The 72089-nt window shown below is 40.1% G+C and overlaps 3 protein-coding genes across 3 annotated transcripts; 2 read left to right on the top strand and 1 right to left on the bottom strand.

Annotated features, from left to right (window-relative positions):
• Nucleotides 1-22542: 22542 nt before the first annotated feature.
• Nucleotides 22543-26476, top strand: LOC145876046 (uncharacterized; the record flags this gene model as incomplete). The annotated part of the gene is made up of 1 exon (XM_082971819.1): nt 22543-26476. A coding segment is annotated over one exon (1488 nt), but the record flags the coding sequence as incomplete, so codon positions are not given.
• A 10263-nt stretch (nt 26477-36739) lies between these two features.
• LOC145876045 (uncharacterized) lies at nt 36740-42055 on the bottom strand. The gene is made up of 2 exons (XM_082971818.1): nt 41477-42055; nt 36740-37791 (listed from the first exon to the last, which is right to left on the bottom strand). The coding sequence occupies exons 1-2, from the start codon at nt 41844-41846 to the stop codon at nt 36740-36742; spliced, it is 1422 nt and encodes a 473-aa protein (XP_082827944.1). The 5' UTR covers nt 41847-42055.
• Nucleotides 42056-47690: 5635 nt separating this feature from the next.
• LOC145876091 (uncharacterized) lies at nt 47691-59717 on the top strand. The gene is made up of 2 exons (XM_082971879.1): nt 47691-48352; nt 58995-59717. Exons 1-2 carry the CDS (start codon nt 47923-47925, stop codon nt 59621-59623), a joined length of 1059 nt encoding a protein of 352 aa, XP_082828005.1. The 5' UTR covers nt 47691-47922; the 3' UTR covers nt 59624-59717.
• Nucleotides 59718-72089: the final 12372 nt, after the last annotated feature.

Raw genomic sequence — 72089 nt, 5'->3', positions numbered from 1 at the left:
TTTTATAATAGTAAATCTGATATTGGTGAGTGCTAAACTTGCCGGGTGTCTAAATAGCTAGCCCGTGATGCCTGGGCTATGTACTTAGAATATTGCAAAATGTGCTTTCACCAAAAAGCTATTTTAAAATCGGACATATCGAGTGCATAGAGGAGTTCTGTATCTATAATTCTTAAAATAATTGTTATGCTTTTTGTGAACGTTTATCGTGAGTAATTTAGTAAATTGTTAGCAAATTCCCCGGAAGTTTGCGGGGGGTATGCTAGTTCTGAACGTCACATGCTAATGTAAAAACTGTTTTTTGATATAAATATGAACTTGATTGAACAAAACATGCATGTATTGTATAACATAATGTCCTAGGTGTGTCATCTGATGAAGATCATCAAAGGTTAGTGCTGCATTTAGCTGTCTTCTGGATTTTTGTGACATTATATGCTAGCTTGAAAAATGGGTGTCTGATTATTTCTGGCTTTGTACTCTGCTGACATAATCTAATGTTTTGCTTTCGCTGTAAAGCCTTTTTGAAATCGGACAGTGTGGTTAGATAAAGGAGAGTCTTGTCTTTAAAATGGTGTAAGATAGTCATATGTTTGAAAAATTTAAGTTGTTGTATTTTTGAGGAATTTGTAATTCGCGCCACGCCTATCATTGGATATTGGAGCAGGTGTTCCGCTAGTGGAACGTCTAGATGTAAGAGGTTAAAATGAGAGGCTGCCTGGATCTTTAATTTAAAGACCCTTGCTCCCTTCGGTCTTCACGTAGACTTTGATCTGAAGTCACTCTTGTGATTTTGCTATTCATTGTAAATATTTGTAGGTCTATGTAGTCATATTGTATCTATGATCGCATGCTATCCATTTATGCTTTTTATATCTGTAAATGAACCAATGATATCAAGCTACACCGGGCCATGATTACAGACACCTGTGTTTCCTTTGACGCTATATATACTAGTGACCCGCAGTGTTTGTCATTATACCCTGATGAAGACAGCTTGTCTGTCTAAACGTTGGTTATTAGGTTATTAAATTATTGTATCTGAGCACTCCTTTAACTTACAAATATTATAATAGACTACATGAGGCCTACAGTCAGTGTCCAGACTTCAGTTAATATTATAATAGGCTACATGTAACGGTCGTCGTATGTAATGGACCAAGGCGCAGCGGGTTGAGTGTTCATTTTAACGTTTATTAGAACACTGAAAAAAACAAAACAAGAAAACGAACGAACAGTAATGCAGGCTACATACAGCTATGCAAAAACAACTTCCCACAAACCACAGGTGAAAAAGGGCTACCTAAGTATGACTCCCAATCAGCAACAACGATGTACATCTGTTCCTGATTGAGAGCCATACCAGGCCAACAAAGAAATACACAACCTAGAAAATATAGAAATACAAAACCTAGAACATAAACCTTAAACCCCGGAACACTCTAAACAAACATCCCCTCTACATAAACACATAACCCAACAAACCCCGAACCACATAAAACAAACACCCCATGCCACGTCCTGACCAAACTACAATAACAAATAACCCCTTATACTGGTCAGGACGTGACACTACATGAGAACTACAGTCAGTGTCCAGACTTCAGTTAATATTATAATAGGCTACATGAGGCCTACAGTCAGTGTCCAGACTTCAGTTAATATTATAATAGACTACATGAGGACTACAGTCAGTGTCCAGACTTCAGTTAATATTATAATAGACTACATGAGGCCTACAGTCAGTGTCCAGACTTCAATGAATAGTTTCTGACATGTTGACTTAGTCAGTGTGAACACTTGGTAGAGTTTCTGACATGTTGATTTAGTCAGTTTCAACAGTTTGAACACACTCTCTCTGTTCTGGCTCTTCCATGAGTCGTGCGGCTATTAACATGACTCTGTATGAGGTACGCTAACACAGACATGCTCCAGCACGCACAAACACACACACACACACCCACACACCCACACAAATTCTGAGCTGCCTATTTAACTCCAGAGGTCAACAGGGACTTGGTAACAGGTGGAGAATAATAGGTCTGACACGCACACTGTCCAGACGTGACCCAACGGATAAATCATTCCCAATTGGACCAGATCATTTATGCATATTATTATTTATTTATTCATGAGGTTGTTTCTCTCCCTCTCTCTTTATTTGTGGTGACACTTCCTCTTAGTGCTGTCAGAAGAGAGTTTGTGTACGTGTGTGCGAGTGTGTAGTGTGCGCGTGTGTGTAGTGTTTGTGTGCACGGTATGTGTGGTGTGTGTGTACGGTGTGTGAGTGTTTAGGAGAGTATGCCTTTTGTGAGGGTTCATTTATCTATTTAACTACTAGATGGTAATAGACCCTAGTAGACAGTATTGAAGACATCTCCCTACTAGATGGTAATAGACCCTAGTAGACAGTATTGAAGACATCTCCCTACTAGATGGTAATAGGTCCTAGTAGACAGTATTGAAGACATCTCCCTACTAGATGGTAATAGGTCCTAGTAGACAGTATTGAAGACATCTCCCTACTAGATGGTAATAGACCCTAATAGACAGTATTGAAGACATCTCCCTACTAGATGGTAATAGACCCTAGTAGACAGTATTGAAGACATCTCCCTACTAGATGGTAATAGACCCTAATAGACAGTATTGAAGACATCTCCCTACTAGATGGTAATAGACCCTAATAGACAGTATTGAAGACATCTCCCTACTAGATGGTAATAGACCCTAATAGACAGTATTGAAGACATCTCCCTACTAGATGGTAATAGGTCCTAGTAGACAGTATTGAAGACATCTCCCTACTAGATGGTAATAGACCCTAATAGACAGTATTGAAGACATCTCCCTACTAGATGGTAATAGACCCTAATAGACAGTATTGAAGACATCTCCCTACTAGATGGTAATAGACCCTAATAGACAGTATTGAAGACATCTCCCTACTAGATGGTAATAGGTCCTAGTAGACAGTATTGAAGACATCTCCCTACTAGATGGTAATAGGTCCTAGTAGACAGTATTGAAGACATCTCCCTACTAGATGGTAATAGACCCTAGTAGACAGTATTGAAGACATCTCCCTACTAGATGGTAATAGGTCCTAGTAGACAGTATTGAAGACATCTCCCTACTAGATGGTAATAGACCCTAATAGACAGTATTGAAGACATCTCCCTACTAGATGGTAATAGGTCCTAGTAGACAGTATTGAAGACATCTCCCTACTAGATGGTAATAGGTCCTAGTAGACAGTATTGAAGACATCTCCCTACTAGATGGTAATAGACCCTAATAGACAGTATTGAAGACATCTCCCTACTAGATGGTAATAGACCCTAATAGACAGTATTGAAGACATCTCCCTACTAGATGGTAATAGGTCCTAGTGGACAGTATTGAAGACATCTCCCTACTAGATGGTAATAGACCCTAATAGACAGTATTGAAGACATCTCCCTACTAGATGGTAATAGACCCTAGTAGACAGTATTGAAGACATCTCCCTACTAGATGGTAATAGACCCTAGTAGACAGTATTGAAGACATCTCCCTACTAGATGGTAATAGACCCTAATAGACAGTATTGAAGACATCTCCCTACTAGATGGTAATAGGTCCTAGTAGACAGTATTGAAGACATCTCCCTACTAGATGGTAATAGGTCCTAGTAGACAGTATTGAAGACATCTCCCTACTAGATGGTAATAGACCCTAATAGACAGTATTGAAGACATCTCCCTACTAGATGGTAATAGGTCCTAGTAGACAGTATTGAAGACATCTCCCTACTAGATGGTAATAGACCCTAGTAGACAGTATTGAAGACATCTCCCTACTAGATGGTAATAGACCCTAGTAGACAGTATTGAAGACATCTCCCTACTAGATGGTAATAGGTCCTAGTAGACAGTATTGAAGACATCTCCCTACTAGATGGTAATAGACCCTAATAGACAGTATTGAAGACATCTCCCTACTAGATGGTAATAGGTCCTAGTAGACAGTATTGAAGACATCTCCCTACTAGATGGTAATAGGTCCTAGTAGACAGTATTGAAGACATCTCCCTACTAGATGGTAATAGACCCTAGTAGACAGTATTGAAGACATCTCCCTACTAGATGGTAATAGACCCTAGTAGACAGTATTGAAGACATCTCCCTACTAGATGGTAATAGGTCCTAGTAGACAGTATTGAAGACATCTCCCTACTAGATGGTAATAGACCCTAATAGACAGTATTGAAGACATCTCCCTACTAGATGGTAATAGGTCCTAGTAGACAGTATTGAAGACATCTCCCTACTAGATGGTAATAGGTCCTAGTAGACAGTATTGAAGACATCTCCCTACTAGATGGTAATAGACCCTAATAGACAGTATTGAAGACATCTCCCTACTAGATGGTAATAGGTCCTAGTAGACAGTATTGAAGACATCTCCCTACTAGATGGTAATAGGTCCTAGTAGACAGTATTGAAGACATCTCCCTACTAGATGGTAATAGACCCTAATAGACAGTATTGAAGACATCTCCCTACTAGATGGTAATAGGTCCTAATAGACAGTATTGAAGACATCTCCCTACTAGATGGTAATAGGTCCTAGTAGACAGTATTGAAGACATCTCCCTACTAGATGGTAATAGACCCTAATAGACAGTATTGAAGACATCTCCCTACTAGATGGTAATAGGTCCTAGTAGACAGTATTGAAGACATCTCCCTACTAGATGGTAATAGACCCTAGTAGACAGTATTGTAGACATCTCCCTACTAGATGGTAATAGACCCTAATAGACAGTATTGAAGACATCTCCCTACTAGATGGTAATAGGTCCTAGTAGACAGTATTGAAGACATCTCCCTACTAGATGGTAATAGGTCCTAGTAGACAGTATTGAAGACATCTCCCTACTAGATGGTAATAGACCCTAATAGACAGTATTGAAGACATCTCCCTACTAGATGGTAATAGGTCCTAGTAGACAGTATTGAAGACATCTCCCTACTAGATGGTAATAGACCCTAATAGACAGTATTGTAGACATCTCCCTACTAGATGGTAATAGGTCCTAGTAGACAGTATTGAAGACATCTCCCTACTAGATGGTAATAGACCCTAATAGACAGTATTGAAGACATCTCCCTACTAGATGGTAATAGGTCCTAGTAGACAGTATTGAAGACATCTCCCTACTAGATGGTAATAGGTCCTAGTAGACAGTATTGAAGACATCTCCCTACTAGATGGTAATAGACCCTAATAGACAGTATTGAAGACATCTCCCTACTAGATGGTAATAGACCCTAATAGACAGTATTGAAGACATCTCCCTACTAGATGGTAATAGGTCCTAGTAGACAGTATTGAAGACATCTCCCTACTAGATGGTAATAGACCCTAATAGACAGTATTGAAGACATCTCCCTACTAGATGGTAATAGGTCCTAGTAGACAGTATTGAAGACATCTCCCTACTAGATGGTAATAGACCCTAATAGACAGTATTGAAGACATCTCCCTACTAGATGGTAATAGACCCTAGTAGACAGTATTGAAGACATCTCCCTACTAGATGGTAATAGACCCTAATAGACAGTATTGAAGACATCTCCCTACTAGATGGTAATAGGTCCTAGTAGACAGTATTGAAGACATCTCCCTACTAGATGGTAATAGACCCTAATAGACAGTATTGAAGACATCTCCCTACTAGATGGTAATAGACCCTAATAGACAGTATTGAAGACATCTCCCTACTAGATGGTAATAGACCCTAATAGACAGTATTGAAGACATCTCCCTACTAGATGGTAATAGGTCCTAGTAGACAGTATTGAAGACATCTCCCTACTAGATGGTAATAGACCCTAATAGACAGTATTGAAGACATCTCCCTACTAGATGGTAATAGACCCTAATAGACAGTATTGAAGACATCTCCCTACTAGATGGTAATAGGTCCTAGTAGACAGTATTGAAGACATCTCCCTACTAGATGGTAATAGACCCTAATAGACAGTATTGAAGACATCTCCCTACTAGATGGTAATAGGTCCTAGTAGACAGTATTGAAGACATCTCCCTACTAGATGGTAATAGACCCTAATAGACAGTATTGAAGACATCTCCCTACTAGATGGTAATAGACCCTAATAGACAGTATTGAAGACATCTCCCTACTAGATGGTAATAGGTCCTAGTAGACAGTATTGAAGACATCTCCCTACTAGATGGTAATAGGTCCTAGTAGACAGTATTGAAGACATCTCCCTACTAGATGGTAATAGGTCCTAGTAGACAGTATTGAAGACATCTCCCTACTAGATGGTAATAGGTCCTAGTAGACAGTATTGAAGACATCTCCCTACTAGATGGTAATAGACCCTAATAGACAGTATTGAAGACATCTCCCTACTAGATGGTAATAGACCCTAATAGACAGTATTGAAGACATCTCCCTACTAGATGGTAATAGGTCCTAGTAGACAGTATTGAAGACATCTCCCTACTAGATGGTAATAGGTCCTAGTAGACAGTATTGAAGACATCTCCCTACTAGATGGTAATAGACCCTAGTAGACAGTATTGAAGACATCTCCCTACTAGATGGTAATAGGTCCTAGTAGACAGTATTGAAGACATCTCCCTACTAGATGGTAATAGACCCTAATAGACAGTATTGAAGACATCTCCCTACTAGATGGTAATAGGTCCTAGTAGACAGTATTGAAGACATCTCCCTACTAGATGGTAATAGACCCTAATAGACAGTATTGAAGACATCTCCCTACTAGATGGTAATAGGTCCTAGTAGACAGTATTGAAGACATCTCCCTACTAGATGGTAATAGACCCTAATAGACAGTATTGAAGACATCTCCCTACTAGATGGTAATAGACCCTAATAGACAGTATTGAAGACATCTCCCTACTAGATGGTAATAGACCCTAATAGACAGTATTGAAGACATCTCCCTACTAGATGGTAATAGGTCCTAGTAGACAGTATTGAAGACATCTCCCTACTAGATGGTAATAGACCCTAATAGACAGTATTGAAGACATCTCCCTACTAGATGGTAATAGACCCTAATAGACAGTATTGAAGACATCTCCCTACTAGATGGTAATAGGTCCTAGTAGACAGTATTGAAGACATCTCCCTACTAGATGGTAATAGACCCTAATAGACAGTATTGAAGACATCTCCCTACTAGATGGTAATAGACCCTAGTAGACAGTATTGTAGACATCTCCCTACTAGATGGTAATAGACCCTAATAGACAGTATTGAAGACATCTCCCTACTAGATGGTAATAGGTCCTAGTAGACAGTATTGAAGACATCTCCCTACTAGATGGTAATAGACCCTAATAGACAGTATTGAAGACATCTCCCTACTAGATGGTAATAGGTCCTAGTAGACAGTATTGAAGACATCTCCCTACTAGATGGTAATAGACCCTAATAGACAGTATTGAAGACATCTCCCTACTAGATGGTAATAGACCCTAATAGACAGTATTGAAGACATCTCCCTACTAGATGGTAATAGACCCTAATAGACAGTATTGAAGACATCTCCCTACTAGATGGTAATAGACCCTAATAGACAGTATTGAAGACATCTCCCTACTAGATGGTAATAGACCCTAATAGACAGTATTGAAGACATCTCCCTACTAGATGGTAATAGACCCTAGTAGACAGTATTGTAGACATCTCCCTACTAGATGGTAATAGACCCTAATAGACAGTATTGAAGACATCTCCCTACTAGATGGTAATAGGTCCTAGTAGACAGTATTGAAGACATCTCCCTACTAGATGGTAATAGACCCTAATAGACAGTATTGAAGACATCTCCCTACTAGATGGTAATAGGTCCTAGTAGACAGTATTGAAGACATCTCCCTACTAGATGGTAATAGACCCTAATAGACAGTATTGAAGACATCTCCCTACTAGATGGTAATAGACCCTAATAGACAGTATTGAAGACATCTCCCTACTAGATGGTAATAGACCCTAATAGACAGTATTGAAGACATCTCCCTACTAGATGGTAATAGACCCTAATAGACAGTATTGAAGACATCTCCCTACTAGATGGTAATAGACCCTAATAGACAGTATTGAAGACATCTCCCTACTAGATGGTAATAGACCCTAATAGACAGTATTGAAGACATCTCCCTACTAGATGGTAATAGGTCCTAGTAGACAGTATTGAAGACATCTCCCTACTAGATGGTAATAGGTCCTAGTAGACAGTATTGAAGACATCTCCCTACTAGATGGTAATAGACCCTAATAGACAGTATTGAAGACATCTCCCTACTAGATGGTAATAGGTCCTAGTAGACAGTATTGAAGACATCTCCCTACTAGATGGTAATAGGTCCTAGTAGACAGTATTGAAGACATCTCCCTACTAGATGGTAATAGACCCTAGTGGACAGTATTGAAGACATCCTGGGGACCTGGACAAACTTTGAATACTGCAGTGGATCTGGTGTGACCTGGAGACTCAACTAAAGCGGTCACATGTTCTACATCATATATCTAGATGTAAACGATTCATAACATCAGACTGCACGCTGCACTAGCAGGGAAGAGGAGGAAGATGAGGAAGAGAGGGAGGAATAAGGGGAGGAGAGAGAAGACAGGGAGAAGGAGGAAGATGAAGATGGAACAATTAGAGGAAGAGGAGGAGAAGGAGGAGGAAGATGAAGAGGAGGAATAAGAGGAGGAAGAGGGGGAAGAGGGAGAAGGAGGAAGAAGAGGAGGAGGAATAAGAGGAGAGAGAAGAGGGTTAACCTGTTAGGGCTAGGGGGCAGTATTGACACGGCTGGATAAAAAAACATACCCGATTTAATCTGGTTACCACTCCTACCCAGTAACTAGAATATGCATATACTTATTACATATGGATAGAAAACACCCTAAATTTTCTAAAACTGTTGGAATGGTGTCTGTGAGTATAACAGAACTCATTTGGCAGGCAAAACCCTGAGACATTTTCTGACAGGAAGTGGATACCTGATGTGTTGTATTACCTTTAAACCTATCCCATTGAAAAACACAGGGTCTGAGGAATATTTTGGCACTTCCTATTGCTTCCACTAGATGTCACCAGCCTTCACAAAGTGTTTTGAGTCTTCTGGAGGGAGATCTGACCGAACAAGAGCCATGGAACGATGATGGCCCATTAGACACCTGGCGCGCGAGTTCATGTTGGGTACCCTCGTTCCAATACGTTATAAAAGAGTATGCATTCGTCCACCTTGAATATTATTCATGTTCTGGTTAAAAAAGGCCCTAATGATTTATGCTATACAACGTTTGACATGTTTGAACGAACGGAAATATATTTTTTCCCCTCGTTCATGACGAGAAGTCCGGCTGGCTTAGATCATGTGCTAACAAGACGGAGATTTTTGGACATAAATGATGAGCTTTTTTGAACAAAACTACATTCGTTATGGACCTGTGATACCTGGAAGTGACATCTGATGAAGAGAATCAAAGGTAATGGATTATTTACATAGTATTTTAGATTTTAGATCTCCCCAACATGACGTCTAGTCTGTATCGCAACGCGTATTTTTCTGGGCGCAGTGCTCAGATTATTGCAAAGTGTGATTTCCCAGTAAGGTTATTTTTAAATCTGGCAAGTTGATTGCGTTCAAGAGATGTAAATCTATAATTCTTTAAATGACAATATAATATTTTACCAATGTTTTCTAATTTTAATTATTTAATTTGTGACGCTGACTTGACTGCCGGTTATTGGAGGGAAACGATTTCCTCAACATCAATGCCATAGTAAAACGCTGTTTTTGGATATAAATATGAACTTGATAGAACTAAAAATGCATGCATTGTCTAACATAATGTCCTAGGAGTGTCATCTGATGGAGATTGTAAAAGGTTAGTGCATCATTTTAGCTGGTTTTATGGTTTTGGTGACCCTGTCTTTGAATTGACAAAACATTACACACAACTCTTGTAAATGTACTGTCCTAACATACTCTAAATTTATGCTTTCGCCGTAAAACCTTTTTGAAATCGTAAAACGTGGTTAGATTAAGGAGATGTTTATCTTTCAAAGGGTGTAAAATAGTTGTATGTTTGAAAAATTTGAATTTTGACATTTATTCGGATTCAAATTTGCCGCTCTTGAAATGCACCTGCTGTTGATGGAGTGCACCACGGGTGGCACGCTAGCGTCCCACATAGCCCATAGAGGTTAAAGGCATGTGTCCCCGTCGGTAAAGAAAAAAATAATAATAATGTGTCCCCGTCGAGGGCCGATGACTCATCACAACACCTGAGGCGTTTAGTGATGACATCATCACTACTGTGACATCACGATCCCGACTGATGATGGCTTTAACATCTCATGGCAAAAGGTCCCAGCATTGATATAATGTACCACGTGTGTGTGTGTTGTGTGTGTGTGTGTGTGTGTGTGTGTGTGTGTGTGCGTGTGTGTGCGCATTAGCATTCTGTAAAAGCCCCCAGGGTTCCTTCTCTGTCCAGTTTAAATATAAACATGTAAACACAGAAACACACGTCAACATGTGACACAGATGCTTGATGTCCTCAGTCTTGCAGTGAGGAGCAGAATGAACAGTGTAATGGTGAATGTTATGTGTTAACTTGAAAACATAACGTCAAAAACAAAATGAAACATTGCCCCTAAAAATGATTAAATGATAAAATGTATGTGTTGATATATGTACAATGGCAAGAAAAAGTATGTGAACCCTTTGGAATTACCTGGATTTCTGCAAAAATTTGTCATAAAATTTGATCTGATCTTCATCTATGTCACAACAATAGGCAAACACTGTCTGCTTCAACTAATAACACAAAAATTATTGTATTTTTCTTGTCTATATTGAATACATAATAAAAAAAATCACAATGTAGGTTGGAAAAAGTATGTGAACCCCTAGGCTAATGACTTCTCCAAAAGCTATTTGGAGTCAGGAGTCAACTGACCTGGAGTCCAATCAATGATACGAGATTAGATATGATGGTTAGAGCTGCTTTTCCCTATAAAAAACACTCACACAATCTGAGTTTGCTATTCACAAGAAGCATTACCTGATGTGAACCATGCCTCTGTCACGCCCTGGCCATAGAGAGGGTTTTGGTTCTCTATTTTGGTTAGGCCAGGGTGTGACTGGGGTGGGCGTTCTATGTTTCTTTTTCTATGTTTTTGTATTTCTTTGTTTTGGGGTTCCTAATCAGAGGTTCCTAATCAGAGGCAGCTGTCTATCGTTGTCTCTGATTAGGAATCATACTTAGGCAGCCTTTTCCCACCTGTGCTTTGTGGGATCTTGTGTTTGTGTAGCTGCCTGTGAGTAGCCCAGAATGTCACGCTTCGTCTTCATCTGTATTGTTTTGGTGAGTTTTCATATTTATTAAAGACAAGACTCTCGTTAATCTAACCACACTGTCCGATTTCAAAAAGGCTTTACAACGAAAGCAAAACATTAGATTATGTCAGCAGAGTACCCAGCCAGAAATAATCAGACACCCATTTTTCAAGCTAGCATATAATGTCACATAAACCCAAACCACAGCTAAATGCAGCACTAACCTTTGATGATCTTCCTCAGATGACACTCCTAGGACATTATGTTATACAATACATGCATGTTTTGTTCAATCAAGTTCATATTTATATCAAAAACCAGCTTTTTACAATAGCCTGTGACGTTCAGAACTAGCATACCCACCGCAAACTTCCGGTGAATTTACTAAATTACTCACGATAAACGTTCACAAAAAACATAACAATTATTTTAAGAATTATAGATACATAACTCCTTTATGCAATCGCTATGTCCGATTTTAAAATAGCTTTTCGGCGAAAGCACATTTTGCAATATTCTGAGTAGATAGCTCGCCATCACGGGCTAGCTATTTTGACACCCACCAAGTTTGGCCCTCACCAAACTCAGATTTACTATAAGAAAAATTGGATTACCTTTGCTGTTCTTCGTCAGAATGCACTCCCAGGACTTCTACTTCAATAACAAATGTTGGTTTGGTTCAAAATAATCCATAGTTATGTTCAAATATCCTCTGTTTTGTTCGTGCGTTCAAGACACTATCCGAAGGGTGACGCGCCAGACGCGTTTCGTGACAAAAAAATACTAAATATTCCATTACCGTACTTCAAAGCATGTCAACCGCAGTTTAAAATCATTCTCGTAAAAAAGCGATAATATTCCGACCGGGAAACCCTGTTTTCGTTCAAAGACAAAAAAATTAAAACATGGAGTCTTCTCGTGCACGCGCCCCCAGTCTCATTGTTCTCAGAACGACCACTATCCAAATGCGCTAGTGTTTTTCAGCCATGGCCTGCAAAGTCATCATTCAATGTTCTGGCGCCTTCTGAGAGCCTATGGGAGCCGTAGGAAGTGTCACGTTACAGCAAAGATCCTAAATGTTCAATAAACAGAGCCAAGAAGCCCAAGGAATGGTCAGAGAGGGTACTTCCTGTTTGGAATCTTCTCAGGTTTTTGCCTGCCATATGAGTTCTGTTATACTCACAGACACCATTCAAACAGTTTTAGAAACTTTAGGGTCTTTTCTATCCAAATCAAACAATTATATGCATATTCTAGTTTCTGGGCAGTAGTAATAACCTGATTAAATCAGGTACGTTTTTTTATCCGGCCGTGCAAATACTGCCCCCTACACTAGAGAGGTTAAGACTCTAAGACCATGAGAAACAAGAGTCTCTGGCTTGATGAAACCAAGATTGAACTCATTGGCCTGACTGCCAAGAGTCACGTCTAGAGGAAACCTGGCACTATCCTTACGGTGAAGCATGGTGGTGGCAGCATCATGCTGTGGGGATGTTTTTCAGCAGCAGGGACTGGGAGACTAGTCCGGAAAGTATTATGTGAAATTATTTTGATGTGATATTTAAATATTGTGTGAAATTATTCTGAATTGATATGAAAGTACATCAATTTATGCTTCTAGAAATGTATCTTAATTGAGAATCGATTCACATTTAGATGGAATAGTTGACTATTTTAGCTACCAGAGCCAGTCTACCTCTGAAAATAACATACAGTCCTTGGACCTTGAGGAGTAACGGGGGCAGCAATCAGCAGTAGAAACAATAACAAAGCGAACTCCCTGCCCGTTTCAGTAAAAAGCTGAGGGATGGGGCTGGAGAAATGCAACCATCCATGATATCAACATTCTAGTTTTAACCATGTTTTGAGGATATACAGTGTTTGTTTATATTTACTGACAAACATTGGAGTGAATAAAAGCTTATATTTTGGGTTCTGATGGGGTATGACAGTTGAACTAAGCTCATGAGGCATTTATAAGTGATTTCTTCAAGAAACAATGGGTACATATCATTAATGTATAAGTCCCTAAATGGATGTAACAACTGCTGATTGCCCCTTTAAGAGAACATCTTGGGCTAATCTAATAGGAGATATTGAGGACTACAGTATTTCAGGCATTGTCATTGGATGCATTTGATCAATTGTTAACGTTTTGTTGATGGTCCACTCTTGATGTTCTACACGTTACAGTGAAGCTTCAGCCATTCCTACAGAACAACATTAAAGTGTAGAACCCCTTTACTGCATATTGGTTCAACGACTGCAGAGACGGTACTTACTGGTGTTAAACACATCTCCAACCTCCTCTTCTTCCTCCAATGTAACAGTCATCTCCCCCTCCTCCTCTTTCACTCCAAAAACTGCCTCCTCTTTCTCTTCCTCCTCTTCTTTTACTGTAACATCCTCCTCCTCTTTCACTCTGAACGCGTCTTCCTCTTCTTTCACTTTAACGTCTTTCTCTTCTTCTTTCACGGTAATAGCCTCACCCTCTACTTGTTTTTGTATTGTAACATTCTTCTCTTCTTTCACTAGAGCTTCTTTCTCCGTCCAGCAGACCTCTTCTTTAGCAGGAGAGTAGCTTAGTGAACTCATGGTCGGGGATGTTAGCTAGCTAGCATTAGCGACTAGCTTAGTTCTAAGCTAACTTAGCAAACCAGCTAGCTGACAAACAACGTAAATATATAATTAAATGGGCCAACAAGTACATACGACAGAAGTGTGTTTAAAACACTGCGACTAATATACACCAAAACAGTGTAAAGAGCGTGAATGTTGTAGCTATGTTTGCTAGAAAGCTACCGAGGTGTCTGACTAGCTGTTGTTGTTGGAGCGTCCCGTCCACTAGATTATACGTCACACTGGCAGCATCGCCTGAACCTAAAAGACGCACATCGCCATCTGCTGACTGGACTGGGCAATGCAGTTGAGGAACCAAACGTTTATTTTTCATTTATTTCATATAAGTTTAATATTATATTAAATCGGTCAAAGAGAAGCATGTGTTGATTGATTCGTTTTTAATGAGTGAGAATTTAATACAAACTTTACACCCACTACATATTTTCATTGAACCATACTTCTGACATGGATCATTTTGACCCCAGAGGCATATCTTTGATCATAGCCAAAATGTGGTTCATTCAATTATTCCAATTTTTAATGACTTTGTCAAACAACTTGTTTTTAATATATATAAATCATGGTTTAGTGTTTCTTTATCAAAATTGACTTTTAATTCAAATCCTTTGGAGTCATTTTGACTCCAGCCAAAAGCACCTTTGTTAAATAGGACGTTTATTTCAAATCAAATCGCATTTTATTGGTCACATACACATGTTTAGCAGATATTATTGTGGGTGTAGCGAAATGCTTGTGTTTCTAGCTGCGACAGTGCAGTAATATCTATCAAGTAATATCTATTTCACAACATATACCCAATAAACAAACATCTAAGTATTTGAATCTAGGTTTCTCTGTAGACATGATCCATCCCACCAGAGGGTGGAGGGGCTCCTGTATCAGTGGTTTTGACAGACACCTGCAGACACACTGTATAGTGCGTGTACTCTCCATGTACTCTCCTAAGATTGGACTTTTCTATACCACGTATCACATGACTGTGTACAAAACTGCCAGTGGTAGAAAACACTGCCAGAGGTAGAAAGCCCTGCCAGTGATATACAGAGCATTCATTAAGTATTCCGACCCCTTCACTTTTTCAACATTTTGTTACGTTACAGCCTTATTCTAAAATTGTATAATTTTTCCCCCTCATCTACACAAAATACCCCATAATGACAAACCAAAAACAGTTTGACATTTTTGCAAATTGATTAACTTAAGTATTCAGACCCTTTGCAATGAGACTCAAAATTGAGCTCAGATGCATCCTGATTCCATTGATTATCCTTGAGATGTTTCTACAACTTGATTGGAGTCGACTTGTGGTAAATTCAATTGATTAGACATGATTTGGAAAGGCACACACCTGTCTATATAAGGTCCCACAGTTTACAGTGCATGTCAGAGCAAAAGCCAAGCCATGAGGTCAAGGAATTGTCCATAGAGCTCTGAGACAGGATAGTGTCGAGGCACAGATCTGGGGAAAGGTAGCAAAAAATGTCTGCAGCATTGAAGGTCCCCAAGAACACAGTGGCCTCCATCATTCTTAAATGGAAGAAGTTTGGAACCACCAAGACTCTTCCTAGAGCTGGCTGCCTGGCCAAACTGAGCAATCGGGGGAGAAGGGCCTTGGTCAAGGAGGTGAACAAGAACCCGATGGTCACTCTGACAGAGCTCCAGTGTTCCTGCCAAGTTAGCAGCTACTCTTCCTGGGGTTTATTATGAATCCCCATTAGTTCCTGCCAAGTAAGGTCAGGGAGCTCCGCCCCTTTCAAGCAAAAGGTATAAATGATGGGTTATGAACAAACAGGTATAAATGATGGGTTATAAATTAACAGGTATAAATGATGGGTTATGAACCAACAGGTATAAATGATGGGTTATGAATTAACAGGTATAAATGATGGGTTATGAATTAACAGGTATAAATGATGGGTTATGAACTAACAGGTATAAATGATGGGTTATGAACTAACAGGTATAAATGATGGGTTATGAATGAACAGGTATAAATGATGGGTTATGAATGAACAGGTATAAATGATGGGTTATGAATGAACAGGTATAAATGATGGGTTATGAATTAACAGGTATAAATGATGGGTTATGAATTAACACATCCCCTGCGAGCCCAGGCATTTCAATACCTTCAGGATTTCTTACGGTCCATGTGCAATGTGTATGGTTACCTCTCTATCTCTTCTTTAACAAGCTCAACACCCTTTACAGATGTACTGGAATTATCACATTGGCTGGCAGAAACATTTATTGGGCCATCGAAGCTGTCTCAGTGAGAGACTAGTTGATTATGGACTAACAGTCTAACAGTCTGAAGGTCACAACTCACGTTATTCTGGTTAAACAGAGAGAGACCAGTTGATTAAGGAGTGGGGATTTTTTGACAATTAGGAAATAATGTCATGTTTTACTCGTACCTCAGCCAGCATTGTGAATGGTTAGGAAATAATATGTCATGTTTTACTAGTACCTCAGCCAGCATTGTGAATGGTTAGGAAATAATATGTCATGTTTTACTCGTACCTCAGCCAGCATTGTGAATGGTTAGGAAATAATATGTAATGTTTTACTCGTACCTCAGCCAGCATTGTGAATGGTTAGGAAATAATATGTCATGTTTTACTCGTACCTCAGCCAGCATTGTGAATGGTTAGGAAATAATATGTCATGTTTTACTCGTACCTCAGCCAGCATTGTGAATGGTTAGGAAATAATATGTCATGTTTTACTAGTACCTCAGCCAGCATTGTGACTGGTGTCTGAGGCGATGACATACTAGACCATGACAGTAAATATAATACTTAGGTGTTTTTAGTCATCCATGAAAGGTCTGGGGTGGTTCTGTGGTTATAAGTTACTGACCTTGGAATACATTTCTGGCCATGCTGGCAGGGTCTGAATCAAACCCAATGTCCACCTGGTACACTGGCAGGGTCTGAATCAAACCCAATGTCCACCTGGTACACTGGCAGGGTCTGAATCAACCCAATGTCCACCTGGTACACTGACAGGGTCTGAATCAACCCAATGTCCACCTGGTACACTGACAGGGTCTGAATCAACCCAATGTCCACCTGGTACACTGGCAGGGTCTGAATCAATCCCAATGTCCACCTGGTACACTGGCAGGGTCTGAATCAACCCAATGTCCACCTGGTACACTGACAGGGTCTGAATCAACCCAATGTCCACCTGGTACACTGACAGGGTCTGAATCAACCCAATGTCCACCTGGTACACTGGCAGGGTCTGAATCAATCCCAATGTCCACCTGGTACACTGGCAGGGTCTGAATCAACCCAATGTCCACCTTGTACACTGGCAGGGTCTGAATCAACCCAACGTCCACCTGGTACACTGACAGGGTCTGAATCAACCCAATGTCCACCTGGTACACTGACAGGGTCTGAATCAAACCCAATGTCCACCTGGTACACTGACAGGGTCTGAATCAACCCAATGTCCACCTGGTACACTGACAGGGTCTGAATCAAACCCAATGTCCACCTGGTACACTGACAGGGTCTGAATCAACCCAATGTCCACCTGGTACACTGACAGGGTCTGAATCAACCCAATGTTAAGGGGAGGGAAGATTGGTCAAGAGGGTGATGATTATTGTTGTTCTACTGCCTGATTGTTATGCAACAACACTGTTTACAAAAGCTTTGTTAAAGAACAAGTTGTTGTTTGTGTCGCACTGCTTTGCTTTATCTTGGCCAGGTCGCAGATGAAAATGAGAACTTGTTCTCAACTGGCCTACCTGGTTAAATAAAGGACTTGTTCTCAACTGGCCTACCTGGTTAAATAAAGGTGAATTTGTTTAATTTTTTTGTTTGTTAATTTTTTTACAACATTAACAATGTCTACACTGTATTTCTGATACATTTTATTATTATTTTAATGGATGAAAAATGTGCTTTCTTTAAAAAACAAGGACATTTCTAAGTGACCCATAACTTTTGAACGGTAGTATATATCTACATGATGTATTGTTACACCATGTAGGAGCAGTATAGACCTAGTCTGTTCATTATATACATCTACATGATGTATTGTTACACCATGTAGGAGCAGTATAGACCTAGTCTGTTCATTATATACATCTACATGATGTATTGTTACATCATGTAGGAGCAGTATAGACCTAGTCTGTTCATTATATACATCTACATGATGTATTGTTAGTCCATGTAGGAGCAGTATAGACCTAGTCTGTTCATTATATACATCTACATGATGTATTGTTACACCATGTAGGAGCAGTATAGACCTAGTCTGTTCATTATATACATCTACATGATGTATTGTTACACCATATAGGAGCAGTATAGACCTAGTCTGTTCATTATATACATCTACATGATGTATTGTTACACCATATAGGAGCAGTATAGACCTAGTCTGTTCATTATATACATCTACATGATGTATTGTTACACCATGTAGGAGCAGTATAGACCTAGTCTGTTCATTATATACATCTACATGATGTATTGTTACACCATGTAGGAGCAGTATAGACCTAGTCCTATAGCAAGTCCTATATTATTTTAAACTAATACAATTGTTCAGAAAAATAGATTTAATTTAACATGTAATTCTCAAAAGGTAGGGGTCTGAATTATTGCCACCCATGTTTTCAATACTCCAGCACCCTCCCCTTGGGAGGATAATGACACTGAAATGTTTTATGAGTCTGAAGACTGAGATGGCAATTGAAAATGTTGATTTTGTGCCTAATGAACCATTTCTTTGTGGATGTTGATGTGTCTTGCTGGAAGATCCACTTATGGCCAAGTCTCAGCCTCCTAGCAGAGAGGTAACCAGGTTTTGGGCTAAAATATCCTGGTAGTGGGTAAAGTTTATTTATTTATTTTTTACAGTAATTTTTGCTCATCTTTTTCAAGGGTATCAATAACTAGGTGCTTATTTTGATATCTAGTTATTTGACTGAATCAGAAATACAGATGTGGAGTAGATGTAGTTTGTTTTAAATTCTCATAAAAAAATGAACTAATCAAACAACACTTGTTGCTCTTTGTACGTGTTGATATAATATTAATATTTAATGGAGAGAAAAAAACGTTTCCCTAAACTGCTTTATAATATTATAATTCAATGAAGAATAAAAATAGTTTTCCCTCCTCAACTGCGTTTCCTCCCTCCAGACAGCAGATGGCGATATGTGTCTTTCAGGCGATGTTTCTAGTGTGACGTATAATCTAGTGGACGGAACGCTTCTTCAACAACTGCAGCCACCTCGGTAGCTCGCTAGCCGACAAAGTCTGAACATTCAAGTTCTTAAGACAATTTCGTGGTTTATTTGCCACTGTGATTTAAACATGCTTATGTGGAAACAACTAGCTACCCCATTTAATTTAATATTTACGTTGTAAGTCAACTAGCTGGCTGGTTAAATTAGCACTATGCTAATTCTAACTAGCTATTATCTCCGACCATGAGTTCACTAAGCTACTCTCCTCCTGTTAAAGAAGAGGTCTGCTGGACGGAGAAAGAAGCTCTGGTGAAAGAGGAGGAAGAGGAGGCTGTTACAATACAACAACAAGTAGAGGGTGAGGCTGTTACAGTGAAAGAAGAAGAGAAAGACGTTACAGTGAAAGAAGAGGAAGACGCCTTCAGAGTGAAAGAGGAGGAGGATGTTACAGTAAAAGAAGAGGAGGAAGATGCAGTTTTTGGAGTGGAGGATGAAGAGGGGTCAATTACTGTCAATGATGAAGAGAAGACTGGAGAACTGATTAACACCAGTAAATACAGTGAGTACTATCTAATAAAACAGGGACATTGATCTGGTTAACACCAGTAAATACAGTGAGTACTATCTAATAAAACAGGGACATTGATCTGATTAACACCAGTAAATACAGTGAGTACTATCTAATAAAACAGGGACATTGATCTGATTAACACCAGTAAATACATTGAGTACTATCTTATAAAACAGGGACATTGATCTGATTAACACCAGTAAATACAGTGAGTACTATCTAATAAAACAGGGACACAAACTCTGCAGTTGTTGAACTAATGTGTGATTTTTAAAAGGGCATTCTACACTCAAATATGTTTTTGTACTGTATGAATTGTTCATGACGTCCTCCAGGGATTTTTAAACTTTTCCTGTTGAAAAGTGATATATAAATACAGTAAAGTATAAACACACTAAAGGGAAACAAATAAATGTTTTGAGCAAAATAGTCTTTTTTTAACAACTGCAAACTAGACGGAGTGAGTGATGTCATAGTAAGGTCTCCAAGGAGTTGGCTTGATGGGAAGTCGTGATGTCATCCAATAGGAGGCTGATCTTCATGTGAATATTCATTATTCTTTTTAAAATCCTTCCTGTTCTGTCAAGTATGTTGTTGATCATTGCTAGAAAGCCGTTTTCAAGTCTTGCCATAGACTTTCAAGATGATTTAAGTCCAAACTGTAACTAGGCCACTCAGGAACATTCAATGTCATCTTGGTAAGCTCCTCCAGTGTAGATTTGGCCTTGTGGTTTAGGTTATTGTCCTGTTAGGACAGTTGTTTGTATTCAGATCTCTGAAATGCTCTCTACCTACGTAACATTTAGTGTCTCCTTTTGTTACGCTGGGAAAACAGTTTTCATGGGCACAGAAATCCTAAATCATTTCAGTTTACTAAATCCAATGGTTCTAACCGAGAGTCACCTTAACTTTATTGACAACTCCCAAATGGATACTGTCATTAATGCGGTTCTTCAATAATTACACATAATACTTAATACTGTAGCTGTTTAGTTACAGTCACATGTTCAACTATCATCAGCTGATCCAGGAAATCATTTTCTGCATGCCAGTCAAACGTAGTTCTTCATTCATTACACCGGTAAAGACAGTTATGCCGTGCTCCACGTTGGATCCAACATCCCAAACAAATCGATATTTATAATGTGTTATTGTCTACTTGATTTACAGTAGGGTCTCGTTAGTCCGTTTGGAAACGGAGATACTTAGCTCATAATGTGTAGAGAACTGTTCCTTGATGGATAGGCTATTGTACAACACACAGAGCTATTTTCCTTTATTCAGGACATTTAGAATGACAACACATTACAGAGTAGCCTAGTGGGATTATTCACAAAATTATCTGGTGATCAGGTTATGAATTGTCATGACAAAGACATTTTAGTCTCCTTGTTTCACCTAAAATATTAAATGATTTATAGTCCTAGGTCTATGTTGTTGTTAGGTGAAGTTATGGGTCCTACAGTAGGTCTATGTTATTGTTAGGTGAGATTATAGACCATTTTGGCATACACTTAGTGGACAAAACCTCATTGTCAGGCTGATGTCAGGCTGATGGAAAACTAGCCAATGAGCATTTTACTGGTTGAAGTCGTTTTTAAATATAAAGTAGTACATTTGACAATAACACAAATATTATATTAAATCAGGACATTCAAACGAGCCTTACAATTATAATCCAAAGTAGTGTCAAATGATGATAATAATCATAATCAACCTGGAAATGGAGGCTATTTTTGCTGTCAGCCTATGAGAACTCCCCTGAGTTTCCCCCACGGTGGTGAATTAGTGAATAGACACAGAGCTTAATGTGAGTTTCCTTGAGTAACACTCCTGATCTAGTGCTGTAATATTCAGAATACATTGTGAAAACTAATCTTTGCTCACCATTTGTTAAATATATATTTTTTTTCACCCCTTTTTTCTCCCCAATTGGTACTTACAGTCTTGTCTCATTGCTGCAACTCCAATACGGACTCTGGAGAGGCGAAGGTCGAGAGCCATGCGTCCTCTGAAACACAACCCAACCTAGCCGCGCTGCTTCTTGACACAATGCCCATCCAACCCGGAAGCCAGCAGCACCAATGTGTCGGAGGAAACACTGTACACCTGGCGACCTGGTCAGCGTGCACTGCGCCCGGCCCGCCACAGGAGTCGCCAGTGCGCGATGAAACAAGGATATCCCTGCCGGCCAAACCCTCCCCTAACCCGGACGACGCTGGGCCAATTGTGCGTCGCCCCATGGGCCTCCCGGTCGCGGCCGGCTGCAACAGAGCTTGGACTCGAACCCAGAATCTCTAATGGCACAGCTTAGGCCACTTGCTCACCATTTTTGCTCCAGGCAGATATACTACATCCATAACTAGCGGTTTCTGCATTAGCAGGGAGGTGTTTCTGCAATCAAATTGTGTGCGCATCGCCCTTGTCGCAATTTTAGCAAACACAGAAAGGTGCCTATATTTGAGAACAAAAGTCGCCTGGCACACTGCTTAGGAGTTCAACACCTTTTACTTATTTCTAGTTACTACTAATGTGAAAACAAGACTAAATATGACTATTGTTGCTCACTTGACTGTCTTAAGACAATTGTCAAGTCATTTTAACATTCATTACAGACGTCAATTGTTGTACAGTATCATGGCTACGCTGTTGGCATCACCTTTTTCAGTGGATTTCTGCTGTTGTGAGCCTTTAACTATCTGTCTGACTTGTTCACACAGGTGAGAGACGTGACTATCATGGATCCTCTGGGGAGCCTCAACATCATGATGCTGACGAGTCAGAGAAGAGTCTGTCCAGATTCTATCACCTCAAGAAACACCAGCAGAGACCCACAGGGAAGAAATCTATCTGCTGCTCTGACTGTGGAAAACATTGCAAATCTTCATCAGAACTTAAAATACACCAGCGAACACACACAGGAGAGAAATCTCACCACTGTTTTGATTGTGGGAAGAGTTACTCAAGTTTAAAAGCACTAAAAGTACACCTGAGAATTCACACTGGAGAGAAACCGTACAGCTGTACTCAATGTGGGAAGAGTTTTACTCAGTCAAGCAACCTGTTATCACACCAGAGAACACACACAGGAGAGAAACCTTATAGCTGTGATCAATGTGGGAAGACTTATATTTCATCTTGCCATCTGAGTAGACACCAGCGAGTACACACAGGAGAGAAACCTTATAGCTGTAATCAATGTGGGAAGAGTTTTACTCGGCCAGACAGCCTGATAATACACCAGAGAACACACACAGGAGAGAAACCTTATAGCTGTGATCAATGTGGGAAGACTTATATTTCATCTTGCCATCTGACTAAACACCAGCGAGTACACACAGGAGAGAAACCTTATAGCTGTAATCAATGTGGGAAGAGTTTTACTCGGCCAGACAGCCTGATATTACACCAGAAAACACACACAGGAGAGAAACAATATAGCTGTGATCAATGTGGGAAGAGTTTTGCTGCATCTGGCTCTCTGACTCTACACCAGAAAACACACACAGGAGAGAAATCTTTCCACTGTTCAGATTGTGGAAAAATATTCTCAACTTCACAGAATATGAAGAAGCACCAGAAAACACACACAGGAGAGAAACCTTATAGCTGTAATCAATGTGGGAAGAGTTTTACTCGGTCAGACGGCCTGATATTACACCAGAGAACACACACAGGAGAGAAACCTTATAGCTGTAACCAATGTGGGAATAGTTTTTCTACATCTAGCTATCTCACTATACACCAGAGAACACACACAGGAGAGAAACCTTTTAGCTGTAACCAATGTGGGAATAGTTTTTCTACATCTAGCTATCTCACTAAACACCAGAGAACTCATACAGGAGAAAAACCATATAGCTGTACTCAATGTGGGAAGAGTTTTTCTACGTCTAGCTATCTCACTATACACCAGAGAACACACACAGGAGAGAAACCATATAGCTGTACTCAATGTGGGAAGAGTTTTTCTACGTCTAGCTATCTCACTATACACCAGAGAACACACACAGGAGAGAAACAATATAGCTGTAGTCAATGTGGGACAAGATTTTCTTGGCTAACCAGCCTAGTATCACATCAGAGAACACACACAGGAGAGAAATCTCCTAGCTGTGATCAATGTGGGAAGAGATACTCTGATAACAGATCTCTGATTAAACATCAGAAAATACATGAAGGAGTTGTTTCATGATATCAATGAAATAATGTCACAATGTAGAATGTTTTAACATTGTAGAAGGAGTATTTTAATGATGTCACAATGTAGAACCAAAAAGAGCTGTGTTACACTTACCATGTTGGTGACGCACTTGAATCAAAATGCAACACTTCAAAATGTAGCTAGCTGCTTTCTACAAATTGTCCTCTAACCAGGGATGTACACATTATTCCCAGATTCCGTGTGCTTTTTGAGCTGTTCGTTTTAACAGGACGTGCAACTTCATCTCCCTCCTGTCACACAAATGATTTTAACATGATATCGATGAGTTATGACAAATAAGTGTTGTGTTCCTTTGTTTAGCGACCCCTACATTTAAATGCATCACTCCAAAATGTAGCTGACTGTCTTCTGCAGGTTGTCCTCTAATCAGTGAGGTAAAATATATCTCCCATTTCCATGTGTTTTGTTTAGTTGTTAGTTTCAACATCACGTACAACCTGATTTCCCCCTAATTTCCCCCTATTTTATAAGGAGTAACATGATTATTGTGGCAGATGTTTGTGTATATAGCACATTTTATGTTTTCAATATATCCCAAACTGTTTCTGCATATTGGTTATTGATTTGGACACGTTAAAACTGTGTTTTGACATTGGGGATATCCCATCTAGCAACATGTCATTGAAAAGACATTGAAAATATGACTATGCAACCAAATATTTCATATTTACATTTCATGATCAGATTTAGTAATCGATTTATTGATGATATTTATTCATGCAACCAACTGACAATTTTTGGTACAATTATATTGACATTGTTGCCCTGCTTTTAAAATATCAGGGTTCATTCTCAGATGTGCCAACCCAAATGTACTAGAGCATGACATTGGGGACTGGGCCCCGATCCAACAACATGCCTATCTAGTGAACCCTGAAAAGGGACAGAAGCTCTGCAGTGAGGTGGAAAGTTACTATGGATATTGCAGGAGTTTCCTCTTGAAATCAGACATGTCTGTGGTGAGGACAACTTGGTTGCTGATTGTCTCAAGGTGGGCAGTCAAAAAGTTTTGTGTTTAGACAGTGCGTTGCCATGGATCACAATGTATTTTGACTGCACGTTTTTCCGTATTGGAGATGAGTTTTGTTTGGGCTCGTTCCAAGGGGACGAGAGTTCTAGAAGCTAGTGAGTTTTAGGAAGACGAGAGTTCTAGAAGCTAGTGGGATTTAGGAAGACGAGAGTTCTAGAAGCTAGTGAGTTTTAGGAAGACGAGAGTTCTAGAAGCTAGTGTTTTTTAGGTAGACGAGTGTTCTAGAATCTAGTGAGTTTTAGGAAGACGAGAGTTCTAGAAGCTAGTGAGTTTTAGGAAGACGAGAGTTCTAGAAGCTAGTGGGATTTAGGATTCTATAGAAAGAAAAAGGAGAAACAAATAATACTATTGTATATTATTATTTAGAAATACGTGTTTTTTTTCTTGTTTTTAATTGTTGACATCCAGTAGACACCATGTTTATATTGGTGAAGGTGAAGCATTGTAGTTGATTATAATGTGAAATGGAAGTTGTTTTCTGTTGGTGGTGAGCAAACTTGTCCAAAAGAAATATAGGATATATTTGTTGTCATAAGGTGTTACAGGCTTTGGTTTTTCCATTTATGTTTTGAGGTTGGACGTTAGCACGTCTAGCTCGTGAGCACGTCTAGCCCGTTAGCCCGTCTAGCCCGTTAGCTCGTTAGCACGTCTAGCTCGTTAGCCCGTCTAGCTCGTTAGCCCGTCTAGCTCGTTAGCACGTCTAGCTCGTTAGCCCGTCTAGCTCGTTAGGACGTATAGCTCGTTAGCACGTCTAGCTCGTTAGCCCGTCTAGCTCGTTAGCCCGTCTAGCTCGTTAGCACGTAGGACGCACTGATTGGTGTCACCTCGTTAGTCAGTATGTGTTACACCTGTGCTGGCTTGTCCATCTCGTTAGTGGGAAGGTGTTTCACCTGAGCTGGTCCAGGTTCTATTTAAGAGTGTCTGGCCCAGTGCTCCAGTTGTCTTGATACATGTGGAGAGTCAACACCTTTAGTTGCTCCACCTTTTTGGTTTACTTCCTGTCTTTAAGTTTGGTGTGGGTTTTTCTTTTGTTTTCCTCTTCTTGGGCAGATTTAGTGGGTCTCATGGTGGGTGTCTTTTAGGTCCCAGTTGTTGTTACTAGTCAACTTCCAGTGGACACCCCCATAGTGTCTTTCAGAGCCCCTCCTAAAAACATGCTTATATTTTGGGTTGGATGTTGCATCCAATTAATATTTTAATCAATGGATTTTCCTTAGAATGCTAATTCGTCTTTCAGTTGTTAATCTTATGTTTGTTGTGGTAAATATTTCTGTTTATTTTCATTGTTTTATTTTTTTCCTGTGAAGCATCCATGTCTGAAATGTGCTGTATAAATAAAGCTTGATTTGAACATATTGCAAAAGAAATTAACCCAATGACTGACAATCAACAGACTCTTGCAAAACCAATACGTATCTTGGTCCATCTTATTATGAAAAAAGTATAAATTCATTATATTTCCCACTATGTCAAAATAGTGCTGGTATGTACGTTTAGTATCACTTTTCAACCAACCCAGTGCATTTGTTGAAGATAAATGTTTAATTCAACAATATGTCAAAGGATTCAACTACTGGAAACGGACACAAACAAATGGATCAACCAGATCAATCCCACTTTTCCAGCCTGCTGAAGGCGTGGTGGAGTGGTAAACACCACCCCCGGCTCTACCAGGGGCTTGAGGTGGTCTCCCACAGCTCTGCTTATGTCATGTTCTGTGGCCTTGCTGTTCCAGTTCTTGACTGTCCCTGCAACACAGAAAGAAATGCATTTAGTCATATTATATAAACCACTCAAAGTAATGGATATGGAGCATCTATGGCCTCAGTTACACCTGGCACCTAAATGTGACATCTGATCACTCCAAGCTGCATTAGGTTCAGATCTACCAGGATGGGCCTTTGACACAGTCAGGCCACTGATTATGCATCAGCAATGTAAAGAGATGGGGTGAATGAGGGGAAAAGTACATTTGACACAAATGACCTTCATAATAAATCAAATGTTGTTGGTCACATACAGGTGTTCAGCAGATGTTATTGCAGGTGTAGTGAAATGCTTGTCCTTCTAGTTCCCACAGTGCAGGAATATCTAACAATTAATATCTAACAATTTCACAACAAATACCTAATACACACAAATCTAAGTAAAGGAATGGAATTAGGAATATATAAATATATGGATAAACAATGTCAGAGCAGCATAGACTGAGATACAGTTTATACATATGAGATGAGAAATGATATGTAAACATTATTAAAGTGACTAGTGTTCCATTTATTAAAGTGGCCAATGATGTCAAGTCTATATGTAGGCTGCAGCCTCTCTGTGCTGTTTAACAGTCTGATGGCCTTGAGATAGAAGCTGTTTTTCTGTCTTTCGGTCTCAGCTTTGATGCACCTGTACTGACCTCGCCTTCTGGATGATAGCAGGCTGAACAGGCAGTGGCTCGGGTAATAACAAAGAACAAATGTGTGTGCCTGAGGGGAAATTAACTTTCATACAGCCAAAAGGGGTGAGAAATGTGAACAATTTGCACTAATGTAAATAAATATAGATGATGGAACATATTCCCTTTTGCTGACGTGATGAACCACTAAGGGGACATAAATATTTACCATCTAAATCATGTGTGACCTCTCACCTCTCTGGCTGTAGAAGTGTTCTTCCTAACCAGTCCCTCAACAGCTCTCTGACTGAGCTCCACCCTCACTGGGTCTTCAGAGGAGAGGAAGGCTGAGGAGGGATGGAAGGATGAATGGATCAGTCAGTCAATAAAGTGTAGAGCTGCTGTCTATGCTGTCTGACTAAATCACTATTTTAGTAGTTCATTAAAGTAAATAAGGCTTTATGACTGCTGAATACCAACTATCAATCACTTAGATCATGTATTTTCAGGTAGAGATACATCCTTGGGACGTCCCTAGCCCGTTGAAGTTGACATTTAAAATGGTTAAGGTAGGGGTTAAGGTTAGGGTTTAGGGTAGGGATGTCCCAAGGATCCCAGATAGCATTGACCATTGTGCATTCTTCTGTCTATTTTACATAGCAGGTGATGGGTTCTGACTTCTGAACTTGAAAATATTAAATATCCTTATTATGTGAAATTGAATGAAACAATGTATGTTGATGCTAATATGATGTACAATATTCCATGATGTTTCTATATGATAACAATAGAGTAATATATTTAATATATTCCATGATGTTTCTATATGATAACAATACAGTAATATATTTAATATGATGTACAATATTCCATGATGTTTCTATATGATAACAATACAGTAATATATTTAATATGTCATATACTATTTAACAGTTTCACTAATTCATTTTAATGAACTTAATGATTATGACACACCCCTCACTATTGTCATTGGTTGCACTAATTGCACTGTTTGTCTACATAACCTGGTTCAAGTATTGATGACATCACCCTGAAGAAGGCACAGTGATGCTGAAACGTTGGTAAATACCCAATAAATTACTGGGAGTTTAAACATGGAGTGTGCAACTTTATTTTGATAGTTTATAGTTTATTCGCCGTTAGTCAGCACCTCCTCACAAACTATTCTTCTGGGTGTGCGCCAGCTCATGTTTTTTAAGGGTAGGTAACAACACATCCGCCACACTGATCCTCAACACAGGGGCCCCTCTGGGTTGCGTGCTCAGCCCCCTCCTGTACTCCCTGTTCACTCATGACTGCACAGCCAGGCACGACTCCAACACCATTATTAAGTTTGCCGATGCCACAATAGTGGTAGGCCTGATCACCAACAACGATGAGACAGCCTATAGGGAGGAGGTCAGAGACCTGGCCGTGTGGTGCAAGAAAAACAACCGCTCTCTCAACATGATCAAGACAAAGGAGATGATTGTGGACTACAGGAAAAGGAAGACAGCACGCCCCCATTCTCATCGACGGGGCTGTAGTGGAGCAGGTTGAGAGCTTCAAGTTCCTTGGTGTCCACATCACTAACAAACTATCATGGTCCAAGCACACCAAGATAATCGTGAAGAGGGCACGACAAAACCTATTCCTCCTCAGGAGACTGAAAAGATTTAGCATGGGTCCTCAGATCCTCAAAAGCTTCTACAGTTGCACCATCGAGAGCATCCTGACTGGTTGCATCTCTGCCTGGTATGGCAACTGCTCTGCCTCCGATCGCAAGGCACTACAGAGGGTAGTGCGTACAGCCCAGTACATCACTGGGGCCAAGCTCCCTGCCATCCAAGACCTCTTTACCAGGCGGTGTCAGAGGAAGGCCCCTCCCCCCCACTCTCTGTTATCATCTCTGCATAGTCACTTTAATAACTCTACCTACATGTACATATTCACCGTCTCACCTCATACTGTATTGGAGCAGCAGCAGCTGACTGCCCGGTTCAACATCAGTTCACCGTCTCACCTCATACTGTATTGGAGCAGCTGACTGCCCGGTTCAACATCAGTTCACCGTCTCACCTCATACTGTATTGGAGCAGCAGCAGCTGACTGCCCGGTTCAACATCAGTTCACCATCTCACCTCATACTGTATTGGAGCAGCAGCAGCTGACTGCCCAGTTCACCGTCTCACCTCATACTGTATTGGAGCAGCTGACTGCCCAGTTCAACATCAGTTCACCGTCTCACCTCATACTGTATTGGAGCAGCAGCAGCTGACTGCCCGGTTCAACATCAGTTCACAGTCTCACCTCATACTGTATTGGAGCAGCAGCAGCTGACTGCCCGGTTCAACATGAGTTCACCGTCTCACCTCATACTGTATTGGAGCAGCAGCAGCTGACTGCCCGGTTCAACATCAGTTCACCGTCTCACCTCATACTGTATTGGAGCAGCAGCAGCTGACTGCCCGGTTCAACATCAGTTCACCGTCTCACCTCATACTGTATTGGAGCAGCAGCAGCTGACTGCCCGGTTCACCGTCTCACCTCATACTGTATTGGAGCAGCAGCAGCTGACTGCCCGGTTCACCGTCTCACCTCATACTGTATTGGAGTAGCAGCAGCTGACTGCCCGGTTCAACATCAGTTCACCGTCTCACCTCATACTGTATTGGAGCAGCAGCAGCTGACTGCCCAGTTCAACATCAGTTCACCGTCTCACCTCATACTGTATTGGAGCAGCAGCAGCTGACTGCCCGGTTCAACATCAGTTCACCGTCTCACCTCATACTGTATTGGAGCTGCAGCAGCTGACTGCCCAGTTCACCGTCTCACCTCATACTGTATTGGAGCAGCAGCAGCTGACTTGATCGTTGATACTAATCATCATGTTTGAATCTGAGAGTAAATAGAGCCGACTACACTCTAAAAATGAAGGGTTCAACTGGAGTTGTTCTCAGATCCCCTAAGAACCGTAGGGTTCTTGGTCAATGAAAAACAGCCCCAAAAGGTTCTTCAAAGAACTTGTTAGAAGGTGGGTTCATCGAGGAACCTCCGTTGTTGCTGGACTTCTTCCGGGAACTTCGCAATTACAACTGAAAACGATGGTGACAAGTTTGGATGCGACAACAGTTAAAAAGGTTAAGTTGGGTTGATGTTTGGCTCTGAATATGTCTCGAAATAATGTATTATAATAATATAACATACTAATAATAGTTTTCTGTGAATATCTTCCATAACGTTACTATAGTTAATGAACGTAAATATTAGAAAGCCGGGTTTGACCGTCGGCGTTGTATGAGCTACAGTACAGTACCGTTAGCTAGCTAGCTAACGTTATGTCCTAACTAGGCACAACTAGGTTTGGATTATTTCCTCAACTATATTCTTTCCCATATATTGTATATCGTTTCCATGAAGACAATATGGCTTTACACTCATTAACGTAAGTTTCCAATCTAGAGCAGTTCTCACTTTTGTGATAATGAACTAGCTAATGTTAGCTTCGTTAACTAACTAACTAACTAACTAAACTCCCCCCCAACTCCTCTCATACCAGGAAGAACCCCCCCCCCCCCCATTTCAAATGTAGATTTACATGTATTTGAAATATAGTACCCGGACGGAGAAAATCCAATAAGCGTTTTATAGTTACATTGTTAGGGTAACTTACCCTAAAGTGGACACACTCCCATCAGTTTCTGAGACAACTGCTCAGACTTTGTAGACAGTTTAATAATGCTTAAACCTCATCTTTATCAAATGATCCATTAAAGATACCAACTCAAAGCCTACGTTCGTCTACATATGGGTTGTTTAAATTATATTCCCAGTATTACTTCATCAAATCGCTAGTAATCATTATACACACATACAATTCATCATATTTTCATATATTCACAGAATCCATATAAAACGTAAGAAATTCTCAGGTAGTCACGACAACCATTCCATTTGTTTTTTCAGGGACTCTCCATAGCAACGAAGCAGCTCTCCAAACATCCTCCCAGCAGAACAAAAAATAAACTTTAGTTTCCCAGACAATGACCATGGGATCCTCAACGGTTCTCTAACCTCCCAGAGACCACGGCAAAATCAAGCCTCCCAGGAACTATAGACCTTCCTCTGCTTTCTAAAATATCATCCCCCTCTCAATACCACCCCGTGATCTTCTATGATGGGCAGTGAAGGAACGGAACCCCAAGATAACGTTATAATAAAGCTTATTATCCACATGTCAATCATCTGATTAAGCATATTTCTATATGAGGAACTATAGATCTCTAGGAGGAACTATAGATCTCTAGGAGGAACTATAGACCTCTGTGAGGAACTACAGATCTCTAGGAGGAACTATAGACCTCTAGGAGGAACTATAGCCCTCTAGGAGGAACTATAGACCTCTAGGAGGAACTATAGACCTCTAGGAGGAACTATAGACCTCTAGGAGGAACTATAGATCTCTAGGAGGAACTATAGACCTCTAGGAGGAACTATAGATCTCTAGGAGGAACTATAGACCTCTAGGAGGAACTATAGACCTCTAGGAGGAACTATAGACCTCTAGGAGGAACTATAGACCTCTAGGAGGAACTATAGACCTCTAGGAGGAACTATAGATCTCTAGGAGGAACTATAGATCTCTAGGAGGAACTATAGATCTCTAGGAGGAACTATAGATCTCTAGGAGGAACTATAGATCTCTAGGAGGAACTATAGACCTCTAGGAGGAACTATAGACCTCTAGGAGGAACTATAGACCTCTAGGAGGAACTATAGACCTCTAGGAGGAACTATAGATCTCTAGGAGGAACTATAGATCTCTAGGAGGAACTATAGATCTCTAGGAGGAACTATAGATCTCTAGGAGGAACTATAGATCTCTAGGAGGAACTATAGATCTCTAGGAGGAACTATAGATCTCTGTGAGGAATTACAGATCTCTAAAGGAACTATAGATCTCTAGGAGGAACTATAGAGGAGGAACTATAGATCTCTAGGAGGAACTATAGATCTCTAGGAGGAACTATAGATATCTAGGAGGAACTATAGATCTCTAGGAGGAACTATAGACCTCTAGGAGGAACTATAGATCTCTAGGAGGAACTATAGATCTCTAGGAGGAACTATAGATCTCTAGGAGGAACTATAGATCTCTGTTACTATCCAAACATCAGATTATGACTCAGTCACACAACTCTCATACCACAGTCACACAACTCTCATACCACAGTCACACAACTCTCATATCACAGTCACACAACTCTCATATCAGAAAATATGAAATGGGGTCCAGGTTTAAAATAATTACATGTTTAAAACAATTACAGGTGCACCTTACTATCTTGTACTATATCATAAATGGTCTTAACTAGTAAACACAGATTCTAGTTGTCATCTAGTTCACACAGATTCTAGTTGTCATCTCGTTCACACAGATTCTAGTTGTCATCTCGTTCACACAGATTCTAGTTGTCATCTCGTTCACACAGATTCTAGTTGTCATCTCGTTCACACAGATTCTAGTTGTCATCTCGTTCACACAGATTCTAGTTGTCATCTCGTTCACACAGATTCTAGTTGTCATCTCGTTCACACAGATTCTAGTTGTCATCTCGTTCACACAGATTCTAGTTGTCATCTCGTTCACACAGATTCTAGATATTTAACGCTAAATGACCGAACCCAGGGCATACCTGGCAGCACGTTTAAAATCATTGGAATTCACCACTTCTGAGAGTCACACAGACACTTTTCAGAATGAGGTCCTTCTTCCAATAGAGTTTCACCAGGTACCGTGTTTCACACAGAACCCACAGTCACCCTGGCCCCTCACCCCTACAGACCAATCCCCACTGTGATCAATTCAGTGTCAGGACAGCTCTAGGTCGCCCGCAACCGACCAATGATAGGTGTCTGAGTCGACTGACTCTCAGATCATCCTCCACTGACTCGGCCCTGTTTACGCCTCCAAGGTGCCCCCTCACACAGGAATACACACTCAGAGCCTACTGACTGGGCCCTGTTTACACCTCCACACAGGAATACACACTCAGAGCCTCCTGACTGGGCCCTGTTTACACCTCCACACAGGAATACACACTCAGAGCCTACTGACTGGGCCCTGTTTACACCTCCACACAGGAATACACACTCAGAGCCTACTGACTGGGCCCTGTTTACACCTCCACACAGGAATACACTCTCAGAGCCTACTGACTGGGCCCTGTTTACACCTCTACACAGGAATACACACTCAGAGCCTACTGACTGGGCCCTGTTTACACCTCCACACAGGAATACACACTCAGAGCCTCCTGACTGGGCCCTGTTTACACCTCTACACAGGAATACACACTCAGAGCCTACTGACTGGGCCCTGTTTACACCTCCACACAGGAATACACACTCAGAGCCTACTGACTGGGCCCTGTTTACACCTCCACACAGGAATACACACTCAGAGCCTACTGACTGGGCCCTGTTTACACCTCTACACAGGAATACACACTCAGAGCCTACTGACTGGGCCCTGTTTACACCTCCACACAGGAATACACACTCAGAGCCTACTGACTGGGCCCTGTTTACACTTCCACACAGGAATACACACTCAGAGCCTACGAGGATTTTCTAAAAACTCCACTTTGCGTGCTTCGCTCACCTCTTTCTTTTTTAAACTAGGTTGGAGATGTGGTATCCACTCAGCTCGCTGCCTCTCAGAACATTTGTTCTGTTCCTGAAGTGTGGTCTCCCTGAGATCCCAAGTTAGAGGGATCCCTGCTGCACCCTTTACCCAGGTCATCAGGAGCGGTCACCAAGTGAAGATTCACATCCCCATCGCCAAATGTGGTGGTTAATTTCTTTAATATCAAATGAGGAGACAAACTTATCACACAAGTCAGAGTTACTCTAAAACTAAATCTTTATTCACTTATAAGGCAGCAGGTCAATACAACACACACATACAAAGTGAATCGATTGAGTGTTCTACGATAATGATGGCTGGTAGACGAATCACCCCCAGATGATTCATTGTGAGATGAATCACCCCCAGATGATTCATTGAGAGATGAATCACCCCCAGATGATTCGTTGAGAGATGAATCACCCCCAGATGATTCGTTGAGAGATGAATCACCCCCAGATGATTCGTTGAGAGATGAACCACCCCCAGATGATTCGTTGAGAGATGAATCACCCCCAGATGATTCGTTAAGAGCCATGAGACAAAAGTACAAAGGTCTTTTAAAGCCAAGATGCACCCCTTTCAACCTACATGACCAACAACAGATGTATAGAACGGGTCACAAGGTTAAGATTTGTATGAAAGATACTTATAATTCTCAGCAGACAGTATCTGCTGTAAAAACAGTACTCTTTGTGTAGAGACCAGGGTCTGGCCCTGAGGTCATCTCTCCCTGGTACCATATAGAACAGAAACATTAACTCATGTTCTGGAATGCAGTCTCTTTAGGTTTTATCACCCAAAAGACATTGTAAATCTCCTGTCAGTGTTTTCTCCCAGAGGCCCATCCTCAGTAGAACACAGACACAATAGTTATAAGAACCCTCTATTCTGTTGCATAAAACAACCATTTGATGCAATAAAAGTATTATAACATAATCTTGCAGTTTTGCTCTCAGTGTCCACAAAAGAAAAACCCACACCAAACTTAAAGACAGGAAGTGGAGCAACTAAAGGTGTTGACTCTCCACATGTATCAAGACAACTGGAGCACTGGGCCAGACACTCTTAAATAGAACCTGGACCAGCTCAGGTGAAACACCTTCCCACTAACGAGATGGACAAGCCAGCACAGGTGTAACACATACTGACTAACGAGGTGACACCAATCAGTGCGTCCTACGTGCTAACGAGCTAGACGGGCTAACGAGCTAGACGTGCTAACGAGCTAGACGAGCTGACGAGGTATATGTGCTGACGAGCTAGACGGGCTAACGAGCTAGACGTGCTAACGAGCTAGACGGGCTAACGAGCTAGACGTGCTAACGAGCTAACGAGCTAGACGTGCTAACGAGCTAGACGTGCTAACGAGCTAACGAGCTAGACGTGCTAACGAGCTAGACGTGCTAAAGTCCAACCTCAAAACATAAATGGAAAAACCAAAGCCTGTAACACCTTCACCCTTAAGACAACAAATATGTCCTATATTTTTGTTGGACAAGTTTGCTCACCACCAACAGAAAACAACTTCCACTCCACATTATAATCAACTACAATGCTTCACCTTCTACAATATAAAATTCTTCCTAAGAATCAGAACTCTAGAACTCAAACAAAACTCATCTCCAATATGGAAAAAAGTCCAGTCAAAATAAATTGTTATCCATGGCAACGCACTGGCTAAACGCAAAACACAAATGTTTTTGACTGCCCACCTTGAGACAATCAGCAACCAAGTCGTCCTTATCACAGACATGTCTGACTTCAAGAGGAAACATATTATTATTTTATATTATATTTTGCTAGGTGGGATATCCCCAATGTCAAAACACAGTTTTAACGTGTCTAAATCAATAACCAACATGCAGAAACAGTTTGGGATGAATTGAAAACCTAAACATAAAATGTGCTATATACACAAACATCTGCCACAATAATCATATTACTTGTTTTTTTTTAAACCAAGCTCCTTATAAACTGCACAAGCACCAAAACACTGTTGTTTTGACAAGTAGCAATAAATCACTGATATCAATTAGGGGGGAAATCAGGTTCTACGTGCTGTTGAAACTAACACATCTAAAAAACACACATGGAAATGGGAGATATATTTTACCTCACTGGTTAGAGGACAACCTGCAGAAGACAGTCAGCTACATTTTGGAGTGATACATTTAAATGTCGGGGTCACTAAACAAAGGAACACAACACTTATTTGTCATCACTCATCGATATCACGATGAGATCAATTGTACTAAAAAAGGAATGATCAATTGTGTGACAGAAGGGAGATGAAGTTGCACGTCCTGTTAAAACTAACAGCTCAAAAACCACACGGAATCTGGGAATAATGTGTACATCACTGGTTAGAGGAGGTCACTTTTTGTTAAATCACATAAATTGTACTCTTTCAATTCAGAGCCTGGATTTCCCCCCTGAGGCTAATATCCATATCATGTTGAAATCAATAGAACAGGGGACAAACATTTAGGGTTCTACATTGTGACATCACTAAAATACTCCTACTACAATGATAAAACATTCTACATTGTGAGATTTCATTTCATTGATATCATGAAACAATTCCATGTATTTTCTGATGTTTGTTCAGATGTCTTTTATCGGTGAATCTCTTCCCACATTGACCACAGCTATAAGGTTTCTCTCCTGTGTGTGTTCTCTGGTGTACAGTCAGAGAGCCAGATGTTATAAAACTCTTCCCACATTGATCACAGCTATAAGATTTCTCTCCTGTGTGTATTCTCTGGTGTACAGTCAGAGAGCCAGATGTTGTAAAACTCTTCCCACATTGATCACAGCTATAATATTTCTCTCCAGTGTGTATTCTCTGGTGTCGTGTCAGATGGCAAGATGTAGTAAAACTCTTCCCACATTGATGACAGCTATAAGGTTTCTCTCCTGTGTGTGTTCTCTGGTGCACTGTCAGCTGTCCAGATTGACAAAAACGTTTCCCACATTGATCACAGCAATAAGGTTTCTCTCCTGTGTGTATTCTCTGGTGTAGTGTCAGATGGCCAGATGTAGTAAAACTCCTCCCACATTGATCACAGCTATAAGGTTTCTCTCCTGTGTGTGTTCTCTGGTGTTTAGTCAGATGGCCAGATGTTGTAAAACTCTTCCCACATTGATCACAGCTATAAGATTTCTCTCCAGTGTGTGTTCTCTGGTGTCGTGTCATATGGCTAGATGTAGTAAAACTCTTCCCACATTGATGACAGCTATAAGGTTTCTCTCCTGTGTGTGTTCTCTGGTGCACTGTCAGCTGTCCAGATTGACAAAAACGCTTCCCACATTGATGACAGCTATAAGATTTCTCTCCTGTGTGTGTTCTCTGGTGCACTGTCAGCTGTCCAGATTGACAAAAACTCTTCCCACATTGATCACAGCTATAACGTTTCTCCCCTGTGTGGATTTTCTGATGAATTTTAATGCCTGATGAGGTGAATCTCTTCCCACAGTCAGAGCAGCAGTGAGTTCTCTTCCCTGTGGATGTCTGCAGGTGTTTATTGAGGTGTTCTGATCTGGAGCAACTCTTCTCTGCCTCTTCAGCATCATGAGGTTGTTGAGGCTCCCCAGAGGACCCACGATAGTTCAGTATCTCTCCTGTGTGAACAACAAAGTCAGACAGATGATTAAAGGCCCACAACAGCGGTAATCCACTGTAAAAGGTGATGCCAACAGCGTAGCCATGATGTTGGACAACAATTGACATCTGTAATGAATGTAATGATTACTTGACATTTGTCTTAAAATGAGCAAGAATAGTCATATTTTGTCTTGTTTTCACATTAGTAGTAACATCGATGATTGTAGGCTAGAAATAAGTTATTCATGTTGTTGAAACTCTAAGCAGTGTGCCAGACGACTTTTGGTCTCCAATATTCTGCCCCTTTCTGTGTTTGCTAAAATTGCAGCACGAGGGCAATGCACACACAATTTGGTTGCAGAAACTCCTCCCTGCTAATGAGGAAACCACTTGTTATGGATGTAGTATATCTGGTAATGAGGAAACCACTAGTTATGGATGTAGTATATCTGGTAATGAGGAAACCACTAGTTATGGATGTAGTATATCTGGTAATGAGGAAACCACTAGTTATGGATGTAGTATATCTGGTAATGAGGAAACCACTAGTTATGGATGTAGTGTATCTGGTAATGAGGAAACCACTAGTTATGGATGTAGTATATCTGGTAATGAGGAAACCACTAGTTATGGATGTAGTATATCTGGTAATGAGGAAACCACTAGTTATGGATGTAGTATATCTGGTAATGAGGAAACCACTAGTTATGGATGTAGTATATCTGGTAATGAGGAAACCACTAGTTATGGATGTAGTATATCTGGTAATGAGGAAACCACTAGTTATGGATGTAGTATATCTGGTAATGAGGAAACCACTAGTTATGGATGTACTATATCTGCTAATGAGGAAACCACTAGTTATGGATGTAGTATATCTGCTAATGAGGAAACCACTAGTTATGGATGTAGTGTATCTGGTAATGAGGAAACCACTAGTTATGGATGTAGTATATCTGGTAATGAGGAAACCACTAGTTATGGATGTAGTATATCTGGTAATGAGGAAACCACTAGTTATGGATGTAGTATATCTGCTAATGAGGAAACCACTAGTTATGGATGTAGTATATCTGCTAATGAGGAAACCACTAGTTATGGATGTAGTATATCTGGTAATGAGGAAACCACTAGTTATGGATGTAGTATATCTGCCTGGAGCAAAAAATAGTGCGCAAAGATTTTAGTTTTTCACAATGTATTCTGAATATTACAGCGCACTATCAGGACAAGATCAGGAGTGCTACTCAAGGAAACTCACATTAAGCTCTGTGTCTATTCACTAATTCACCACCGTGGGGAAAACCCAGGGGAGTTCTCAGAGGCTGACAGCAAAAATAGCCTCCATTTACAGGTTGCTTATGAGTGCATTTCACACTACTTTGGATTATAACTGTAAGGCTCGTTTGAATCTCCTGTTTAATATAATATAATAGTCTTCCCTGTGGCTCAGTTGGTAGAGCATGGTGTTTGCAACGCCAGGGTTGTGGGTTCGATTCCCACTGAAGGCCAGTACAAAAATAAAAAAATGTATGAAATGTATGCATTCACTACTTTAAGTCGCTCTAGATAAGAGCGTCTGCTAAATGACTAAAATGTAAAAAAATAATGTTTGTGTTATTGTTGCAAATCAACTGCTTTATACTTAACACTTCAAATGCTATTTGGCTAGCTTTGCCATCAGCCTGACAATGAGGGTTTGTCCACTAAGTGTTTAACATAACTTCACCTAACAATAACCTACTGTAGGATCCATAACTTCACCTAACAATAACATAGACCTACTGTAGGACCCATAACTACACCTAACAATAACATAGACCTACTGTAGGACCCATAACTTAACCTAACAATATAGACCTACTGTAGGACCCATAACTTCACCTAACAACAACATAGACCTACTGTAGGACCCATAACTACACCTAACAATAACATAGACCTACTGTAGGACCCATAACTACACCTAACAATAACATAGACCTACTGTAGGACCCATAACTTAACCTAACAATATAGACCTACTGTAGGACCCATAACTTCACCTAACAACAACATAGACCTACTGTAGGACCCATAACTTCTAACAACAACATAGACCTACTGTAGGACCCATAACTTCACCTAACAACAACATAGACCTACTGTAGGACCCATAACTTCACCTAACAATAACATAGACCTACTGTAGGATCCATAACTTCACCTAACAATAACATAGACCTACTGTAGGACCCATAACTTCACCTAACAACAACATAGACCTACTGTAGGACCCATAACTTAACCTAACAACAACATAGACCTACTGTAGGACCCATAACTTCACCTAACAATAACATAGACCTACTGTAGAACCCATAACTTCACCTAACAACAACATAGACCTACTGTAGGACCCATAACTTCACCTAACAATAACATAGACCTACTGTAGGACCCATAACTTCACCTAACAACAACATAGACCTACTGTAGGAACCATAACTTCACCTAACAACAACATAGACCTACTGTAGGACCCATAACTTCACCTAACAACAACATAGACCTACTGTAGGATTCAGATTCAGATCAAGAACCGCGTTAATGACAGTATCCATTTGGGTGTCAATAAAGTTAAGGTGACACTCGGTTAGAACCATTGGATTTGCAAACTCTGAAATGATTTAGGATTTCTGTGCCCATAAAAACTGTTTTCCCACCGTAACATAAGGAGACACTAAATGTTACGTAGGTAGAGAGCATTTCAGAAATCTGAATACAAAAAACTGTCCTAACAGGACAATAACCTAAACCACAAGGCCAAATCTACACTGGAGGAGCTTACCAAGATGACATTGAATGTTCCTGAGTGGCCTAGTTACAGTTTGGACTTAAATCATCTTGAAAGTCAATGCAAGACTTGAAAACGGCTTTCTAGCAATGATCAACAACATACTTGACAGAACAGGAAGGATTTTAAAAAGAATAATGAATATTCACATGAAGATCAGCCTCCTATTGGATGACATCACGACTTCCCATCAAGCCAACTCCTTGAAGGCCTTACTATGACATCACTCACCCCTTCTAGTTTGCAGTTGTCTAAAAAAACTATTTTGCTCAAAACATTTATTTGTTTCACTTTAGTGTGTTTATACTTCACTGTATTTATCACTTTTCAACAGGAAAAGTTTTTAAAAAATCAATGTAGGACTTCATGGACAATTCTGACAGTACAAAAACATATTCAAGTGTAGAATGCCCTTTTAAAAATCACACATTAGTTCAACAACTGCAGAGTTTGTGTCCCTGTTTTATAAGATAGTACTCACTGTATTTACTGGTGTTAATCAGATCAATGTCCCTGTTTTATTAGATAGTTCTCACTGTATTTACTGGTGTTAATCAGATCAATGTCCCTGTTTTATTAGATAGTACTCACTGTATTTACTGGTGTTAATCAGATCAATGTCCCTGTTTTATTAGATAGTACTCACTGTATTTACTGGTGTTAATCAGATCAATGTCCCTGTTTTATTAGATAGTACTCACTGTATTTACTGGTGTTAACCAGATCAATGTCCCTATTTTATTAGATAGTACTCACTGTATTTACTGGTGTTAATCAGATCAATGTCCCTGTTTTATAAGATAGTACTCACTGTATTTACTGGTGTTAATCAGATCAATGTCCCTGTTTTATTAGATAGTACTCACTGTATTTACTGGTGTTAATCAGTTCTCCAGTCTTCTCTTCTTCGTCATCCTCTAATGTGACAGTAATCTCCCCCTCTTCATCCTTCATTCCAAAAACGTCTTCATCTTCTTTCACTTCATCCTCCACTCCAAAAACTGCATCTTCCTCCTCTTCTTTCACAGTAACATCCTCCTCCTCTTTCACTCTGAACGCTTCCTCTTCTTTCACTGAAACGTCTTTCTCTTCTTCTTTCACTGTAACAGCCTCACCCTCTACTTGTTTTTGTATTGTAACAGCCTCCTCTTCCTCCTCCTCTTTCACGAGAGCGTCTTTTTCCGTCCAACAGACCTCCTCTTCTTTAACAGGAGGAGAGTAGCTTAGTGAACTCATGGTCGGGGATAATAGCTAGTTAGCATTAGCGACTAGACTAGTGCTAACTTAACCAGCCAGCTAGCTGACTTACAACGTAAATATTACATAAAATGGAGTACTATGTTTAAATCACAGTGGCAATTAAACCACGAAATTGTCTTAAGAACTTGAATGTTCAGACTTTGTCAGCTAGCGAGCTACCGAGGTGGCTGCAGTTGTTGAAGAAGCGTTCCGTCCACTAGATTATACGTCACACTAGAAACATCTCCTGAAAGACACATATCGCCATCTGCTGTCTGGAGGGAGGAAACGCAGTTGAGGAGGGAAAACTATTTTTATTCTTCATTGAATTATAATATTATAAAGCAGTTTAGGAAAACGTTTTTTCTCTCCATTAAATATGAATATTACATCAACACGTACAAAGAGCAACAAGTATTGTTTGATTAGTTCAGATTTTTTCTGAGAATTTAAAACAAACTCTACATCTACTCCACATCTGTATTTCTGATTCGGTCAAATAACTAGATATCAAAATAAGCACCTAGTTATTGATATCCTTGATAAAGATGAGCAAAAATTACTGTATAAAATAAATAAATAAACTTTACCCACTACCAGGATATTTTAGCCCAAAACCTGGTTACCTCTCTGCTAGGAGGCTGAAACTTGGCCATAAGTGGATCTTCCAGCAAGACACATCAACATCCACAAAGAAATGGTTAATTGGGCACAAAATCAACATTTTCAGTGGCCATCTCAGTCTTCGGACTTGAACTCCATTGAAAACTTATGGTTTGAATTGAACAGGGCAGTCCATAAGACAGACTAAATAAATCAAAGACCTGGAGAGATTCTGTATGGAGGAATGGTCTAAGATCCCACCCAATGTGTTCTCTAATCTCATAAAACATTTCAGTGTCGTTATCCTCCCAAGGGGAGGGTGCTGGAGTATTGAAAACATGGGTAGCAATAATTCAGACCCCTACATTTTGAGAATTACATGTTAAACTAAATCTCTTTCTCTGAGCAATTGTATTAGTATAAAATAATATAATTTCCCTTATTTTGGTGTAACAATACATCATGTAGTATATAATGAACAGACTAGGTCTATACTGCTCCTACATGGTGTAACAATACATCATGTAGATGTACAGTGGGGGAAAAAAGTATTTGATCCCCTGCTGATTTTGTACATTTTCCCACTTACAAAGAAATGATCAGTCTATAATTTAATAGTAGGTTTATTTGAACAGTGAGAGACAGAATAACAACAAAAAAATCCAGAAAAATGCATGTCAAAAATGTTATAAAATTATTTGCATTTTAGTGAGGGAAATAAGTATTTGACCCCCTCTCAATCAGAAAGATTTCTGGCTCCCAGGTGTCTTTTATACAGGCAACGAGCTGAGATTAGGAGCACACTCTTAAAGGGAGTGCTTCTAACTGAAGAGGGATAATTCCAGTGCAGTCAGGGGCGGAAATCCCAGGGGGGGGGGACGGGGGGGACACGACTCCCCCATCCTGGGAAAAATATGATTTGTCCCCCCAATATATCACTGAAACATAACTATGTAATTTAAATAATATTAATAATACGCAATGAAAGCAATTGTGCTGATTATAGACACTTAATAGCGCATTTTTAAGTTTCAAAAGATTGCGACCCCCCACCCTTTGCCTCACAATGGTTTGATCCACTGCCAGTTCCTTAGTTGGCAAGGTAACAGAGGGGTCGTGTCTACTGTCTGAAAGGCACTCAATGCACGTAACTGACGTGAGGTTCATCCAGTCAATCGCGCACACACACTAGCTGAATATGCAGAGCTAGTGCGCAAATATTAACTATTAAGCTAGCTAGTACCTATTCCATTTATGTGGCGTCGTCAAAGATGGAATCTTTGCTATCGTCAATTTATTCCAAGATCAGCATGCAGATGATGTAAGTTAGTGCTTCGAAGTCCCTGTGATAAGGTTAGCGATAAACTGAAGTTTAAACTTAACTGAACTACACTCTCTTCTACCATTGTCTTAACTATATTTAATGGTCTCGTTGCAAAAGCTAAATTGTCGCAAGGGAACTTTTATTTATTTATTTTACTTCACCTTTATTTAACCCGGGTAGCAAAGATTATAGCAAACACCACTGAAACTGAATTGGTGCTCGCTTGCTTTGCAAATTCAGCTATTGTTGGAAGCCAGCAAATATGAAACAAACTATTAAAATTACAAAAGGTTGCAGCATATGTTGTGTAAATGGTGAACTCATACAGCTGTCAACTCTTGTCACTGCAATCCGTTTCACATTTGCTATCTACCTTTTAGATCGAAGCCCAAATAGAATGATAGAAGATGATAGAAGCCCATCTCCTACTGTAAATAACCTACACACTGTGTGTGTGTGTAGCCAGCCAGCCAGGTAGAAAAATGGCAGAAAAATAAAAGACGGACATCAGAGTATTTTTCAATAAACCAAAACGCATAGTAAGAACCCTAGTAGCCTAATATCTCAAAGACTAGTTGATAAAAAGTTCATAAGAAAGAAATGAAATTCTAATGGAAATGTTTCACAATGATGTCATTAGGCAGAGCAGGCAACAGATGGCACACAGACAGCAGAGTTGGGGACAGATATGCAGGGACAGACTGGCAGAGACAGGGAGTCTCAGGTAAGTTTGTTGAGTCTTTGTTTGGCAACATTATGTAAGGTTCTCAATTTTTTGGACTAGTAAAATAGGAACATAATTGGAAAATGCCATGGATACCCCCACTCTCAACTTAAACTGGTGACTGAACTAAGATTTGTTAAAGGCAATGGTATTGCTGTTGTGATTAGTTGTGTAGTTTTGGGTACCGGTAGTTAGGAGTACGGCAAACACCTTATTTCTTTGGTTCCTCAATATACATTTACCATATTACAATGTAGGCTATGTGTTACAGCACTACTTTTGGTGTCCCCCTCAGGAATTGCTCTTGAGAAAATTTCATGTAATTGTACCCTGAGTGCAGTACATGTATAGAGAGATAATTCCAGTGCAGTACATGTGTAAAGGGTGTAGAGGGATAATTCCAGTGCAGTACATGTGTAAAGGGTGTAGAGGGATAATCCCAGTGCAGTACATGTGTAAAGGGTGTTGAGGGATAATTCCAGTGCAGTACATGTGTAAAGGGTGTAGAGGGATAATTCCAGTGCAGTACATGTGTAAAGGGATAATCCCAGTGCAGTACATGTGTAAAGGGTGTTGAGGGATAATTCCAGTGCAGTACATGTGTAAAGGGTATTGAGGGATAATTCCAGTGCAGTACATGTGTAAAGGGTGTAGAGGGATATTTCCAGTGCAGTACATGTGTAAAGGGTGTTGAGGGATAATTCCAGTGCAGTACATGTGTAAAGGGTGTAGAGGGATATTTCCAGTGCAGTACATGTGTAAAGGGTGTTGAGGGATAATCCCAGTACAGTACATGTGTAAAGGGTGTAGAGGGATAATCCCAGTGCAGTACATGTGTAAAGGGTGTTGAGGGATAATCCCAGTGCAGTACATGTGTAAAGGGTGTAGAGGGATAATCCCAGTGCACTGGTTATTGACTGGAGACTTAAAATGCTGAAAACAGGTCCCTAGTGGAATGACAACAACATGGCTGCTTGTTAAAGAAGAGATGGAGAGAGAGACAGAGATAACCATATACATTGCACATGGACTGTAAGAAATCCTGAATGTATTGAAATGCCTGGGCTCGCAGGGGATGTGTTAATTCATAACCCATCATTTATACCTGTTAATTCATAACCCATCATTTATACCTGTTAATTCATAACCCATCATTTATACCTGTTAATTCATAACCCATCATTTATACCTGTTAGTTCATAACCCATCATTTATACCTGTTAATTCATAACCCATCATTTATACCTGTTAATTCATAACCCATCATTTATAACCCATCATTTATACCTGTTAATTCATAACCCATCATTTATACCTGTTAATTCATAACCCATCATTTATACCTGTTAATTCATAACCCATCATTTATACCTGTTAATTCATAACCCATCATTTATACCTGTTAGTTCATAATCCATCATTTATACCTGTTAATTCAGGGGCGGTTCAGGCAGGCTGGCACGCTCCCTGACCTAACTTGGCAGGAACTAATGGGAATCCATAATAAATACAAATACTTTATCAATATATTTGTGTCTCTTTACTCTTGGAATCTAAAATGCTAATTGGCATCAAAGTAGACGACATGCAAGACTACAAATCCCTGCAAGCTCCTGCATGTCATCTCTAGCCAACACCTTTCACAGAACAGTTCACTGAATTGTCCATTGAAATACATTTTGACAATTGAATCATTGATACATAAAGGCCTGATTGGTGGAGTGCTGCAGAGATGGTTGTCCTTCTCGAAGGTTCTCCCTTCTCCAGAGAGTAACTCTGGAGCTCTGTCAGAGTGAACATCGGGTTCTTGTTCACCTCCTTGACCAAGACCCTTCTCCCCAGATTGCTCAGTTTGGCCAGGCAGCCAGCTCTAGGAAGAGTCTTGGTGGTTCCAAACTTCTTCCATTTAAGAATGATGGAGGCAACTGTGTTCTTGGGGACCTTCAATGCTGAAGAAAGTTTTTGGCTCCTTTCCCCAGATCTGTTTCTCGACACAATCCTGTCTCAGAGCTCTATGGACAATTCCTTTGACCTCATGGCTTGGTTTTTGCTCTGACATGCACTGTAAACTGTGGGACCTTACATAGACAGGTGTGTGCCTTTCCAAATCATGTCTAATCAATTGAATTTACCGCAGGTGGACTCCAATCAAGTTGTAGAAACATCTCAAGGATAATCAATGGAAACAGGATGCATCTGAGCTCAATTCTGAGTCTCATAGCAAAGGGTCTGAATACTCAAGTAAATACATTTGAAAAAATGTTTTTTAAAAAAAACTGTTTTTGGTTTGTCATTATGGGGTATTGTGTGTAGATTGATGAGGGGAAAAAATTATTAAATTTTAGAATAAGGCTGTAATGTAACAAAATGTGGAAAAGTGAAGGGGTCTGAATACTTTACGAATGCATTGTAAACCGCTGGCAGAGTTTTCTACCATTGGCAGTTTTGTACACAGTCACGTGATACGTGGTATAGAAAAGTCCAATCTTAGGAGAGTAAATGGGAGGCACTATACTGTGTGTCTGCAGTTGTCTATCTGGTCAAAAACACTGATACAGGTGCCCCTCCACCCTCTGGTGGGATGGATCATGTCTACAGAGAAACTTAGATTCAAATACTTAGATATGTGTGTATTGGGTATATGTTGTGAAATTGTTAAATATTACTTGTTAGATATTACTGCACTGTTGGAGTTAGAAACACAAGCATTTCAATACACCCGCAATAATATCTGCTTACCAAGTGTATGTGACCAATAAAATGTGATTTTTATTTGAAATTAACATCCTATTTATCAAAGGTGCTTTTGTCTGGGGTCAAAATGACTCCAAAGGATTTGAATTTGTTAAAAGGAAAAATTGGAAGAATTGAATAAACCACATTTTGGCTATGATAAAAGATATGCCTCTGGGGTCAAAATGATCCATGTCAGAAGTATGGTTCAATGAAAATATGTAGTGGGTGTAAAGTTTGTTTTAAATTCTCACTCATTAAACACGAATCAATCAACACATGCTTCTCTTTGAACGACTTAATATAATATTAAACTTTTCTGAAATAAATGAAAAATAAACGTTTGGTTCCTCAACTGCGTTGCCCAGTCCAGTCAGCAGATGGCGATGTGCGTCTTTTAGGTTCAGGCGATGCTGCCAGTGTGACGTATAATCTAGTGGACGGGACGCTCCTTCAACAACAACAGCTAGTCAGACACCTCCGTAGCTTTCTAGCAAACATAGCTACAACATTCACGCTCTTTACACTGGTTTGGTGTATATTAGTCGCTGTGTATTAAACACACTTATGTCGTATGTACTTGTTGGCCCATTTAATTATATATTTACGTTGTTTGTCAGCTAGCTGGTTTGCTAAGTTATCTTAGAACTAGGCTAGTCGCTAATGCTAACTAGCTAACATCTCCGACCATGAGTTTACTAAGCTACTCTCCTCCTGCTAAAGAAGAGGTCTGCTGGACGGAGGAAGAAACTCTTGTGAAAGAGGAGGAGGAAGAGAAGGATGTTACAATACAAAAACAAGTAGAGGGTGAAGCTGTTACAGTGAAAGAAGAAGAGAAAGACGTTTCAGTGAAAGAAGAGGAAGACTCGTTCAGAGTGAAAGAGGAGGAGGATGTTACAGTAAAAGAAGAGGAGGATGAGAAAGAGGAGGATGTCGTTTTTGGAGTGAAAGAGGAGGAGGAGGAGATCACTGTCACATCGAAAAAGGAGGAGGAAGAAGAAGAGGAGGAAACTGGATATCTGGGCCCGGTTTCCCAAACGCATCTTAAGGCGTCCAATGGTTCTAATGATGAACTTAGCCATAAGATGGTTTTGAGAAACCGTTCCCTGATTAACACTAGTAAGTACTGTCTTAAATACAGAGGCACAAACTCTGCAGTTGTTGAACTGATGTGTGGTGTTAAAGGGGAAATATGCAATAGCTACATCCATATTTAGACTTTATAATTATTTATTTATAGCCATTGATTCTTGAAGAATATAACACATGCCTCATGAGCTTAGTTCAACTGTTGTACCCCATCAGAACCCCAAATAAGCTTTTTTTACTCCAATGTCTAGAGACAATGTAAATCAACACTGTATAGCCTCAACATGATTAAAACTATAATGTTGATATCATGGATGATCAGTCCTTGCATCCATAGGTCTGTCTATGAATTTGAAATTAGTTACATTTCTCCAGCCCCATCATCATCTTATAACCAAGACAGTGATGGAATTACAACTTTGTTATTGTTTCAACTGCATATTGGTTGATTGATTGTTGTGTGGCTTGTTTAAAGGGGCAACCTAGGTTTTAAACAGAAACAAAATGGCTGCCCAGAGGCTTGGTTTGGTAAACAGCTGAGGGATGGGGGAAGAAGTGTAACCACTCTCACATTCATAGAGAAAGCTATTGTATCAACCTTAATCCAAAACCTAGCGACCTCTTCAAGAAGTTCAGACATCTTGGCGTAACAGTTATAAGATGTTGGCTTGACAGTTGCTGGACCCAGGTTTGAGTCCAGCTCAGGGCTACCCCCTGAATTGACTACACTATAAATACAAGGACTGGCCATCCATGATGTTATAATGATAGTTTAACCAGGTTTCTAGGCTATATAGTATATTCTATAATTGGCAGTTAAGATTTGCTGTGGGGGTCAAATTGTTGTCAAATTGGAAGTTTACATACACTTATGTTGGCGTCATTAAAACTCGTTTTTCAACCACTCCACACATTTCTTGTTAACTAACTGTAATTTTGGCAAGTCGGTTAGGACATCTACTTTGTGCATGACACAAGTAATTTTTTCAACAGTTGTTTACAGACAGATTATTTCACTTATAATTCACTGTATCACAATTCCAGTGGGTTTGAAGTTTACATACACTAAGTTGACTGTGCCTTTAAACAGCTTGGAGAATTCCAGAGAATTATGCCATGGCTTTAGAAGCTTCTGATAGGCTAATTGACATCATTTGAGTCAATTGGAGGTGTACCTGTGGATGTGTTTCAAGGCATACCTTCAAACTCGGTGCCTCTTTGCTTGACATCATGGGAATATCAAAAGAAATCAGCCAAGACCTCAGTCTGGTTCATCCTTGGGAGCAATTTCCAAACGCCTGAAGGTACCACGTTCATCTGTACAAACAATAGTACGCAAGTATAAACACCATGGGACCACGCGGCTGTCATACCGCTCAGGATAGAGACGCGTTCTGTCTCCTAGAGATTAACGTTCTTTGGTGCGAAAAGAGCAAATCAATCCCAGAACAACAGCAAAGGACCTTGTGAAGATGCTGGAGGAAACAGGTACAAAAGTATCTATATCCAAAGTAAAACAAGTCCTATATCTGAAAGGCCGCTCAGCAAGGAAGAAGCCACTGCTCCAAAACTGCCATAAAAAAAAGCCAGACTACGGTTTGCAACTGCACATGGGGACAAAGATCGTACATTTTGAAAAAATGTCATCTGGTCTGATTATACAAAAATAGAACTGTTTGGCCATAATGACCATCGTTATGTTTGGAGGGAAAAGGGGGAGGCTTGCAAGCCGAAGAACACCATCCCAACTGTGAAGCACAGGGGTGGCAGCATCATATTGTGGGGATGCTTTGCTGCAATAGGGACTAGTGCAGTTCACAAAATAGATGGCGTCATGAGGAAGGAAAAGTATGTCGATATATTGAAGCAATATCTCAAGACATCCGTCAGGAAGTTAAAGCTTGGTTGCAAGTGAGTCTTCCATATGGACAATGACCCCAAGCATACTTCCAAAGTTGTGGCAAAATGGCTGAAGGACAACAATGTATTGGAATGGCCATCACAAAGCCCTGACCTCAATCCTATAGAACATTTGTGGGCAGAACTGAAAAAGCGTGTACGAGCAAAGAGACCTACAAACCTGACTCAGTTACACCAACTCTGTCAGGAGGAATGGGCCAAAATTCACCCAACTTATTATGGGATGCTTGTGGGAGGCTACCCAAAACGTTTGACCCAAGTTAAACAATTTAAAGGCAATACAACCAAATGCTAATTGAGTGTATGTAAACTTCTGACCCACTGGGAATGTGATGAACGAAATAAAAGCTAAAATAAATCATTCTCTCTACTATTATTCTGACATTTCACATTCTTAAAATAAAGTGGTGATCCTACTTGACCTAAGACAGGGAAGAATTTCCACTCGGATTAAATGTTAGGAATTGTGAGAAACTGAGTTTAAATGTATTTGGCTAATGTGTATGTAAACTTCCGACTTCAACTGTATACATAGATTCAATTACATTAAGGGTGAAACATACCTAGATTCAATAACATTTATATGATTCAATAACATTCATGAATTGGTTTGAAACCTTTGTTTTAGAACCTTCTCAAAGTTGGTGCCTTGACGGTTTCTCACTCGTACCCTGACTTTTTAAAAGGGATTTTGGGACAATTAGCTTAGTTTATAACATGTATTTTAGGAACTGCGTGTCACAGCATGACAATGTGAACATGATTGGTCGACAGTCTCTTGGATGGGCATTAAACATTTGAATAAAGCTGTAATTTAACAAAATGTGGAAAAGGGGAAGGGGTCTGAACTTTCTGAATGCTCTATGTTTTATTATATTTTTCAAATGTAACCTTTATTTAACTAGACAAGTCAGTTAAGAACAAATTCTTTTTTACAATGACGGACGACGCTTGGCCAATTGTGCGTCTCCCTATGGGACTCCCAATCACGGCCGGTTGGGATACAGCCAGGATTCGAACCAGGGTCTGTAGTGACGCCTCAAGCACTGAAATGCACCACTCGGGAGCCCCAAAATCATCTTCTAGTGCTGTCCCCAACTAAAATAAATCTTGGCCAACCAAGAGTCTAATTTTGTTTCTACCAATCGATTGGTTGAAAATTTCGAATGTGTATTTTTCCATATATAAACACCACCCACGTGTATTAACCTGCTATGGCTAGGGGGCAGTATTTTCACGGCTGGATAAAAAATGTACCCGATTTAATCTGGTTACTAATCCTGCCCAGTAACTAGAATATGCATATAATTATTGGCTTTGGATAGAAAACACTCTAAAGTTTCTAAAACTGTTTGCATGGTGTCTGTGAGTATAACAGAACTCATATGGCAGGCAAAAACCTGAGAAGATTTCATGCTGGAAGTGGCCTGTCTGACAAGGTGTCGTTCTTCTTGTCTCTGTTTATTGAAGAGTGAGGATCTTAGCTGTCCCGTGACACTTCCTACGGCTGCCATAGGTTCTCAGAAGGCGGCAAAAAGCGGAATCGTGGCTTTGCAGGCTCTGGCTGAAACAAAGTAGCGCGTTTGGGTAGTGGCTGGTTACAGTACTGTGAGACTCAGGCTCGTGCCCGCGTCGACCGAAAGGTTTGTTTTCATTCCTCTGTTTAGCTAAATGGACATTCCCGGTCGGAATATTATCGCTTTTTTACGAGAAAAATGGCATAAAAATGGATTTTAAACAGCGGTTGACATGCTTCGAAGTACGGTAATGGAATATTTAGATTTTTTTTGTCACGAATTGCGCCATGCGCACGACCCTTCTTTACCATTCGGATAGTGTCTGGGACGCACGAACAAAACGCCGCTATTCGGATATAACGATGGATTATTTTGGACCAAACCAACATTTGTTATTGAGGTAGCAGTCCTGGGAGTGCATTCTGACGAAGACAACAAAAGGTAATCAAACTTTTATAATAGTAAATCTGATATTGGTGAGTGCTAAACTTGCCGGGTGTCTAAATAGCTAGCCCGTGATGCCTGGGCTATGTACTTACAATATTGCAAAATGTGCTTTCACCAAAAAGCTATTTTAAAATCGGACATATCGAGTGAATAGAGGAGTTATGTATCTATAATTCTTAAAATAATTGTTATGCTTTTTGTGAACATTTATCGTGAGTAATTTAGTAAATTGTTAGCAAATTCCCCGGAAGTTATGCTAGTTCTGAACGTCACATGCTAATGTAAAAAGCTGTTTTTTGATATAAATATGAACTTGATTGAACAAAACATGCATGTATTGTATAACATAATGTCCTAGGTGTGTCATCTGATGAAGATCATCAAAGGTTAGTGCTGCATTTAGCTGTCTTCTGGGTTTTTGTGACATTATATGCTAGCTTGAAAAATGGGTGTCTGATTATTTCTGGCTTGGTACTCTGCTGACATAATCTAATGTTTTGCTTTCGCTGTAAAGCCTTTTTGAAATCGGACAGTGTGGTTAGATAAAGGAGAGTCTTATCTTTAAAATGCTGTGAAATAGTCATATGTTTGAAAAATTGAAGTTTTTGTATTTTTGAGGAATTTGTAATTCGCGCCACGCCTATCATTGGATATTGGAGCAGGTGTTCCGCTAGCGGAACGTCTAGATGTAAGAGGTTAATAAAATAAAAATTATTCTCGACCAGGTTGAAATACTATCAGACATCCCCAAATGGGCACATTTATAGGCCTACATTTGTGTACAGGCCAGGTAGATTAATCCTACTTCTATATGTGTAATCAGGTGCCCGTCCTTACTCAACATTGACAGGAGTTTCAAACAAAAGACAATTAATAAATTGACAACTGAAGCATCTTGCGGGGTCAGGTCTGGGTGGTCTGCCAGGGGCCGTTTCATTTAGTATCCGTAGGGGTCGGCATGGGGAATGATTGTATTTCCCCATAGTATGTTGTACCGAAGTTGACTGACTGAAAGGGAGTGTAACTTTGATTATTATTACTCTTCCCTAAAGGAGGGAAACGAGGTAAAACACCTGTTTGTCTCCGCCCTTTCCTGGGTCGGTGAAGTGCGGTATTAAATTTAAGGAATAAATCCGAGCCTCACGGTCATCACCTGTGGAAGGCGGGGCTTCCAGCGAGGTGTGGATTTAATAGTATGTTGTACCTAGTTTCCCTCCTTCAGGGAACAGTAGTTATAGTCATAACGTGTGGATTTAATAGTATGTTGTACATAGTTTCCCTCCTTCAGGGAACAGTAGTTATAGTCATAACGTTACGCTTGTCATATGATGAACTTCAACTTAAATACGGGATCTTGCTGTCAGACTGTTTTTTTTTTATTCTGAAATGCACTCGAACTATGTATCATTTAGTGGCTCCTTATGTTACGCTGGGAAAACAGTTTTTGTGGGCACAGAAATACTAAATAATTTCAGTTTGCTAATTCCTATGGTTTTTAACTGAGAGTCATCTTGTAATCCAAGATGGCGTAGCAGTAAGACGTGGTTGTTGTAAATGTTATGTTTTTTTCTTTTTTTTTTGTATATATTAATATATATTTCTGTCTCTTTTTCCATTTTTAAATTAAATATACCTTCCGGCAACCCGCCTCACCCAATGTGATACGGATCTGCTATTTTTTAGACCTTATAGCTAGAACCTCCATCAGCATCTAGCCATCAGGAGCTAACCAGCTAATTAGCTACTAGCTATTTAGTCATTGTTAGCCACTGCTAGCGGCCTTTATCTTTTCAGCTCAGACACCAGCCACTTTTGCCTGGATAATACCTGCCAGTCTGCACAGCGCGATATCAACCATGAGCATATCGGACTGTTTTTCTCCACTACATCACCGTATTCCTGCCGTAAGCTCTGGACCATTACACCGGATAATCACAGCTAGCTAGCTGCTACCGAGTGGCCCAGCCTCGAAGCTAGCCTTGAGCCAGGCCCATCTCCCGGCCTGCTCAGTGGACCCTATGATCACTCGGCTACACAGCTGATGCCTTCCAGACTCTTCACCAAGACGACTAGAAGCCACTACATCACCGGATTCTTGCCGTAAGCTCTGGACCTTTGCACCGGAGTGGCTATAGTGGCTAACGCCCTTGTCCCGAAGCTAGCACCAGTTAGCCTCGAGCCAGGCACATTTTTACATTTACATTTAAGTCATTTAGCAGACGCTCTTATCCAGAGCGACTTACAAATTGGTGCATTCACCTTATAATATCCAGTGGAACAACCACTTTACAATAGTGCATCTAAATCTTTTAGGGGGGGGGGGGGGGGGTTAGAAGGATTACTTTATCCTATCCAAGGTATTCCCGGCTAGCGTAGTAATGACTACCTAACGGCTTCCCTGTTTCATATATTGCTGTTCACTGGACCCTATGATCACTTGGCTACATAGCTGATGCCTGCTGGACTGTTCATTAATCACGGTACTCCATTTTGTTTATCTGTTGGCCCAAGCCTCGAACTCAGGCCCTGTGTGTAGTTAACTGACCCTCTCTGCCCATTCATCGCCACTTTACCTGTTGTTGTTGTCTTACCCGTTGTTGTCTTAGCTAGCTCTCCCTATCAACACCTGTGATTGCTTTATGCCTTGCTTTATGTCTCTCTCTAATGTCAATATACCTTGTATACTATTGTTTAGGGTAGTTATCATTGTTTTATTTTACTGCGGAGCCCCTAGTCCCACTCAACATGCCTCAGAGAACTCTTTTGTCCCACCTCCCACACATGCGGTGACCTCACCTAGCATAACTGGTGCCTCCAGAGATCCAACCTCTCTTATCATCACTCAATGCCTAGGTTTACCTCCACTGTACCCGCACCCTACCATACCCCTGTCTGTACATTATGCCTTGAATCTATCCTACCACACCCAGAATTCTGCTCCTTTTATTCTCTGTTCCCAACGCACTATTCGACCAGTTCTGATAGCCTTTAGCCGTACCCTTATCCTACTCCTCTGTTCCTTGGGTGATGTAGAGGTTAACCCAGGCCCTGTGTGTCTCCAGGCGCTCTCATTTGTTAACTTCTGTAACCGTAAAAGCCTTGGTTTCATGCATGTTAACATCAGAAGCCTCCTCCCTAAGTTTATTTTATTCACTGCTTTAGCACACTCCGCCAACCCTGATGTCCTAGCCATGTCTGAATCCTGGCTTTGGAAGGCCACCAAAAATTCTGAAATTTCCGTTCCCAACTACAACATTATTTACTGGTGTAAACACTACTCAACAGCCAGTTGAATCCCGTGGCGCGTTTTTCAAATACCTTAGAAATGCTATTACTTCAATTTCTCAAACATATGACTATTTTACACCATTTTAAAGACAAGACTCTCGTTAATCTAACCACACTGTCCGATTTCAAAAAGGCTTTACAACGAAAGCAAAACATTAGATTATGTCAGCAGAGTACCCAGCCAGAAATAATCAGACACCCATTTTTCAAGCTAGCATATAATGTCACATAAACCCAAACCACAGCTAAATGCAGCACTAACCTTTGATGATCTTCATCAGATGACAATCTTAGGACATTATGTTATACAATACATGCATGTCTGTTCAATCAAGTTCATATTTATATCAAAAACCAGCTTTTTACATTAGCAGGTGACTAGCATGTGACTAGCATTCCCACCGAACACTTCCGGTGAATTTACTAAATTACTCACGATAAACGGTCACAAAAAACATAACAATTATTTTAAGAATTATAGATAGAGAACTCCTCTATGCACTCGATTTTAAAATAGCTTTTCGGTGAAAGCACATTTTACAATATTCTAAGTAGATAGCCCGGCATCACAGGGCTAGCTATTTAGACACCCAGCAAGTTTAGCATTCACCAAACTCCGATTTACTATTCGAAAAGTTTGATTACCTTGGGTGTTCTTCGTCAGAATGCACTCCCAGGACTTCTACTTCAATAACAAATGTTGGTTTGGTCCCAAATAATCCATAGTTATGTTCAAACAGCAGTGTTTTGTTCGTGCGTTCAAGACACTATCTGAAGTGTAAATAAGGGTCACGAGCATGGCGCATTTCGTGACAAAAAAATTCGAAATATTCCATTACCGTACTTCGAAGCATGTCAACCGCTGTTTAAAATCAATTTTTATGCCACTTTTCTCATAAAAAAGCGATAATATTCCGACCGGCAAAGTCTGTTTACATTCAACGAGAGAGAAAGTAAAAGCATGCTATCCCCTCATGCACGAGCCTCGTCTAATGGCCCTCTGATAGAGCACTTGCCCAATTCGATAATGTGTTTCAGCCTGGGCCTTGAATTACGTCATTCAGCTTTTTCCCGGGTTCTGAGAGCCTATGGGAGCCATAGGAAGTGTCACGTTACAGCAGAGATCCTCAGTCTTCAATAAACAGAGGCAAGATGGACAACAACTTGTCAGACAGGCCACTTCCTGGTAAGAATCTTCTCAGGTTTTTGCCTGCCATATGAGTTCTGTTATACTCACAGACACCATTCAAACAGTTTTAGAAACTTTAGGGTGTTTTCTATCCAAAGCCAATAATTATATGCATATTCTAGTTACTGGGCAGGAGTAGTAACCAGATTAAATTGGGTACGTTTTTTTATCCGGCCGTGTACATACTGCCCCCTATCCCCAACAGTTTAAAACAGGGACATTGATCTGATTAACACCAGTAAATACAGTGAGTACTATCTAATAAAACAGGGACATTGATCTGATTAACACCAGTAAATACAGTGAGTAATATCTTATAAAACAGGGACATTGATCTGATTAACACCAGTAAATACAGTGAGTACTATCTTATAAAACAGGGACATTGATCTGATTAACACCAGTAAATACAGTGAGTACTATCTAATAAAACAGGGACATTGATCTGATTAACACCAGTAAATACAGTGAGTACTATCTAATAAAACAGGGACATTGATCTGATTAACACCAGTAAATACAGTGAGTAATATCTTATAAAACAGGGACATTGATCTGATTAACACCAGTAAATACAGTGAGTACTATCTAATAAAACAGGGACATTGATCTGATTAACACCAGTAAATACAGTGAGTACTATCTAATAAAACAGGGACATTGATCTGATTAACACCAGTAAATACAGTGAGTAATATCTTATATAACAGGGACACAAACTCTGCAGTTGTTGAACTAATGTGTGATTTTTAAAAGGGCATTCTACACTCAAATATGTTTTTGTACGGTATGAATTGTTCATGACGTCCTCCAGGGATTTTTTTACTTTTCCTGTTGAAAAGTGATATATAAATACAGTAAATTATAAACACACTAAAGGGAAACAAATAAATGTTTTGAGCAAAATAGTGTTTTTTTAACAACTGCAAACTAGAAGGAGTGAGTGATGTCATAGTAAAGCCTCCAAGGAGTTGGCTTGATGGGAAGTCGTGATGTCATCCAATAGGAGACTGATCTTCATGTGAATATTCATTATTCTTTTTAAAATCCTTCCTGTTCTGTCAAGTTGGTTGTTGATCATTGCTAGAAAGCCGTTTTCAAGTCTTGCTATAGACTTTCAAGATGATTTAAGTCCAAACTGTAACTAGGCCACTCAGGAACATTCAATGTCATCTTGGTAAGCTCCTCCAGTGTAGATTTGGCCTTGTGGTTTAGGTTATTGTCCTGTTATGACAGTTTTTTGTATTCAGATCTCTGAAATGCTCTCTACCTACGTAACATTTAGTGTCTCCTTATGTTACGCTGGGAAAACAGTTTTCATGGGCACAGAAATCCTAAATTATTTTAGAGTTTGCTAAATCCAATGGTTCTGACCTAGAGTCACCTTAACTTTATTGACAACACCCAAATGGTTACTGTCATTAATGTGGTTCTTCAATAATTAGACATAATTCTTAATACTGTAGCTGTTTAGTTACAGTCACATGTTCAACTATCATCAGCTGATCCAGAAAATCATTTTCTGAATGACAGTCATATGACAAACATCACGACATGCAACAACAACCAAAGTGCTTCTTCATTCATTACTCTGGTAAAGACAGTTATGCCGTGCTCCATGTTGGATCCAACATCCCTAACAAATGGATGTTTATAATGTGTTATTGTCTGCTTGATTTACTGTAGGGTCTCGTTAGTCTGTTTGGACACAGAGATACTTAGCTCATAATGTGTAGAGAAATGTTCCTTGATGGATAGGCTATTGTTCAACACACAGCTATTTTCCTATATTTGTTGTTAAGTGAAGTTATGGGTCCTACAGTAGGTCTATGTTATTGTTAGGTGAAGTTATGGGCCATTTTGGCAAACAGTGTACAAACCCTCATTGTCTCATTGATGAAAAAGCCAAAGAGTTGAAGTGTTTTTTAAGTACAAAGAGGTTGATTTGCGATGATGACACAAACATTATATTAAGCAGGACATTCAAACAAGCCTTACAATTATAATCCAAAGTAGTTTGAAATGAACTCATAAGCAACCTGGAAATGGAGGTTTCTCCCCTGAGCAAAAATCTTTTCTCACCATCAAACATAGAAAGGGGCTACAATCTTAGATGTTACTACTAATGTAAAAACAAGACAAAATATGGCTATTGTTGCTCATTTTAAGACAAATGTCAAATAATCATTACATTCATTACAGACGTCAATTGTTGTATAACATCATGGCTCCGCTGTTGGCATCACCTTTTACAGTGGATTACTGCTGTTGTGGGCCTTTAACCATCTGTCTGTCTTTGTTGTTCACACAGGAGAGAGACGGGACTATCGTGGATCCGCTGGGGAGCCTCAACAACCTCATGATGCTGACGAGGCAGAGAAGAGTCTCTCCATATCAGAACTCCTCAAGAAACACCAGCAGAGACCCACAGGGAAGATAATTCACCGCTCTGACTGTGGGAAGAGATTCACCTCATCAGCAGGCATTAAAATTCATCAGAGAAGCCACACAGTAGAGAAACCTTATTGCTGTACTCAATGTGGGAAGAGTTTTGATAAATCTAGCCATCTGAAGATGCACCAAAGAACACACACAGGAGAGAAATCTTATAGCTGTGATCAATGTGGGAAGAGTTTTACTCAGCTAAGCCACCTGATTTCACACCAGAGAATACACACAGGAGAGAAACCTTATAGCTGTGGTCATTGTGGGAAGAGTTTTAGTCAATCTGGCCATCTGACAGTGCACCAGAGAATACACACAGGAGAGAAATCTTATAGCTGTAATCAATGTGGGAAGAGTTTTACTACATCTGGCCAGCTGACTTTACACCAGAGAACGCACACAGGAGAGAAACCTTATAGCTGTGATCAATGTGGGAAGAGTTTTACTAGATCTGACTTTACACCAGAGAACGCACACAGGAGAGAAATCGTATAGCTGTGGTCAATGTGGGAAGGGTTTTGCGGCATCTACCTATCTTACTCTACACCAGAGAATACACACAGGAGAGAAATCTTATAGCTGTGGTCAATGTGGGAAGAGTTTTAGTCAATCTGGCCATCTGACAGTGCACCAGAGAACGCACACAGGAGAGAAATCTTATAGCTGTGATGAATGTGGGAAGAGTTTTACTAGATCTGACCATCTGACTTTACATCAGAGAACGCACACAGGAGAGAAACCGTATAGCTGTGGTCAATGTGGGAAGAGTTTTGTTAAATCTAGCCAGCTGACAGTACACCAGAGAACACACACAGGAGAGAAACTCTATAGCTGTGGTCAGTGTGGGAAGAGTTTTACTGAGTCTGGTGGTCTGACTAAACACCAGAGAACACACACAGGAGAGAAACCTCATACCTGTGACCAGAGATAATCTGATAAAAAAAATCTCTGATCAAATATCAGAAAATACATACATGAAGAAGTTGTTTCATGATATCTATGAATTAATGTCACAATGTAGAAAGTTTTAACATTGTAGTAGGAGTATTTTAATGATGTCACAATGTAGAATCCTAAACGTTTGTCCCCTGTTCTATTGATTTCAACATGATATGGATATTAGCCTCAGGGGGAAAATCCAGGCTCTGAAATGGAAGAGTTACTATTTATGTGATTTAACAAAAAATGACTAACAAAAAAAGAGTTGTGTTACACTTACCACGTTGGTGACCCACTTGAATCAAAATGCAACACTTCAAAATGTAGCTAGCAGCTTTCTACAAGTTGTCCTCTGACCAGGGATGTACACATTACTCCCAGATTCCATGTGGTTTTTCAGCTGTTCGTTTTAACAGGATGTGCAACCTCATGTCCCTCCTCTTGCATAATTGATTTCAACATGATATCGATGAGTGATGACAAATAAGTTCCTTTGTTTAGCGACCCCTACATTTAAATGTATCACTCCAAAATGTAGCCTACTGTCTTCTGCAGGTTGTCCTCTAACCAGTGAGGTAAAATATATCTCCCATTTCCATGTGTTTTTTAGTTGTGTTAGTTTCAACAGCACGTACAACCTGATTTCCCCCCTAATCGATATCAGTGATTTATTGCTACTTGTCAAAACAACAGCGTTTCTGGTGCAGTTTATAAGGTGCTTGTTTTAAAAATTACAAGTAATATGATTATTGTGGCAGATGTTTGTGTATATAGCACATGTTATGTTTAGGTTTTCAATTCATCCCAAACTGTTTCTGCTTATTGGTTATTGATTTGGACACGTTAAAACTGTGTTTTGACATCGGGCTATCCCACCTAGAAAAATGTAATTGAAAAGACGTTGAAAAGAAGACTATGCCAAGTTTTTTCAGTGACTTGAAAACAACTTAATTTCAACTTAGTTGCAGGTAGCCTAGTGGTTAGAGCGTTGGGCCGTCATTGAAAATCAGAATTTGTTCATAACTGACTTATTGACAATTATTGCCTACCGGGGAACAGAGGGTTAACTGCCATGTTCAGGTGCAGAACGACAGATTTACCTTGTCAGCTCGCGATTCAATCCAGCAACCTTTCGGTTACTGTTAAATGAAGGTTAAAATAAAGAAATAAATACACATGGACGCAGTATAATCATTTGGTCTGTAATCAATTTTATTAACAATCCTACATCACTCCAGTATTTCTTCACAACATTCAAGCGTTAATTGTCTTTATTCCACTACTGAAGAATCATGTCTCAAATCACCTCATATTTCAAACATTCAGCCTGACAAAATATACGTTTTATTATTCCATGCCTGACCTTTAAGTTAATTATTGCCAATACATATTAACAAAAGGGTGTACATTTGATCACAATTCATTTTGACTTTTTCCGTTTTGCAGATGTTTTGTTTGGGCTCGTTCCAAGTGGACCAGAGTTCTAGAAGCTAGTGAGTTTTAGGAAGACGAGAGTTCTAGAAGCTAGTGAGTTTTAGGAAGAGGAGAGTTCTAGAAGCTAGTGGGATTTAGGAAGAGGAGAGTTCTAGAAGCTAGTGAGTTTTAGGAAGACGAGAGTTCTAGAAGCTAGTGAGTTTTAGGAAGACGAGAGTTCTAGAAGCTAGTGAGTTTTAGGATTCTATAGAAAGAAGAGAAAAAGGAGAAAAAAATATTTCAATTGTATATTATTATTTAGAAATAAGTGTGTTTTTCTTGTTTTTAATTGTTGACAGGAGGTGAAGCATTTTAGTTGATTTTAATATGAAATGGAAGTTGTTTTCTGTTGGTGGTGAGCAAACTTGTCCAACATAAATATAGGATATATTTGTTGTCTTAAGGTGTTACAGGCTTTGGTTTTTCCATTTATGTTTTGAGGTTGGACTTTAGCACGTCTACCTCGTTAGCACGTCTAGCTCGTTAGCACGTCTAGCTCGTTAGCCCGTCTAGCTCCGTCAGCTCGTCTAGCTCGTTAGCCCGTCTAGCTCGTTAGCACGTCTAGCTCCGTCAGCTCGTCTAGCTCGTTAGCACGTCTAGCTCGTTAGCACGTCTAGCTCGTTAGCCCGTCTAGCTCGTTAGCACGTAGGACGCACTGATTGGTGTCACCTCGTTAGTCAGTATGTGTTACACCTGTGCTGGCTTGTCCATCTCGTTAGTGGGAAGGTGTTTCACCTGAGCTGGTCCAGGTTCTATTTAAGAGTGTCTGGCCCAGTGCTCCAGTTGTCTTGATACATGTGGAGAGTCAACACCTTTAGTTGCTCCACCTTTTTGGTTTACTTCCTGTCTTTAAGTTTGGTGGGGGATTTTCTTTTGTTTTCCTCTTCTTGGGCAGATTTAGTGGGTCTCATGGTGGGTGTCTTTTAGGTCCCAGTTGTTGTTACTAGTCAACTTCCAGTGGACACCCCCATAGTGTCTTTCAGAGCCCCTCCTAAAAAACAAGTTATATTTTGGGTTGGATATTGCATCATATTGTTGATATTTTAATCAAGGGCATTTCCTTACAATGCTCATTAGTCTTTCAGTTGTTATTATTGTTTTTTATCCTCATATTTGTGTACTAAATATTTCTGATTATTTTCATAGTTTTTTCCTGTGAAGCCATTGTGTTGCATCCATGTCTGACATGTGCTGTATAAATAAAGCTTGTTTTGATTTGAACATATTGTAAAACAAATTAACCCAATGACTGACCAATCAACAAACTCTTGGTCCACCTTAGTATGAAAAACTGTATCAATCCCACTTTTCCAGCCTGCTGAAGGCGTGGTGGAGTGGTAAACACCACCCCCGGCTCTACCAGGGGCTTGAGGTGGTCTCCCACAGCTCTGCTTATGTCATGTTCTGTGGCCTTGCGGTTCCATTTCTGACTGTCCCTGCAACACAGAAACACATTTAGTCATATTATATACAACACTCAAAGTAATGGATATGGAGCATCTACAGCCTCAGTTACACCTGGCACCTAAATGTGACTTCTGTCATCTGATCACTCCAAGCTGCATTAGGTTCAGATCTACCAGGATGGGCCTTTGACATAGTCTGGATGCAGTCAGGCCACTGATTATGCATCAGCAATGTAAAGAGGTGGGGTGAATGAGGGGAAAAGTAAATTTGACACAAATTACCTTCATAATCAAATGTTGTTGGTCACATACAGGTGTTCAGCAGATGTTATTGCAGGTGTAGTGAAATGCTTGTCCTTCTAGTTCCCACAGTGCAGTAATATCTAACAAGTGATGTTTCTATATGATAACAATAGAGTAATATATTTAACGCCCCTCCCTCTGTCTGCCGTATTCTCTCTGCTCTTGGTTCCTTATTAGGATGCCGGTGGGCGGAGCTAAATGGGAAGCACCTGGGCCCGGGTGTGTCCCAGGATAAATAGACCTCTTCCACAGTCATGAAGGGAGACTCTCTCCATGCAGACACCTTGTTGATTTTGGTTGTGTTATCTAATAAATATATATTTTTGATACTCCTTGTCTCCACATTGTCTCCCTTTTGTTGCGAACTCAGAGCTGGTTCGTAATGGAATAAGGAATATATGAATAAACAATGTCAGAGCAGCATAGACTGAGATACAGTTTATACATATGAGATGAGAAATGCAAGATATGTAAACATTATTAAAGTGACTAGTGTTCCATTTATTAAAGTGGCCAATGATGTCAAGTCTATATGTAGGCTGCAGCCTCTCTGTGCTATTTAACAGTCTGATGGCCTTGAGATAGAAGCTGTTTTTCAGTCTTTCGGTCCCAGCTTTGATGCACCTGTACTGATCTCGCCTTCTGAATGATAGCGGGGTGAACAGGCAGTGGCTCAGGTGGCTCGGGTAATAACAAAGAACATGTATGTATGCCTAAGGGGAAATTCACTTTCATACAGCTTAAAGGGGTGAGAAATTACACCGATATCAGTGGACAATTTGCACTAATGTAAATAAACATAGATGATGGAACATATTCCCTTTTGCTGACGTGATGAATCGCTAAGGGGACATAAATATTTACCATCTAAACCATGTGTGACCTCTCACCTCTCTGGATGTAGAAGTGTTCTTCCTAACCAGTCCCTCAACAGCTCTCTGACTGAGCTCCACCCTCACTGGGTCTTCAGAGGAGAGGAAGGCTGAGGAGGGATGGAAGGATGAATGGATCAGTCAGTCAATAAAGTGTAGAGCTGCTGTCTATGCTGTCTGACAAAATCACTATTTTAGTAGTTCATTAAAGTAAATAAGGCTTTATGACTGCTGAATACCAACTATCAATCACTTAGATCATGTATTTTCAGGTAGAGATACATCCTTGGGACGTCCATAGCCCATTGAAGTTGACATTTAAAATGGTTAAGGTAGGGGTTAAGGTTAGGGTTTAGGGTAGGGATGTCCCAAGGATCCCAGAAAGCATTGACCATCGTGCATTCTTCTGTCTCTTTTACATAGCAGGTGTAAAATAAACACAGACAAGACAAGTAGGCACGCAGTGCATTATGGTCATTGTAGTTTAAAAATAGCATCTAATTATGTAGGGTGACCATACGTCCTCTTTTTCCCGGACATGTCCTCTTTTTGGACCTAAAAAAATGCGTCCGGCCGGGATTTCTAAATCGCCCAAAATGTCCGGGATTCGGCTTTTGCTTCCTACAGTCGCCATTCATTGTGTGCGTTTTGGGGGTTTTGCATTGCTTTGACCGCTTTCAAGCGCTCGTACTAAGACCGAAACAATTGTTAACGCTGTGACAGCACCACATTCTGTCGACATAGCTCAGAAAGCACTAGAAGACATACCTTACTGTGGTGTTTCTACTGATGGGAGCAATCACGGTGCTGTGAAAATATTCCCTCTGCTTATTCAGTATTTTGATTGGAAGAATGGTGGCGTGCAAAGTAAATTAGTCGAAGTTAAAAACACTCCAAATGAGACAGCTGATACGATCGCGCAATACATCAAAGAAACACTGGAAAATAATGGGATTTTTTCCAAATATATTGCATTTACAATAGGGTGACCATACGTCCTCTTTTTCCCGGACATGTCCTCTTTTTGGAAAACTAAAATTTGGTCACCCTAAATTATGCCAATCTGCATGTGGGGTTGTTAGAGAAGAATGTGATTGTCAGCCCTAACAATCCATTCTAGCAGCTCATCAGGCTCTGAAAAAGTCTTCATTGATGACGTGTTCCGTCTATTCCAGGGGACAGCAGAGGAACTTCATCGATTCCACTCCTTCATCAATACAAGCAGTGAACATCTGAAATTCACCCTCACCTTTGATGCGCATGAAACAAGCGCACCCGATGGTTGGACAATACTTTTCTCGTTAATCATCTTAAATACTTAAACTGGAAATCAACCAATCCTCCATTGTTAACGCAGTGGAAAGGTAAAATGCTTTATTATCTACACATGTAAAGTGGGTGACGGAGAGAAATAAAATGGTTAGGTTATGGTAAAGTTTATAAAAGATCAAATAAAATATTTTTCCCAAAAATTGTTTTAAGTCCCAATGCAAAGTTACACCTCACTGTTCTATTTTTGGAGTTATTACATAAAACCAATAAGAATTCAGAAGAATGATAAAGTCAGGTGTGATGTAGTGTGGAGGACCAGCCTATTCCCTGTGATGTAAACAACAACAGAAATAACTTGAAATTTATAACTTCAAATTAAACCAATCGTTTGCACTCATGACTTGAGTGATTAAAGTAAACCAACGTTTTGGAAATACATAACGCCATCTAATCAAAGAATGTTAGCTATATGCCGTTATCTTAGCCAGCCAGCTAACGTTAGCTATTTAGCCAACTAGCTATTAGCCTAACCAGCGCAGCCAATCAGCACGGCTCTCCATGTTGTCTCACTTTTTGTTACGGTCTTCGAGCCGGTTCATGACACTATGGTCAGCGAGCTGGAGCCCAACTAATGGAGACCAGTTAGAACCTAAATAACAAAACCCAACTAAAACATGACTGCAGATCAGAAGAGCAGAGACATACAGAATGATGGCAGGGAAAATCACAGAATTTAGAACAGACACATTTTTATACGTAGCAACATAGCCTTTATGTCATTATTATAGATGACGTCCCACACCGTAGCAGCATAGCCTTTATGTCATTATTATAGATGACATCCCACACCGTAGCAGCATAGCCTTTATGTCATTATTATAGATGACATCCCACACCGTAGCAGCATAGCCTTTATGTCATTATTATAGATGACATCCCACACCGTAGCAGCATAGCCTTTATGTCATTATTATAGATGACATCCCACACCGTAGCAGCATAGCCTTTATGTCATTATTATAGATGACATCCCACACCGTAGCAGCACAGCCTTTATGTCATTATTATAGATGACGTCCCACACCGTAGCAGCATAGCCTTTATGTCATTATTATAGATGACGTCCCACACCGTAGCAGCATAGCCTTTATGTCATTATTATAGATGACCTCCCACACCGTAGCAGCATAGCCTTTATGTCATTATTATAGATGATGTCCCACACCGTAGCAGCATAGCCTTTATGTCATTATTATAGATGACATCCCACACCGTAGCAGCATAGCCTTTATGTCATTATTATAGATGACATCCCACACCGTAGCAGCATAGCCTTTATGTCATTATTATAGATGGTATCCCACACCGTAGCAGCATAGCCTTTATGTCATTATTATAGATGACATCCCACACCGTAGCAGCATAGCCTTTATGTCATTATTATAGATGACATCCCACACCGTAGCAGCATAGTCTTTATGTCATTATTATAGATGACGTCCCACACCGTAGCAGCATAGCCTTTATGTCATTATTATAGATGACATCCCACACTGTAGCTGCATAGCCTTTATGTCATTATTATAGATGACGTCCGACACCGTAGCAGCATAGCCTTTATGTCATTATTATAGATGACGTCCCACACCGTAGCCTTTATGTCATCTACTAAACCACTGGCCGTGTTCGAGAGCATGAAATCCATGCTGCATTGTGGGTAAATGGTGACTGGCTGACTGATTTATAAATAATAATGAGTAGTTATTTATGATGTATAGTGATTTGTAGATCAGTCAGTCTGCAGTCGCCTGCAATGTCGAACAAGCCCAATACCAAAACAATCAGGTGGTTGTTTGATCAAATACACAGTACATGGAAAGGTGTGGTTAACGTTTGCAAGCTTGAGCTAGATATCGACCTAGTGTGACCTTCCTGGTCCCTCAACTCAGTGAGTCAACACAGGAAGGAGCAATGGATGGATAGTTCATTTATTTCCAAAGCTGAAATGATGGGACACACACAGTATGGATGAATGATCAGTAGTGACGGGATATAAATAGCACTCCTACAGCAATTCTCCATAAATCTGCCCTATAATATACTAACAAAAAACAATCAAGATGTCTGTCAAAGTTATTGTGATCGTATAGTGGATTTAACAATTCCTAATAATTCCTAATTTACTATAATAAAATAAATACATAGTTTCCATGTGTAATCTCATATTCACAACATCAGAATAAACTGTCATCCATTTTAGTATCAAAATATATCAAATTAACCTGAAATATTACTCAATGTCCCCCTCTGGTGGTGAAGAAGTATAATCCACCTAAACTATCAGAACCGGGCTGATAAACTGGCTGGTGTTCATGAGTTTATAAAACACATACTTTATACATGTCATAAATTACCTGCATTGATGAGACACACAGTGTGGATGAATGATCAGAATATAAATAGCACTCCTAAAGAAGATGCAGTGAGGATGAATGATCAGTAGTCGACAGGATATAAATAGCACTCCTAAAGAAGATGCAGTGTGGATGAATGATCAGGATATAAATAGCTCTCCTAAAGAAGATGCAGTGTGGATGAATGATCAGGATATAAATAGCACTCCTAAAGAAGATGCAGTGTGGATGAACGATCAGTAGTCGACAGGATATAAATAGCACTCCTAAAGAAGATGCAGTGTGGATGAATGATCAGGATATAAATAGCACTCCTAAAGAAGATGCAGTGTGGATGAATGATCAGGATATAAATAGCACTCCTATAGAAGATGCAGTGTGGATGAATGATCAGGATATAAATAGCACTCCTAAAGAAGATGCAGTGTGGATGAATGATCAGGATATAAATAGCACTCCTAAAGAAGATGCAGTGTGGATGAATGATCAGGATATAAATAGCACTCCTAAAGAAGATGCAGTGTGGATGAATGATCAGGATATAAATAGCACTCCTAAAGAAGATGCAGTGTGGATGAATGATCAGTAGTGACAGGATATAAATAGCACTCCTAAAGAAGATGCATTTTCCAGTTTGCCACCAACTTGAAAGAGGGAACTTTAGCATAAAACCCACATGGAAAACTGAGATTCGGCAAATAACATATAAAGAGAGGCTTATTTGACGCCAAACCAACAACAGAAGTTACTAAAACATAAATTGCTAATGTATGATTTAAAAGGTGGATGGTTTATGATCTAATGTCAACTTCATACATTTCTATCCCAGGACCACTCAATTTCCAAATTCTCCATAAATCTGCTTTGGATTACCCAGAATCACATCCTTTATCACTGACTGTAATGTAAAGACACGAGCAGCAGTCTAAGGTACTGCATCTCAGTGCTAGAGGCGTCACTACAGACCCTGGTTCAAAACTAGGCTGTATCATAACAGGCCGTGATAGGGAGTCCCATAGGGCAACGCACAGTGGCCCAGCATCGTCTGGGTTAGGGTTTGGCAGGGGTAGGTCGGTCATTGTAAATACAAATTTGTTCTTAGCTGGCTTGCCTGGTTAAATACATTTTTTAAATGTAACTTCATTTCACCTTTACACTGGCATACAAACGCGGTAGCATAGAGTTGATAATACATATGACGTTGGGAAATAGTGCATTGTGGGTAGTTTAGAAGATTTCCCGAAATAAGTTAATACATTTGTAATAATGCAAAAACATAGCTGTTTGTACTTATAGGTAACCATATCGTGACTACAACTAGCTTAGTAAGTCTTTAACCACACTGTGTTGTTACACTGGTGAGTAAAAACTCATGCTTCCTACACTTTAACTTTTTGTCTGACAATAAAATTAACATTTTACTCTACTGTGTTACCCACTCCAGTCAGCAGATGGCGGTCTGGGAATTTAAGGTAATGCTGTTGGTGTGACGTATAATGTAGTGGACGGAACGCTTCTTTAAACAGCAGCAACAGTTATTCAGCCAACTCTGTAGCTTGCTAGACAAAATAGCCGAACCAATAAAGCTCTTTAGGCGTTTTCGTGTATATTAGCCACAGTGTTTTAAACCCACTTCTGTCGTCTAGTTAGTTATCAGATTTAGTTTCATATTTACGGTGTTGTTGTTATTAGTCAGCTAGCGGGCTGGTTAAGTTAGCATTAGCCTAGCTAGCTAACATCTCCGACCATGCGCTCACAAAGCTACTCTCCTCCTGTTAAAGAAGACGAGGCCTGCTGGACGGAGAAAGAAGCTCTCGTCAAAGAGGAGGAGGAAGAGGAGGCTGTTACAATACAAAAACAAGTAGAGGGTGAGGCTGTTACCGTGAAAGAAGAAGAGAAAGACGTTTCAGTTAAAGAAGAGGAAGACGCGTTCAGAGTGAAAGAGGAGGAGGATGTTACAGTAAAAGAAGAGGAAGACACGTTCAGAGTGAAGGAGGAGGAGGATGCAGTTTTTGGAGTGAAAGAGGAGATGACTGTCACATCGAAGAAGGAAGAAGAGGAAGAAACTGGATATCTGGGCCCGGTTTCCCAAGGGCATCATAAGGCGTCCAATGGTTCTAACGATGAACGGGCCCTGATTAACACTCGTAAGTACTGTTTTAAAAACAGAGGCACAAACTCTACACTTGTTAAACTGAGGTGTTAAAGGGGAAATCTGTAATGGCTACATCAATTTTTTTTTCTTTCAAATTATTTAATTATAGCCATTGGTTCTTGAAGAATATAACACATGTCTCATGAGCTTAGTTCAACTGTTGTACCCCATCAGATCCCCAAATAAGCTTTTTTTACTCCAATGTTTAGAAACAATGTAATCAACACTGTATAGCCTCAACATGGTTAAAACTATAATGTTGATATCATGGATGGTCAGTCCTTGCATCCATAGGTCTGTCTATGAATTTGAGAGTAGTTACATTTCTCCAGCCCCATCCATCATCTTATTACCAAAACAGTGGTGGAATTACAGCTTTGTTATTGTTTGGACTGCAGATTGGTTGGTTGATTGTGTGGCTTTTTTAAAGGGGCAACCTAGTTTTAAAACAGAAACAAAATGGCTGCCCAGAGACTTGAGCTGTGTTCGACTACTCATACTAACCATACTATATATTATGCTTATTTGTCATAGTATGGATATAGTTAGTATGCCAAAAGTTACCGGATGTCATACTACAGTCGCCAAAATACGAAGTATATATGCAGAGGACACTCTTTCTGTGCTTTTAGGGCCCATAATGCAATTCTTCAGGAAATGGGCGGGGCTTCAACTATTTTCAGGTTTGAAAAAATTGTGGAAAATATGCAGCCGAAGTCCGACAAGAGTGGATTCAAATGAACTGCTTTAACTAATTATGACAAATGTTAAGAGAATGTTGAGCAATGTAACGATATGTTGGCTACGTTATCCTTACAAACCGCATAGCATATCTTTACAGCAGTATGTACCAGTATGTCAGCTACAGTTGAAGTCAGAAGTTTACATACACTTAGGTTGGAGTCATAAAAACTTGTTTTTCAATCACTCCACAAATTGTTTGTTAACAAACTATAGTTTTGACAAGTCGGTTAGGACATCTACTTTGTGCATGACACAAGTAGTTTTTCCAACAATTGTTTACAGATTATTTCACTTATAATTCACTGTATCACAATTCCAGTGGGTCAGAAGTTTACATACACTAAGTTGACTGTGCCTTTAAACAGCTTGGAAAATTCCAGAAAATAATGTCATGGCTTTAGAAGCTTCTGATAGGCTTATTGACATCATTTTAGTCAATTTGAGGTGTACCTGTGGATGTATTTCAAGGCCTACCTTGAAACTCAGTGCCTCTTTGTTTGACATCATGGGAAAATCTAAAGAAATCAGCCAAGACCTCAGGAAAAAAATGGTGGACCTTCACAAGTCTGGTTCATGTTCATCTGTACAAACAATAGTACGCAAGTATGAACACCATGGGACCACGCAGCCGTCATACCGCTCAGGAAGAGATGAGATGAATGTACTTTGGTGCGAAAAGTGCAAATCAATCCCAGAACAACAGCAAAGGACCTTGTGAAGATGCTGGAGGAAACGGGTACAAAAGTATCTATGTTCACAGTAAAATGACCCCCCAATATCAACATAACCTGAAAGGCCGCTCAGCAAGGAAGAAGACACTGCTCCAAAACCGCCATAAAAAAGTCAGACTATGGTTTGCAACTGCACGTGGGGACAAAGATTGTACTTTTTGGAGAGATGTCATCTGGTCTGATGAAACAAAAATAGAACTGTTTGGCCATAATGACCATTGTTATGTTTCGAGGAAAAGGGGGAGGCTTGCAAACCGAAGAACACCATCCCAACCGTGAAGCGCGGGGGTGGCAGCATCATGTTGTGGGGGTGCTTTGCTGCAGGAGGGACTGGTGCACTTCACAAATATATATTGAAGCAACATCTCAAGACATCAGTCAGGAGGTTAAAGCTTGGTCGCAAATGGGTCTTCCAAATGGACAATGATCCCAAGCATACTTCCAAAGTTGTGGCAAAATGGCTTAAGGACAACAAAGTCAAAGTCTTGGAGTGGCCATCACAAAGCCCTGACCTCAATCCCATAGAAAATGTGTGGGCAGAACTGAAAAGCGTGTGTGAGCAAGGAGGCCTGCAAAACTGTCTCCGTTACACCAGCTCTGTCAGGAGGAATGGGCCAAAATTCACCCAACTTATTGTGGGAAGCTTGTGGAA

The sequence above is a fragment of the Salmo salar genome, unplaced genomic scaffold (genome assembly GCF_965601325.2).
Source record: "Salmo salar unplaced genomic scaffold, fSalSal1 ptg000432l, whole genome shotgun sequence".
Classification (NCBI taxonomy): domain Eukaryota; kingdom Metazoa; phylum Chordata; class Actinopteri; order Salmoniformes; family Salmonidae; genus Salmo; species Salmo salar.
Note: the sequence above shows the minus strand (reverse complement) of the source record. Positions and strands in the feature narration are given on the sequence as shown.

Bases quoted from the DNA above. Each gene is read 5' to 3' on its own strand.
- LOC145876045 (XM_082971818.1), bottom strand. From the start codon at position 41,846: ATGAGTTCACTAAGCTACTCTCCTCCTGTTAAAGAAGAGGAGGTCTGT. The intron at 37,792-41,476 runs GTGAGTACTATC...TTGTTCACACAG, and splicing joins GATTAACACCAGTAAATACA to GAGAGATACTGAACTATCGT.
- LOC145876091 (XM_082971879.1), top strand. From the start codon at position 47,923: ATGAGTTTACTAAGCTACTCTCCTCCTGCTAAAGAAGAGGTCTGCTGG. The intron at 48,353-58,994 runs GTAAGTACTGTC...TTGTTCACACAG, and splicing joins CCGTTCCCTGATTAACACTA to GAGAGAGACGGGACTATCGT.